Source organism: Adiantum capillus-veneris, chromosome 15 (assembly GCF_014529385.1).
Source record: "Adiantum capillus-veneris isolate H3 chromosome 15, ASM1452938v2, whole genome shotgun sequence".
In the NCBI taxonomy this organism is placed as follows: domain Eukaryota; kingdom Viridiplantae; phylum Streptophyta; class Polypodiopsida; order Polypodiales; family Pteridaceae; genus Adiantum; species Adiantum capillus-veneris.
The window spans coordinates 57,432,006-57,504,094 of NC_140945.1; positions in this window are offsets into that span (position 1 = coordinate 57,432,006).

Below are 72,089 nucleotides of genomic sequence, written 5' to 3' on the forward strand. Positions count from 1 at the left end.
TGGGGTCTACATGTATTCCCTTACCCGATACAATGTTTCCCAAATATTCAATTTCAAATTGGAAAAATGAACTCTTTTCAAGATTCAAATACAAGTGAGTTTGTGCAAGCAAATCAAATACACGTGTTAAGTGCTCCTTATGCTCTTCTTCTGATTTACTGAATACCAGAATTTCATCAAAAAATAAAATCACAAAATCTTGATGAATAATGAAAATTCTATTCATCATGCGTGTGAATGTGGCTGGTGCATTTGTCAAACCAAATGGCATGACAAGAAATTCATAATGTCCAGTTTGTGTTTTGAAAGCAGTTTTGTAGACATCATGTTCAAACATTTTGACTTGGTGATACCCTGATTTAAGGTCAATTTTTCTAAAGATGTTTGCCACCTCTTCAATGCTATGAGTGTGGAGGTCCACATCTTGTAGCCGAGTGTCCTATTAGGCTACAAAAGAACGCCACACTAATGCAAACCAATCAAGCGAGCACATCTACAATGCCGATACTCATGTGTAATCGATGTGGCATAGATCATTTGATTTCCCAATGTCCAAATAATCCAAATGCACCGAAGATCACACCATTAAACTTGATTGAAGTTACCGAGGAGCCATCACAAAGTACACATGTGGTACCAGTAAACGTACGCACACGATCGATGCTCCAAAAACAAAATTATATTCTTGAGGAAAGAGACACGGCATCAATTGCCCAATCTCAGAAAAAGAAGAAAACACGAAGAAAGAGATCGCAAAAAGCAGCGAAGTCAGACCCCAGTTCAAAGACTAACATAGGAACTAGTGAAGACCCCGTATATATGAATGACGCTGAAGAGGATTCTGATTCAAGTGAAACCATGGAGACCAAAACGACCACTAAGATAAAAACCAGCAAGGAAGATCTTCATGAGCCACAATGGCCAGGATCCAAGAAGAACATAGGAACTTATCCAAACCCTACAGAGCAGATCGAACGAATCAATCAATTAAGGAGTTTGGTAGAACGTACCCAAAGGGATCTAGAACCAACACCTAGGCAGATCCAAATTACAGATATCGTGCTCCCTACGCAACAACAACCTCACCAAGTCCATAGACCCTTAGCAATACCTAGTGTCATCCAAGAAGAAAGTGACTTAAAGTCATGGGAAAGTGGGCGTACTCACTTCTTTGATGGAAAGAATGTTTACAGAGGGACTGATTGATCCTATCAAAGAAATGGAGATCCCATCTTCCCCACGTCAAGGGACTGAAGCCCAAAAGGTGTCGTTAAACATTTCCAAATTGATGGATTTCATGTCTTCAGAAGTTAAAACCACCATCATGTCCAAGCTATATAAAGACCATGAGCTAGTCTCAGCTCTTCGAGCCTTCCTCAATGGAGAACTGAAGTTTGGGCTACCACAATTTGCACAGATGGATGGAGTTGGGGAGATGCCAATAGAGGAGGAACACTTAGATCCACAACCCAACCTAAATGAGAACATTGTTATAGAAATACCTGTTAACAAGTTGGGACAATACTTTGAGGGTGATGAATCCAATGTGACCATACCAATTACTACTAAGGGATTAACTGTGAAGGGAATCCTTGATGGTGGCACTGGGGTTAGCATTGTGACTAAAAATTGCTAGGAAACTATGGGAAGACCTCACCTTGCGACCACAACCATTGTAGTGAAGATGGCCAATGGATCTATCGTTAAACCTATTGGGATGCTAGAAGATCTCAAGATCAAGGTCTTTGGACATAAGATAAGGATTACCTTCATTGTTATGGATTTCTCCAAACACACTATGGCGTCAGAGATGATCTTAGGATGTCCTTTCATGAGGGAAGCAAAAATGGTGCATGACTGGTCTAAAAACCATGTCTACTTGCAGTTCCAAGATTTTGTCATTCGAGTGGATCTTGTAATTGGTTGAGCACATCCTCTAGGAAACAAGATTATAATTGATCATAGATCTGACACCAGAGTTCACTCGGCCCCATTGCAGTATTGTTACACGTGTAAAGCGGACACTGATGTTGGGGAAGATTCTCCTTATATGGATGTACTACCTAGGATGACTGAGTCAGACAATGTGGATTGGGTCCACCTAGAAGTAACCATAGACACATGGGGAAACAAGGGTACGACCTGGGTAACACCTGAGGGGGATAAAATGCCATCACTTGTACCCTTAAATATGCTAGAAGCAATGCATATAGCTTCTGACAAGACTCATCCTAATATAACAAAGAAAACATACAAGTGGGTCCCTAAAGCTTCTTTAGCGACCATAGCTAGTGCTAAAAAACAAAAGCCTTGTAAAACACGTCCCACTTGCTCCAAGGAATGTAAGGAAACGCGGCGGTGGATTTCAAAACGACTATTGGAAGCCTAAGGCTACTATCAAGGAAATGATCAAATCTGGGTCCCAAAACGTAGAGTGTGTTCTTACTTGTCACCTGACCCATGTGCGCCCAATCTTGTAGCTCCAGAACAAATTGACGATTGTGGAAAGAAAAAATTCACTGAATGCTACACCCGCTCTAGAGATAGTTTGGGTACCGAAGAAAGAACGATTTGTTCCACCTAGCTCAAGAAGAGGGGAGTCCCATGCAACTTCTAACTCCTCATGTAATGCATCCATAGAGGTAAAAGATTCTCCACATCCTCCACCTACAATAGTGGACCTCCATGAAGCTACAAAGGAATCCACACCTCCCAGTATTCAAGAATCACCTAATGAACCACTTCAAGTTCGATCCTGGGAGAGTACCTTACCACCCTTGCAACTCGATAAGGCACTTAAGGTAATAGAAAACTACTGGCAAAAATCCTCACCTATTACCAACTGGAACAATTGGTTTCAAAGGGTGACGAGCACATTTCACACGGTATGATCTACCTAAGGAAGGGGGGAGTGTTTGTTTGCTGACATCCATCATTCACTTGCTTCCCTCTCAACCTTCCTCCCTAACCTCTCAATCTCCCAATCTTAGGGAATGTATATATAAAGCCTTATACTCACTGAAAACAAAAATAACAAAGAGCAAGAGCAATTAGCAAACGAGTATGCACAATAAAAGTCAAAACATTAACCCAAACCTACACATTCACATCCGGTACACTGAAACAAAGACCTATGTCATTAAACACCTTTGATCCTCATCACTCGAGTGATGGAGGGTAGGTAGGATTAGTACAATAGGAGTGTTTTTGTTTTAGAGTTTAGTGATCAACAAAGTTATTTCTTCCCATTGATGTGCCTCCTAGAGGTATTCTTTGTGTTTCCTCGCGTGTACAGGAACGTGTTGCTGTAGTTAGGATTTGGACCTTCATGGAATCTTTCTCTGATCCACTTTTCAAATAAAGCATGATCATCAACCCAAACAGGTGTTTCTTATCCATTAGCATTGCCCCTTATCTTTTTTGCATCCATGTTTGTCTGCTTTAATTGTGATTGGTAGCATAATATTCAGCGCATTTGCTTAGTATCAAACATTAAATTCAATGTAATTTTTGTCATAATCACTTGTCTAAGTTTAAAAATGAAGCCGTCCGACTAAGCTAGTTTGACCAAGCTAGGTGTTACAAATCTTCTCTTAATAATATGGGGAATGCCTTCCTAATAATCAATGGTTACTTAGGTTCTTAATCCGATTTAGGCAGCATTGTGTGAAATGTACTAGGGATTTCTAGTGGGCTTAGTCCCTATTGACCTTTAGCTTAAGTATTATAAAGGGAGTTTACTAGTGTGATGAGCCTGGGGAGGGTAACAGTGTTATATGACCCCCCAAAGTTACAAAATTAAAATGTTGAAAACGAAACAAACAACAAATCAAAGTGCCACAATGTAAAATCTTAAGCTGGAAGAGAAACCTCAGCTTGATTTGGTACTCCACTCACATGTATCGCCTATGGTACTAGAGCCCTAGAGGTTCCCAGTGTGGGCGCTTTTCCTTGAAAAACAAAAAACCCAAGGCATACAAAATAAGCACACACACCAAAATTGAATCATTGTGAAAAGATTTTGGGGGGTCAAAGAAAAGGAAATAAGTCAGGCGATGATTTCATGAGCAATTCCTTTTATCGTAGCTTAACTACAAGGTCTTCTAGGTATAGCCTCTAGTCAGCCCTCGAACATGAAATACTTGGCTCTCGCAATTAAACAGCTTAATTGACCAGAGAAAATTGAGAAGCTTGCTCATGGTATTAATAGTCGATCTTTAGTGCCTTTTGACCGTTAAATTAGCCACCCCATACTTGTTCATCAATTTTTTATCTTTACAACTGTTTATGAGTTTGATTATATTGCAATTTAATGTTTATTGTAGCTGACAAATGGTTTAGAATTATGCTACCATTCAAATTGTCTGCCTAAGACTGCATATGCTTTTTAATTGTATATGAGAATGCAATTACTGTGCCAATGTTGTTTGATTTTGCAGTGACTGAAGAAGGCTAAGGACATTCATCGAACGAGCTTTAACTCAATAGCTTCCGAGGACGGAATCTACATCAGGAAGGGGGGCATGCTAATCCTCACGCACATTCCTATCACCTACGACGGACGCTATATTATTTATTTGGTAGAGTCAAGTACCGGGCTTGTCGGTCGAAAAGGGTAAGAGTGATCACCAATGAGAGGTGCACTCTAACTGGAACATTCAAGGTAGTTGGCTAAGCATGGGTGCCCAAGTGTGAATGGGGCGAGCTCATATAAAAGTCAACTAAGCCTAAAATTCACGCATTTTCTCATTTGTGCAATTAAAGAGTGCTCTTGCTCCATCTCCATCTTCTTCTTCTTCATCTCCTTGTGTGTGTGTGTGTGTGTGTGTGTGTGTGTGTGTGTGTATGCATGAGAGAGAGAGTGTGTGTGTGTGTGTGTGCGATCGAGCATTGCGGCGAAGTGATTCAGCGCGGCCCAACAGCGGCTCCTTCTTCTTTGCGGCGAGGAATCCTCTACGACAACAAGCATAGAGCGGTGAGTGACACACCATCGCCATCTTTGAGCTTACTAGTTTAGGTTTGTTGTGTGCTTGGAGCCATTTGTGGCTCGCACACAGTGTATCGGCAAGTTCCTTGCATTGACACGTGCGACAAACGTGCACACAGATCATCCACTCTAGGAATAGGAAACCTATTCTTAATGGTGATCTTGTTTAAAGCCTTGTAGTTGATACACATACGAAAGGTTCCATTTTTCTTCTTGACAAGAAGTAATGGAGATCCGTATGGTGAACTTATGGGTCTGATTAGGCCTCGGTCAAATAAATCAGTGATTTGAGTTTGAATCTCCCTGTGTGCGGTTGGATTTACATGATAAGGTGCTCTACAAGGAGGTTCACTACCCGGTATAATGTCTATTTTGCGATCTTCTGGGCGTGATGGTGGAATTCACGGTGGCAGTTCATGCATGAAACATACAATCTTTGAATTGTGAGAGGAATTCATCGTGTGTAAAGTTATGTGAAGTTTCGGTTTCAGCAGAAATTTGATTTACCAACACTACATATGTTTTCCCTTGTTTTCAAATTGCTCTTTTGGCTTGAGTGTGAGTGAGGAGTGGAAATTTTTGATGTGCTAGTGTTGCTTGGATGGAGAAATTTTGACTATTATAAGTGAGAGACATTGTACATGTTATATAATTAATCAACGGGTCAAACTCATGACAAAATGGCATTCCCAAAATCATATCAAGACCATGCAATGGTGCTACCAGAAATGTACGTGCTTATGTAAATTCACCAATGCAAACTTCAACAATGAATTGGGTTTTACAATTAACTTTGATTATTAAAAACAGTTTTGACTTTGTGAGGTGATGAGATTTCAGAGAGAGATAGTTGTTGTGTCAAGCGTGTAGAAATGAAATCATGGCTGCTACCATCATCTAACAAAATGGTGACACTTTCACCCTTAACAGTGCCTTGCACTTTAAACAATGTGTGAGGAGATATAAGAGTACCTAAAGATGGGTTGTCATCGTTATCATAATCAGGATCATATCCCTCACCGTAATTAGCTTCCACTTCATTGTTGTCAAGAGTAGCATCTTCGATGAGGTTAAGAGTAGCTCCGTTGGGGCAGTTGTTGTTGAAGGGTTTTTTACTTGAGTTTTTGTTGACTCTATTGGAGTGGCCATTGGATTGACCATTGCCCTTAGCAGGACCATTTGAGCACTTATCTGCATAGTGACCACCATACTGAAAACATTTAAAACACTTCACCTTTTTGTTACCATTAGAATTTTAAGTAGGACGTTGATTGAAAGAATTTTGGTTGCCTCATTGCTGCGTGTTGTTGTTGTTGTTGCTTGTATGAGGTTAAGTAAGTGTAGGAGAATTGTCAAACATACATCTCTTGAAAAAGGTACAGCTAATTTGATTTGTGTGAGAGGGTTGTCCACCTTTCTTCTTTTCTGCAGTGAGAGCCAAATTGATAGCCTTTGATAAAGAATTTGGTTCAAACATACCTACCTTAAAACCAATTTGTAGTGCCAAGCCTAACATGTATTTATGCTTCAATTTTTTACGACTAACATGCTCAATCGCTTGCAATTGAATTAAATAGTTCCAAAAACGATCAGTGTAACCCTGTACTTCTTCATTTTGACCCTATCAAATTAAATCCCATTGACGTCATGCTTTAGCTTTGTACTGTGTGGGCAAAAGTTGGGGTAAAAACACTTTTTTAAACGCATGCCAGGTACGTGGTCTTTTCCCATGTTGTTTGGTGACATTCCACCACAATGCAGCGCTACTATCGAGATGATTTGATGCACAATATTTTACCATTTCATGCTCGGGGAAGTCTTCATCATGAAAATAGTCATCTACTTGACTAACCCATGCTAGGACCGTGCTAGCATCTTTAGTGCCATCAGAATCCTTGAAAGTGAAGGCTTTTCTGCTAATTTTGTTTTTCTTGGGTGCCGATGCAGATTCGGTGCGTGCAGAATGCAATAATTTATCTTCAAGTTCTTGCCTTCGCATGCGTTCATATGTGAGAGATTGTTGCAGATTTAGAAGTTGTTCAACAATCGTGGGTGCCTGAGGAAGGTGTGCCATGATTGCGTGGTTTTTTTTCTTTTTTTTTTAAATTAATTTTTAAAATGGTAATGCTTAAAAGGGCTATGTGGTGATATTTACAGATGCAATATGTGGAATAAAAGAGTAAAATAAATAACAGAAATGCAATGTACTTAGCTAAGAAATTGCGACGGCGTCCAGTCCAAAATGGCGATGCGCTAGGAAATTATCGGAAAAGTGAGCGGTCCGACGGTGCATCTGCAAGTCGGTCGAATTTCGTGGCGTCCAATCTCTCGTACCCCAAAATGATAATACACTTGAAAATTTTACGTTATGGTCACCGCCCTATCAGCTCTCTTCTACTGTAGTGGATAGTCGCTAATGATGTGCGGCCTTTGATCACCGCCTACTTCAATCTCTGGATGTGATTCTTGGAAGACTGTGAAATAAAAGCGATAAAAAATAATCGATTGTAATTAAGGGCGACTGGGCAATATCAAGTGTTGTGGAAGGCCAAACGAAGAATAAGAATGTATTTATCTTCATCTTCAGTCGGTTGCTTTGAACTTTCGGCGGCCGATTGGTAGGGAGGTATGATTGCCCACTTGAGGTTATAAAGAAGTTAAATTTAAAAGTGGAATTGAAACTGCAATGGGCGGCCGGCCAAATTCTTCTTTTAATTAAGGCCCTTATTTTTGTAAACAAAAGTGTGAAATGCAATGCATGGCAACGTGCAGACTAAGAGAACGATAGCGTCGAGTAGGACCGGGGAGGTGGTGGTCGATGGGTGCCTTTACGGCTCGTGTGTGCAAGGAGGCAAAAGTACTCCCATAGCCAGGGCATCAGTTTGATGGCAATTCCGAGCGTTTTTTAGGAGGTCGACAGAGAAGCTTTTCGACGGCAAGTGGTTCTTCCCACGCAGACTCGGCTAAAGGAAGTTTTCAGAGTTCGGAGTAGTGTTAAGAGCGAGTTTTTGGGCTAAAATTTTTGGTCTATTCCCTTGCATGCTTGTTGGCTGGCTTCTTCTTTTGCTTTTCCTTCTTTTCTTCAACCTTCAATTCTTCGTGGCAAGCTTTGAGAGCTTGCCGATTTTGAAGTGTTGTCGATATAGATTTCCTTGATCCTTGCTTGAATTCTACAATTCTTAAATGAGAATTTGCATCAAAAATTCTAAATGTACCTCGGCTTTTGTAACCATAGCTTCTTGGTTGTTGAGATTGAGTCTTCTTGTTTACATAATTACTCCACGTGAACGGAACCTTCGCTCTGATACCACTATTGGGAGAAGAGGGGGAGATCGATTGCTTAAGCTATTCAACCATGCTCACAAACATCACCATCAACCTATCCACTTCTTTTCCCAATTTCCAAGCACACACACACACACACACACACACAAAACATAGAATTGACATAGACAAGCTTGTAAGAGTATGCAAGAGAATTGTAAGGGATGGAGACTTGATTAGAGAGTACACAGCAAATAGAACATAGCATAAGAGAATAGAGAAGAGAATCTGCAAGAGAAAGGCCTAAATCTAGCCCCAAACTCCACGGCACCTCTCTTGTGGAGTTGGTATTTAATATATTATTTGTGAGTTTAAGGTGCCAAAAATTGAGGGCCCTCTTTTACAACCACTTCACTTTTGTAAATGAGTGAAGCTCATTAGTTCTTTCATGACCCATAAGGGGAGTTCCCACTACAATTATTTACAGAGCCATAGTGGCTTATTGAAATGAAATTCTAAAATACTGTGTAAATATAAAATGGCCAAGAGTAATTATCGGCGCCTCTTCATCAACTCTCCGCATACCACTCTACAAAATTATCATCATCAGCTCAATTAGAGAATTAAATAGACAACACATAATTAACCATTACGCCAGCTATCCCAATTGATGCTAACCACTACAATAGGAGGGTGCCCAATCTCGTAACAATGAGGGTAAGAACATAACCCTAGCATAGAATCCATGGAGCACCTCTTCTGATGGTTGTATTGACAGATCGTAGCAGAGAGCCTGGTTGCTTTCAAGGAATGACATATGTAGGCGGTGTAATGGAAATGGATTATAAATATTGAGATTAGAAAAATTAAGAAAACTATAGTGAGCATTTTTATGAGGATACTTTGAGAAAATAGAGGGTGAACTTGATTAGAGGTAGCAACATACCATTATACTTAAGCATTAACTTGTCCTTGTTGGCCTCAGTCCCAAGACGTCAAACACCTTCAAAGGTGGAGAGAGCTAGCAGGGAATGAGGGTAGGGAAGAGGAAGAAGAAGTAACTTACAAGAAAGAAACAGTGTCCTCTCATACCATTATCATAGAACTTAGCATAGCATAGTAGCATAGTAATGGAGATGAAGAAGATCGCTAGCATAGCATTGAAGCATGGCTCTTGGTTGGATTTGCATTCCATAGCTAAGAGTTGCTGGTGTAGGCTCTCAACTTCTCAAGCTTGGAGAAGGAGATGGAGTTCTTGCACTTTCACAAAGTGAGAATGAGAGTGTGTGTGAGTGAATGAGAGAGGGTATATGGTCAAGAACACCCCCTCCTTGCTTGGGTCGCGACCCCCTCTTCTAGCTCTAGCTTGGAGATGATTGGACCTCCTCAAGCCTAGCCAATCACAAGCTTTGTGTATAACAAGCAAGAAGGGTAACATTAGGACATGTGTCCTCCTTACCCCTTCGGGAGAGAGACTTGAATAAAGCTTAAACAAGCAAGAAGGTAGCATTAGGACAAGTGTCCTCCTTACCCCTTTGGGAGAGAGGACTTGAATAAAACTTAAACAATTAATAAATTTAACTAAATTCTCATTGGACCTCTCTCAAAGGCATCCAATAGGCTTTAGGCACACTATGGTGGCAACCTAGCTAGGGCCTTGACATGTGTCCTATTTGCCTCTTTGCGCAAGGGGTGTCTCTTGGGTGAGGGAAAGACCATTCAACCCCATCCCCTACTCTTGGGGCTTACCCTGTCCTTTGTAGGCCTTGCTTTGACTTCAACTACCTCAAGCATCTTGGCCCCCAAGTACCTTAAGAATTTCAAGCACCTTAATCAAGAAGCATGACAAGCACCTCAAGTTTGGGCTCTTGAGTCCATTTCATTGTCCCAAAGTAGAGTGACCAACTCTACTTGGTGTTTGAGAAACGTCATCATCACAAACATGATTCTAAGCATGCATACTACTTAAAATTGTGCACAATAAGAAGAGAACTAGTCTTATAAGACAAAAACATTGATCATTTAAAAGAAACATTTATGTTTTCTTGCTCTAATGCAGCATTGTAAGCATTGACAAGGTTCATATTATCCTTAAGTTGTGTTCCTTGTATCCATCTAGCATCTTCAAAAGGATAATTTTTTACCTTAATAAGATGCCGTCAGATAATCTTACCATGTCTTAGTACCTTGTCTTCATGTTGAAGAATTGATTCGGGCTAAAGCACCACTTCTTGATCTTCGATCTTGGGCGGGTCCTCAACGATTGGTTCTTGCGGTGGCTCTCCTTTGTAAGGCTTAAGTAGGCTCACATGGAAAGCATTGTTAATGAGCCAATGGTTGGGAAACTTGAGTTGATAGGCCATCTCATTGATTTATTTTAGAATTTGAAAAGGACCATGGTATCTTTTTGCTAATTTAGCATAATACTTTTGGTTGCCAGTAGGATTTTTGTCCGTAGTCTGGCTCAATTGAGCCTTGGGAAATTTGAGTAGGACCCAATCATTTTCCTTCAAATCTAAGGCCCTTCTGTGCTTGTTAGCAGCATCCTTTTGCCTTTGTTGTGAGATGGATATAGCCTCCTTAATTGTTTGGAAATATTCTTGTAGGTCTTGGCTATACTCATCGGTAGCAAAGATCTTCCCATGTACCTTAAGTAGCAAGGACTTTTAGGTCTTCCTTCAATGATTTTGAAAGGTGCCTTTCCTGTCATGCCAAGGGTAGGACTGAGTAGGCCAAGGGCCAGGATGGACATGCATTCAAGGGGGTCCCTATGTTTAGCAGGCCAAGGGCATATATAGGGCATGGCTGGGTGGTGATGAGCATGCTCCAGTCCCTCTGTCTCACATTGGTATCAGAGCTTAGGGGAGGGGAAGCTATGGAGGGGGGAAGGAGAAGGGTGTGATTCTTTGCATGGATGCATGCTCTCTCTCTCTCTCTCTCTCTCTCTCTCTCTCTCTCTCTCTCTATTGCTCCTCAAATCCCAACATGGTTGCATGGCACCTGCCTCCCATGGTGATATCTTGTTCTCTCTCTTGCTCTTGTGAAGCATGGAAGAACCTCAATCTTGTCAAGGACTTCAAGGTAGCACAAGCAGGAAACACCTCTAAGACGGGCTGAATCTGCTTGTCGATCCAAAGGACATGGGAAGCACCTCTCTTTTGGGCTGATTTGTCTTGTATTCCTGAACCAAATCAATGGAGGATAGCACCAAAATGGATTGCCTCGCCATTGGGAGCAGAGTTCATCTCTACATGCTAGGACGAAATAGCTTCTATGAAGCAGCGCGAGCCACTGTCGGTTGTCTGCGTCGTTGATTGAGAAAGCTATGGTAGCTTCCCAAAAAGAAAAAGGTTATTTTGGGCATTTTAACCTACAAGGGTATTATCCCACGGTTGTGTAAAAGCCTTGGCACGGGTTGCCTTCTCGTGCATTTGTATGAGGCATCCATACCCTGGTACAACATCCACATGCAAGGCATACTATTGCATGATATGCAACAAATTACAATGGCACAGACTGACAATCGGTAATTGTAGACAATTTCAAAGCTACGCAGAGTAGTTTTGAATTTGGCATAGCTGCGGGTATTCCATCTTCCTTCGGCTATGAAGCCCAAAGTTGGAGAACTATGAGGACCGCAACAGTCGTGTCGACTCCAGCTGTAGGGAAATGATGCAAGGAATGCTGAATTTTTCTATACACACCATAGCGAACGTCGGCAAGTGCACTGTAGCAAGGCTACCTCACCGAGGGATATGTGTTGGATTCATTCCCTCTTGGTCTTGGTAATGGAGTCCCACCAAAATTACAAGGTGTTTCACCGACGGTCAAAGTAAAAGCTTCAATGCCTTCAAGGTAAAAGTACAGCAACAATTAGAGTCGGCAAATCTGGGCGCTTTGATAGAGAACAAGGGAGGTAACCTTCTATGCTTCCAGAAGTGGAACTCTCTATGAGGTACTTCGTTTTTGTTCAAAAATAGTACATCTTGCTATAGATTCGGATCAGGCAAGGCCTTTGACATCAAGAAGTAGGATATCTCTTAACAAACTATAGATGTATTATTACGACGGTGAGGCTAGTTGGCAGGAGTACGTAAAAAGGTATCTATGTTGCCGTGATTTTTATTTTATTTTCCATTCTTGTGCAATTTCAGCACTCAAGGCACAAGCAAGGCTTGTGAGCATTACCAAAAGCATGATTTATTTATTTTTTAACACACGGTGCACGACAACCACTCACAATCAAGCAAAGCTTGAGTGAGAAATAATCTCATTTAAAAGCGTGGCTTCTTCCCATACCTGACAAAGGTCAGGCATGGTAGTGCTTTAGAATCTCATGGAGATTGGCACGGCCTGTTTCTAGCCTTGTTGAAGGAGGCACAAGTAACTACAATTCCAGGAAGAGCAAGGCCCCTTCTACAAATCCTCAAAATAACAATCATTAAGCCAAGCAAATGTAGGGTACATCTCTTGCAAGTATTTTTTTATTTTTATTTTCAAATATATTTCACAATTCGACAAGGTCAATTATTTGGGAATGCTCAACAAGGTCGACTTTCTTTTGTTATGCCATTGTAAATTGGCAAGAGTATGTATTAGCTATGAGCACAAGAATTGCATGAGTACTTATGCGAAGCAAGGCTTCCCTTTCAGCATTTGGCATAGCAGTTTCAAAGTTTGGAATATTCTATGAGCATACAAATTTGGGAACACTTGTGAAGATGTCTGCACATTTTTACATCCCACGAGGGTGTATATGATACATACGCTAACTCACTTGAGCAGTACATATGGCTATGAGCCAGATTCGAGCAAATTTTCAAAAACCTGGTTCGCATTGAAAAGATTTCTCTGCTCTGCAAAGCAAAGTGCTTGGGCAGACTCCATACAGAGCCGTTGTACAAAGCAAAGTGCTTTGCCAAATTTCATGTGAAGCAAGGCTTCTCTTATGTGCTCAGGTATTATCGATTGATTTTAGATCAAGGATAATGGCACACATCTTTAGCACTACATGGATATAATCTCACAGTGTAGGCAACATTGCACTGTGATGTATCCATGCCAATGTAATCATGCAAGGCACGTATACCAGGGGATCACATGGTGGAGCCCATCATTGTCGCCATGGGAAACACCTCTGCATGCATGGCATGCCAGTGAGGTAGATAAACTTTCACCTCTGTATTATTAACACTTCCACTATAACGCCAACTACCCTATCAAGGACATGGTAAGTTATTGATGTATACAAACACTTTTTATTTATGTTCATTCACAGTCAAAATTCCATACTTATGTCACTCTCGTACAATCACAACCACATACAAGGTAGGTGGGTCACGACGTGAATTATGGTACATCTCTCTATGAAAGTGTGGTACATGTACACTATTGTATGCTTATAGGATAACATACAAGCAACCATTGTTTTCACAAAGGCCTGCGTAGGGGGCATTCAATCCAGTAGAATATGAGATTTTCCTCAGCTCACCATTCTCTCTCTCTCCTTCCTAATTCTCTACGAGAAAGGTTCAATTAGGCATGATTTTACTAGAATCTTTCTATTTTGATATGGTAACACAAAGGGCTAAACCATTTTCGATGGGCTAAGAGCCACCCATTCTTGAAGGGCTAACAGTCCCCTATTTTGGAATGGCTAAGAGCCATCTGTTTGTAATCCATTGATGATTGCTTTCAAGATCAAACAATTCTATTCGGTTGAGTACCCGTCGATTCTAATGGGGACAAGCAAGATTCTTGTCATTAGCAGTTTTTGGGCATTATTTAGTACTAGACACTTTAAGTGTGAAGATCAAGTTGAGTTTTTGAACATCTTAAACTCGTAAGAGATTATCTCTACCAAGGTGTATAGATGAAGCCAATATTTCAGACAATATGGTTGTTCACAAAAACCCAAGATTATGGATTTTTGGGGTCTAGAAAAGATCCACTTGTGAATTTGATTCCAACTTCAGTGGGTCTCTTATTTTATCTATAGTACTAAGAGTGTCTATATGAGTACAGTTTTGGGGTAAGACCCATCTCGTGACTAAATCACTTATTAAGGGTTGATGTTCTATTCTTGGAACCTTCACACTTGCACTTTCAAGGAAAGAAGTCCACAAACTGCGAAGGGGTAGTGGACAATTTCAACTTCAAAAGTAATGTCATGCCAAGGGCAAACCCAAGGGGGATCTCACGGATACATGCCAAGGGCCGGCTACTAGTTGAGTATTTTCCCTATAAAAGTCTAACCAAGGGGTTTGACAATGTCGATTTTAACCAAGGGATTTGGATTGCAAAGGCAACACCGAAGGTTACATGTGCAATACTATTTGCATTTCACTAATTTTCAATTAGTGTTTCTAAGCCTTTGCAGGCAGGAAATTTGGGTAGACGCCTTTCACTACGGATAAGTGAACAATATGTTCAACCTCCAGGTACGCATATGATTTGGTTTATTTCCATTTTCACATATGTTGTGCTTGACTTTTTCAAGTTGGATGAATATGCTTGAATGCTTTTATCCATTTTTTTCTCTTCAACAAGATGACAAGGTCATGTAAGAGCCAAGAATTTTGGGCCATATTGTCCAAGATACATTTCTGCATTATGCAATCGTGGACCCACTTGTAGGGTTTTGTTGCATGGGATACAACATGGTCTAGGAACTCAAGGAGTTTGGTTTAGCCAGTGTGGAGTAAGGATAAAGAGGGTCCCTCTCACTCACATCGTGGAGTGTTTACAGTTACCTCCACACACAAGTACATCTCATACTTGATGGATGTTCCTTTTCCAGACATCTTACATGAGACATACTCCACATGTGGAGAATATGAGTCGGTGGGGACTGACATCATTTCCTCTCATATCAATTATGTGTCACGTTGATATCCTTAGGTGCTGGTCGAATCTGTTTTATAGACCGTTTTGAGCACGACGTTCAGTGGCCAAAAATTGTCGGATACTCAGAATGACTTATTAAGGTACAAGTGCTGCTAAAGAACATTAACGGATGTTTGTTTATGCATATAGCAAGGCTATGAGTTGTTAATGAAAAGGTTTCATTGTTTGTACCTAGAAGTGATTAATGTTTCACCTTGTATTATGGTTCAAATGTTTCAGCAAGGCTTACAAATGATTACAGCAGAAAGTATGTAGTTTCTTTTCATAACTATTTACATTCCTCTTTAATGTGTGCTAGGAGGATCACATTTGCCATCAGTATTTGCAAGGATCATCATGGATATACAAGTTCGGATTTGTTTTTAGCTAAATGCATGCACACTAGGTGGTATGGGCCCTATTGTTTAGCAATTAGTGTTTAGCAAAGGCTGATTTGGAGCGGCAAGCATATGCATCACATTAGTGTTATGAAGCATTTTACACTATATATGCAGTAACTCTATGAGATTACTTTTGGATCTACCAATCACCAATAGAGTTCATTGCTCGGTTTCAGTGCTTGTGGATCTTTCAAGTTAACCAAGATGGTTATGCGTATTATTGTTGATTCCTTGGTAATATTTGATCCCCGTTTACCAGTCATTTTGGAAGACTGTCTAAACCGTGGGAAAACACATCTCAGTAATGTCAGTTATCCAAAGAGGATAGACAGATTACAAGTGTAATCTTATGCTAAAGGATATGCAAAGTGCGTACGTTAGCACCAATCAATCCAATTAGCAAGAATGTATCGCTTACAATAAGGTAAAGCATGTTTGTGACTCGGTATAGTCCCTTCATGTTTAAGTCAGCTTCTCAACCTTGGACACTAGTTATGGTGGGGTTGCTTTACTGACAAAAATTGAGAACGAGTCAAGGACTTATATTTTGCTGATAAGTTACGTCAGCCAATTAGTTTTATGAAAAGTGAAAAGAGGTACTCTTTTGGGTACATCTTTGTCGTGATAATTCATTTAGCATGCTCATATGGAGTTTACACACTACATTGGATAGGAGCTAGTAACACATGACGGTTGCAAATGGACAACAATGTGGCAAATCAAAATGTTAATCTTGGTTTCATTGAACCTCCTACTAAACTGTGTTTCGGTCAAGCAAGCAGCTAGATCCATGAAGGATGCCACTGTGGAAAACATTAGTGTATCACCACTCTTGTTTTCAAGGAGGAAAACGCTTCTCCAAGGGGAGAGTAATGCCATGCCAAGGGTAATACCAGGCAGGGCCAAGGTCAAGGACGGACATGCATTCAAGGGGGTCCCTATGTTTCGTAGGCCAAGGGCCTATATAGGGCATGGCTACCAAACCTTGCTTTCAACCTCAAATCAGAGCATTAGACAGCTCCTCACTAAGGGCATCAGAAGATGGAGAGGGGGAAAGAGGACCACACCCAGCAAACTACACAATGCCTCACTATAGCCCAAGGTTGACACAGCACCCCAATCCACTAAAGTTCACCTTCAAAACTCGACACTATCCACAAGCAAATCACCGCATGTACACAACCATATGCACACACGCTTTACAATGCACCAAACAGATCCAATCATTTCATTCTGCTCAAATCACAACCTTCCACACAACACAGTCTCTCTCTAGCTCTCTTTGCACGACAAACCTCGGGAGGGCACACATGCTGATGCACACCCGCAAAAACATGCACACAAGCAGAGAAGAGAAGGGGGGAATGGGAAGTTGACACCAAGAAGCAACAATGAGGGATTGTTCTATCACCAACACAACCATACAAAAATCCCGAGCCGGCACAATCCTCGGCCAAAAAAATCCTATCGCAAAAGCCCCAATGGCCCCCCAAAAATCCCATAAAAATTCACGTTTACCTCCTTTTATAGGGGTTGGCTAAGTCTAGAAAAAGAAAAGAAGGGAGCTTCCCTAGCTCGTGTAGTTCAACTTGGAGGTCATTATGGTATTTTGTTACATTTGCATACACTTGGTCTACTCTTTGTAGAAGCTCTTGCATGGTGGACACTTCACTTTGTTCTTGTCTGCTTGGGACTGTCCGCTTCAAATGACCCTCTAGGTTGCCCGGCTTGGCTTGCTATTGCTAGGCCTCCTTCTCTCTCTCCCTCCCTTTCCACCATGGGACTTCCCCTTACCCTACCACTAGCGATATCTCTAGTGTGTGTGTGTGTGTGTGTGTGGGGGGGGGGGGGGGGGGGGGGGGGGGCCAACGGGCACGGGACTAAACCCTTGCGGGCATGCCACATCATCACTATGGAGGGACCACACAGGTGCCACCAATCACCATACACAACCACCAACCATGGGCCAGTGCCAGCGGGCTTTGCCGCGTGCTACCTTCCCCAACCAAAACTGCCGCCAAGGGCGCCCAACGTAGTGCTCACAGCACCGACCCCATGGCTCACAAGAGGGGAGCTCCCTTTCTACACACATACTCCCAATGGGCTCATGCCCCAGCCCATATACACTTTCATCTCACCTCCCCGTCTCGTCTATGGGATTTATCCCCGCCACATGGCGCCCTCTGGTGAGACCACCTCCCTTTGACTTGAAACTCCCCAAGAAAAACTTGAAGTTTCACCTTTTTGTCTGCCCAACTTCCCGGTGTTGCCATCTGATGCACAAGGTTCCGATCGTTGAACCATCAAGGCCAGCCGAAACTCCTTGCTTGTGACTTCAAACCGCATAACCCCCACTGCATCTAGAATCTGGGAAGACCTTGAACCAAGGCCGCAAAAACATGAGAAAACCAGCTGTAGCCAAACTTGAGCAACCACACTCAATCTTCCAACTGCTATAACTTTCCTCTCCGTGCTTCGTTTGACAACAAGCAGTCAATTTCTATTTTCCATACACTGCATAGCATCTTCTTGAACTCTGTCGAGGCCCAAAAACAGTTAGATGGCACGACTCCCCATGCGATTAGGTGGGCACCAACCCAGCTCCCGATAAAACTTTCAATGGCCATAACCTGCAATCCATATCTTTGATATGCAATCCAAAAAGAAGTGCATGCTCCGCAACTTGAGCACTACATGTCTGTACACTAACCTCCACTTGGGTCACCTGTCCCCAACTGCCCTGCCCGGCGAGGATCTGCAACACACTGCACCTTCAAAGTCAAATATCTTAGGCTTTGAAGCTCTATTTGATGAGCCGTCTGGACCTGCTCCTTTAGGACCACAAGCTCTACATTTCTACACCCAAGATTACACCTCAAACCTTCCTCATCTGCTACCCAAATAAGCCTCTTTGGTGGCATTTCTTGGTCTATAAACCACATCAGCCATACATATCCGTTGCTACCTATCTACCCAGGATCTTTACAGTTGCTCTAGCCCTTTTCCATGCATCTACTAGCTTGTACATACCTGTCCATGCCATCTTCTACAGTCGACCACCTTTGGCTCCACCATCATTGCCCACCCCCCAATTGAACATTCATGCTCAACCAAAAAAGAGATTTATTCCACTTTTAATTGCAAAACCCGGCAAACACTATGAGAAAACCAAAACCATATATACATAGTCTTATTGCAGCCTACTGCCAAACCTTCAAGTGGGTTGCCCCACCCCCTGCATCACATAGCTTTCACCTGGATCAAAAACTTGTCATTGGTGTCTTCCACCCATCTGTAATCGCTCACCATAGTGCTGCACGCCAGCACATAGCCCATCAAGTATATAAGTTGCTGTTGAGCCAGCAGAGGATCACACCCACATTTTTGCTCACACCCATCATTTTGTAACCATTGATTGTAATAAATGTCTTTCCGACATTAATTTTGATTTGAGCCATTCATTAAGTAACGGGACTCAATTGAGTTTCCAGCTTGTAATCCCGAAGTAATTTCACCTGTTAATGTAAATAATTAGAGATGTTCTCACCTCCAAGGCTGAGGTATATAAGCCAAAGTTTTGTAACCTAAGGAGGATTCAATTATTAATCAAAGTGAGTTTTTGAGCGCCGTGACTGTGTCTGAGAGAGAGAGAGAGAGAGAGAGAGAGAGAGAGTCTTATCTCCTTGCTACGCGAGCTACGGGACCGCCATTGGAGAAGCGACACCGCCATTGTGTTAGCAACTGTGAGAGCTACGCACAGATACCAAGAGTGCGCGCTATCGGCTTCTATGTGTGGTAAGTTCCTACGAGCTTCGGTGTGAGTTTTCTTCCAACTCGTGTGTCGGAATAGAGCGTGCAGTATATCTATAGAACCACAACGAGTAGAGCTACACATTAGTACCATCGGGGTCAAGTTTAGGTCACCTGTATTTTTCGGCCTGTCTTCATACGCGTTTACCGCACGGAGTGATTATAGGTTGATTTTGCAGTTCAAGTCATTATGGTGTTGTTCTTACCTAGTGCATAGACTTCCCCTTGAGTTTGAGATCGATTCAATGATTCTAGATCCTGTTTCGTATAGCATTCGTTCGTAGTACGGATTTCAGTCACTTGCGTATTTTAGAACTTAGATTTGATTTCCTTAGTAGTGATTGTCATTAGAAGGTCGAGTAGGTGATTTGACACCCACCTAGTTGTTTCCATGCGCCTGCGGGTCAAGCTTCGCCCTCGTCTGACAAATTCTGTTGTTGGTTGAGTTCTCGCTATTTAGCTTCCGCTAGCGGCGTAACCGCCTTAACATTTGGCGCCGCTGCCGGGGACGAGAGCCCTAAGTAGGTGACCTTAGACTAATCCTACGAGGTGAGTCGTATAAACTACTTTGTATACTTTAGTTAGAAAAGATCTAGGAGTGGTGGACTCCGAAGTTCTCGAGAGATACTAGGAAGTGGGGTATTCCTGGGTCTTCCGCGTTGACAGTATTTTTAGTCTAGCTTAGATTAGATTGTTTTTTATGGTGTTTAAGTGCTTGTGGACATAAAAAGCATTTGCTACTCCTTGTGTGGTAGTAAATCTCTTTATATTTTCAATTGCAAAAAATCCATTTTATGATTAGAAGTAGCTTAGGTTGATCCTGATCTAGAGCTATCAATTGGTGTTCTATTCGCTTGATGTGTTTGATTGCATGTTAGATCACTGAAAAAGTCTCTTTGGTAGTGAAATATGCAATAAACAAAGTTCAGAAAAATTTTCTGTGTAACTGATTGTTGCTGAGCACTTAAAAGAGCTATTGGAAGAGTTCTGTGCTGAAAAACTGGAAATCTGCAACTTTAGACATCATACGCGTATGATGTCTTAGGACCTAAACAGAGACTAAAATTGAAAATTTGACATTGCCAGAGTGTTTAGAAGGGGGGTTTTACCCTAAGATCAACTTAAAACAAGAACATTAACACTCAAAGAAACCCAAAAAAGACAAGTCGGAGTCCAAGAAACGCAAAGAATAGGAAATTTTGGATTCAAATCTTATTTTTACATTCAAACCTGACAAAAACACTTGAAACTCAATTATAAACATTGGAGAAGGCTTAAAACCAAAAATAGTCAAAATCTGGGACAAAAGACATCATACGCGTATAATGTCTTTTGGCACATCCACTGCTTATTTTTGAAATCTGACCTGACAATATTGTCACAAACACTGTTGAAAGCATAAATATCAAGTTTGGACCCAAATTGATGAAAAAGACATCATACGCGTATGATGTCTTTGACCTAATTTTGGACATATTTTGATACTTTGCTAACACAGATCCATTGTAATAGCTGTCTAGAGGTTATATTTCAAGTTTCATACCATTTGGATCACAATTGACCCAAAAAACAAGTCAAAAGCGGAAAATTGCCAAGAAAAGCCTAAATTAGCCATAACTTGCTCAAACAGAGTTCAAACTGAATTTTGTGAGTGAACAGAGCATAAAGGGGCCACTGAGAGTGAGCATAACCAAAATAGTCAAAATCTGTGAAAAAAGACATCATACGCGTATAATGTCTTTTTCAGCATAACTGCAACAAAATTCTCACCTGATGAAACAGAAGTTGTCCCACTGACAAGATTAAACAATTGACAAAGAATCAATCAGTTTGGATCAATTCTGACCACAAAAACTTGGGGAAAACAAATTGCCGAGACGGAAAAGTTAAAGTCCTTCAGGGGAATTGATGAATTTGAGATCGGGCAGGAATCTCCGGAATAATCAACCAAAACAAGGGGAACCAGCAAGTGTCATATCAACCGAGGGAAGTGTAAACCAAAGTTGGGTGCAACCATTAGAGCCGATCTTTGAAGGAAGTGTCTCTGATACTCCTTCGGAGAGATCTTACGAGATTTTCACCGAAAACTTGGAACACTTGAACCTGAACAACAGAGAAAATATGGCAGCAGGATCATCAAACCCTTCCGCCACCATGAAGCTATTGTTCATAAAATACCAGTACGACAATGAGCAAGGTGCCAAGATCTACAAAGATGGAATGGACCGCTATTGTGTAAAGATAGAAGATAGACCTAGTGAGTTCAAGGACTTAGTGCATGTGAGCTATAGCGGAGATAGATATCTAGATGACGAGGGTACCATGTACTTGGTAGTCCTAAACCCTAACATTGTGGACAAGTGGGGATTGATGGGCACCAAAGCCAGAATAGATGAAGAACTCTAGGAGAAAGCACCAATAATGAACTTCCCTAATGCGAGGTTAAGAAGAGAGAATGAAACTACAAGGATCAACACTGATAACATCTATGTGGGGCTGTACAAATATAATAATGGGGAGCAAGATCTCTATTATAGATGTGAAGAACCCTACACCGGAGAGTTGACAGACCAAAAAAGACTTTATGTCTTTACCTACACAGAGGGATCGGAAGTGAAAATTGCCGCTTACGATAAGTATGGCAGGCAATACTCAACAATGGGCAAGAAAGAATTAGAAGGATATACATACTTTGGGGGACCACTACATCAGTATTATGTTACTTCTAGCTCACATAGACCAGCACCAACAACTGGAGTGCAAAACTCAATGACAACAGGAGGACAAAGAACTCAGGTTGCTGACTCTTTCAGTCAACCTTGCGACTCGAAGCTCGGACCAATGGGATCATTACATTCCAGAGAGTCAATGGAGACGAATCGAGGTAGTGCAGTTCCAATCCCCACCTATACCACGCCAGGTCCAAGGTTTGAAGCGGAACCATCGCATTTACCTCCCAGTAGTAGATTCAGGGCAGAGGAACCGACAAGGGTAACCCATGAAGTCCATGATGCTAGAGAAAGCTTTAGCCGGGACACAGGAGCAATGAGATTGGTAGCAGATCATAGACGTATGAGACCATCTCAAGTAGCCAAGTGTATGCCAAAGAAGTATGGTGGTTCAGGAGATCCGTATGCACATGTGTCACTCTTTAAGCAAGTTTTAAGAGCTGAGCAGATAACAGATTTCCATACACAATACCAGGGATTTGGTCTTACTCTAGAAGGTACTGCATTGACATGGTTTCAACCAATGAACATAGGGGGATTCCATGACATTGACCATTTGCTAAGAGAGTTTGCTGAGGAATTCTCAAAACGAGGGATTAAGCACAATACGGTCTCACAAATATATGCTTTTAAACAGAGAGAACACGAAAAAGTGAAGGAAGCTTCACTTCGCTTCAAACAATACATTGAGAGATGTCCAGTACGTGAACGACCACAAGATGACAGACTATCTGTTCTCTTTATTGAGGGACTGAGGAACGACACTCTCAAGAAGGACTTGCACTTGAAAGCTTGTACAAGTTTCGAGCAAGTAACGAGAGAGGCATTGTACTTAGTGGATAACTGTACGGTTTATGGAGAGGTGTCAGCGGATACAGATTTTCATCCAGTAGCTCCTCCTCCGTAGCGAGCGAGACTACCACTAAAAAGAATGTTCAAACAACAACCATGCCAAATGTAGAGCAAATGATAGAAGATGCTCTAAAAAGGATGGCACCATACCAAAAACCATTGCCAAAACCACTGAAATGGTGTGCTATTGAACAAAAATGGACAAATCATCCAACAGAGGAGTGTTATTACAACAAAGGGTATGTAAGGGAGCGCCAGTATGCACCTCCTGCTCAATTAGCACCACCTCAGATACATCCAGTACCTCGATACCCAACGGGAAATGTACCGGGACCTATGGGGATAGAAAGACCGCAACCGGTATTGGGACAACAACCACCTTTACCAGGAGCAAGACCAGTGGGCATTAGATATGCACCAACCTTAGAGAATCAGGAAGAACAAGCCTTAGTGCCTGTTCAAGCCTATTATGAAGAATCGGGTGCACACATGTCTCCAACAGTGTATTACCCACCAGAAGAACCCAAACAACCAGAACCATGGGGCATGATGGGGAATGTTGGAATACCAACAATTACAAGTGCTTCTGATGAAGAGAGATACAATATGGATGCAAGAACCTTGATGTTCATAGCTCATGGAGGGTTAGCAGGACAGAGACCATCCTATCCACAAAGGACGAATCAAATGGGACCAAGACCAGCACTAGGACCCTGTTACAAGTGTGGAGGTGACCATCTGATGAATGTTTGCCCACACACGGAAATCATTAGAATTAACGCTTATTGCACTGAGTGTGGGGTTACTCACTTCATTGAGGATTGTTCAAAGAATCCAAACAAAGTGCAAAAGACGACATTGAATATGCTAGAAACTATTCCTACCAGCAGTGGGTCTGAAAATGAAACTCTGATACCAACGCAAGTTGTTACTAGAGCTCAAGCTAAGAAAACCACTAGAGAACCTGAGAATGGAAAGTTAGCAACTGAAATGGTTAGTCAAGGACCGCGGAGTCAGAAAAACACATGGAAAGCTAGAAAAGCACGCATGAAGTTGAGAAAAGAACGTGAAGACACTATTCTAGCTGAGGAACTAAAGCAAACTAAAGCTAGATTAGAAAAACTTGAGAGTCAAAACGGGAAACGAGAGATGAGCCCGGAAAGAACGAAACAAAAGAGTATCAAAGAAACAACGAGCTTAAGCTCAGGGGGATCAGTGCTAGTCGACAAGGTACACGAACCATTGGACGCACTGATGAGAGCTTACGAAGCTAGGTTAAAGAACAACCAAACACAAGAACAGAGGTGGATGACATACCCAAACGCGGAATTGGAAAAGCAGAGACTTGAAATGTGCCAAAGAATGATCGAGACTGCACAAGCCTTATTAGAACCACCAAAAGAAACAATGAATTGTGGAAAGGAAAACCCAATTCAGCAAGAGACTATCGTTTCACGGGTAGCTGAAAAGACTCCTAGTGCACAAAAGCCTGAAGATACACAAAAGGATGACCGCATAGTATTGAACACAACCGATCAGGAGATAGAGAGTTTTCATCCAGTCATACAGAGGATTTACGAAAAAGATGAGGATTACAATGAATTGTGGAAACAAGTGAGAGAGGCAAACTTTGCAAACGAGCTAAGTTGCCAAGCTAATCAGACAAATTGGGAAAAGGACATCAGGAATCCTCCCATAGTGGAATTTGAGGCAGGATCTCAAGTGGACTTGGATCTGCAATCTTACTGGGGAGATGGGGGCTCTGTTAGAACAATGGAGAGCAAACCCCATTCACTGAAAACCTTACCTTCATACTTAGGAGAGTATGAAGCAAAATCCGAGATTAGAGCACTTCCCTCACGAAAAATCTCATCAGAAAAAGTCATGGACTCGCAAGGATTGATAGAGATTTTGTCAACACCAGTGACATGCACTATCACTCTAGCTGAGCTTTTGAGGCTAAGACCACATATGTGGACCACTGTAGGAAAATGCTTGGAGAAATTCGGGATAAAAGATCCAACATCGAGATTGCAAGAGAGCATTGAGGAGCTGAGCAAGCCACAAAAGAACGCTAAGCCTGTACCCTTAAACAAGGTCGGAGAGTATTGCGAAGGTGAAGAGGGGAATACAACCTTACCAGTTGAATTCCAAGGAGTGAACACAATGGCAATACTAGACAGCGGAGCTGGGGTAGCCATTGCTACAAAAGAAATCTGGAAAAAATGGGGGAAACCAGCAATAAGGAAGACTAGGTTGAAACTCCAATTAGCAGATGGACACATGGAGAAACCTATGGGGTTATTAGAGAAAGTTGTAGTGACTTCTTGCGGCATTGAATACGAACATACTTTTGCTATTGTCGATTTTGGCAAGGAGAATAACTATGATATCATACTGGGAAGACCATTCATGAGACAGTTGAAAATGGTCCAAGATTGGGGCTACGATCACATATACTTGAGAAATATGGAAACCACTACACGTGTGAACCTGAAAGACCATAGCTACAAAGATGTGAACCGAACACCGGTAGAGGAGTTTGATTCAGCTACTTTGGCGGGATCCGAATTTCCAGCTTGGTTAGGTAAACCCAAGGAGTTATGGATGTGTGGAGCTTCGAAATGTGGAAGTCTGAAACGAGAAGAATGTGTTTTAGAAAGGGCTATCGAAGACGAAACTTATGTAGGAGAACCCTTTCCGAGGACACGTTTGAACCATTAGAATGGACACACATTCTAGCAACCCTAGATGTTTGTGCAATTCCGGATGGTCCCACAACGAAATTTTGCGACAAGGACGGGTACGACGTGGTTCCGTATTTCATGTTGAGAACTGTACTCGAAAAAGAAACTGAAAAGAACGATACACTGGAAAAGAAGATGAAGAAGAGGTGTTTCACGACATTCCCAATCATCCAGAGTGGGGAAATGAAGCAGACAACGAGTCAACGGACAATTCAAGCGGAAACGAAGAAACTATAACGGATGTCCGATTTTATGATTTTCCGAACCAAACTAAACAACGCCAGAAACACTATAGAGCAAAGAAAAAAACAAAAGGGGTTAGAACCAATCCGATGCCTAGAATAAGAGGAAAAAATCAATTCCTAATGCTAGTAAAGGCCGAAGATTGTGTTAAGGATAAGATTTCTGGAAGAATGAGAGGCAGTGATCAAAAGAGCTTACGAAAAGACAAAAGAGGCTCAAGAAATCAAGTTCAAAATAATGGAACGAAAACTGAAACAGAAAAATCAAAAAGAACAAGCGCAACAGAGAATACACGGAGTCCAAGTTAGAACGTAGAAACAAGTACAGAGAGCTCAAGAAAACTCTGAAGGAAGTTTGGACGACAGAAATTGAGAGTGGAGAGGACGAAAACGTCAAAATCAAGGAAAACATGGATGTTCCCTCTCACTATAGGAAATTCACAATAGAGGATAGGAAGGTGATATTAACCCCACCTATTCGAGAGAGGAAGGAGAACGAATCTTATGACGGACCGGAGGATGCAAAAAAAGTTGATTTAGCAGCTCCAGGTGAGACACCTAGACCGGTGTACATAGCCACAGATTTGTCTCCAAGCGAGGAAGAGAGACTTTTGAGTCTTCTCAGAGAGTATAGGGATGTGTTTGCATGGTCTTATAAGGACTTAAAGGGAGTTGACCCATCAATATGCCAACACTCAATCCCACTGAAACAAGACGCAAAGCCTAGCAGACAGAGACCATACACATATAATGATACTTTTGCTAAGCGAATCAAGGAAGAGATAGATAAGCTAATGGAAGCTGAATTCATATACGAGATTGAACACACTGATTGGGTATCTCCGATTGTGGTAGTACCTAAGAAGAACGGAAAACTCCGAGTGTGTGTCAACTTAAAGAAAGTGACTGCTGCAACAATCAGGGACAATTATCCCCTGCCGATAACTGATCATGTTCTAGAGCGTGTATCAGGGAAAACAGCATACTCCTTTCTTGATGGTTTTTCAGGATATAACCAGCTAGCCATAGCACAGGAAGATCAACATAAAACAGCTTTTGCAACGGAGTGGGGAATTTATGCTTATCGGGTTATGCCTTTTGGTCTAACCAATGCTCCCGCAACCTTCCAGAGGCTGATGACGCATACTTTCAAAGAATACTTAAGGCTGTTTCTCGAAATATACATGGATGACTTATGTGTACATTCTCTACTGAGAGATGAGCATCTAGAACACCTAAGAAAAGTATTTGAGAAATGTAGGACATATCGCATTTGTCTCAATCCTGAGAAATGTGTGTTTATGGTCCGACAGGGCAGAATTCTGGGACATATTGTTCCACAAAACGGAATATCCACGGATTTAGAGAAGATAAAAGTTATAGTGGATATGCCTAGACCAACCAATGCGAAACAAGTACAGAGCTTTATGGGACATTGCGGATATTATAGACGATTCATTTACATGTACGTTATAATAGGCCAACCACTTTACAGGCTAATAGTGAACTTTGAATGGACAGAGGAGTGTGAGGAATCATTCAAGAAATTGAAAGAGGCACTCATTACTGCTCCAATCTTGAAATCACCAGATTGGGAGAAGATATTCCATGTGCACATAGATGCTTCTGCATATGCAATAGGATGCATTCTGGCTCAGCCAGAAGAAGTAAACATGGATTTTCCTATCTGTTACGCCAGTCGACAGCTCAACCATGCAGAGAAGAATTACACCACAACAGAGCGAGAGGGATTAGGAATGATATATGCTGTGAAGAAATTTCGGCATTATCTTCTAGCCAACAAGTTTGTGTTTTTTACGGATCACCAAGCCTTGCTCTACCTAGTGAATAAACCATGCAATACCGGGAGAATAGTGAGATGGTTCATTATCTTACTGGAATTCGACTTCACGGTAGTAGTAAAGAAAGGAAAAACACATCTTAGAGCTGATCATCTTTCGCGATTGACGAATGGAGAAGACCCTATAGGAGTAGATGACGACATGCCAGACGCGTACTTGTTCAACATAGAAATGATACCTAAGTGGTCTCAAAATGTCGTTGACCTATTAACCTATGGAGGAGAGTTTGATAGAAGAGAATACAACCTGAAACATATTGCTATTCAGCAATCCAAGAATCTTCAATTGATTGCAGGAAGGTTGTATCAATTGGGAAATGATCATGTTTTACGACTATGCATCAATCCTGAGGAATATAATATATATCTGTGCGAAGCACATGTTCAGGAATGTGCATTTCATTGTTCAAGAAGGAACACATATAGGAATTTGTTACAATTGGGAGTCTATTGGCCAGGAATGAAAGAAAGCGTACATGAATATGTCACTGTATGTATTGTATGTTCATCAAAACCGCCAGCCGAGTATTCAACATTATATCAGATAATGATCGCTCCAGAATGGAGTCAGTATATTGTTGAATATCTCACAAATAGAACTTTCCCAGAAGGAACGTCAAAAGCTCGTCAGAAATCTGTAGAGACAGAAGCTAGAGATTACGCTTTAATAGGAGATCAACTCTATAAGAGAGGTAAAGACAACCAGCTTAGGATTTGCGCATCAGAGTCTGAGTATGTGATAATCCTGGAGCAAGCTCATGGAGGAGTAGGTGGAGGCCATTTCTCAGGTGATAAGACAGCAAAACTTGTCTTAGCCGCAGGAATATGGTGGCCAACATTACATATGGACGCTGAGGAATACGTTAAACGGTGTGATGACTGTCAGCGGACCAAAGTACCACTTAAAAGAGATGATATGCCGCTTAGACCAATGATGGGGGCAAGAGCTTTTGCAAAATGGGGGATTGATTATGTCGGACCCATTTCACCTCCTGCATATAAGACTCATGCACAATACATCATTGTGGCTACAGACTATCTAACAAAGTGGGTCGAAGCAAAGGCAACTCAAAAAGCAGATGCCAGGACCACGGCACAATTTCTATATGAATACGTCTTTGTACGATATGGATTGCCAATAGAAATTGTGAGTGATCGAGGCACACATTTCATAAATGAAGTGATAGAGATCCTTCTAGATGAATTCATGGTAATCCATAGGAAATCAGCCCCGTATCATCCACAAGCAAACGGACAAGCTGAAGCAACAAACAAAACCATATGCACGGTCCTTACGAAGATTGTATCTGAGTCGAGAACTGACTGGGACCAGAAGTTGCATTCAACATTATGGGCATATAGGGTAGCATATAAAACATCAATAGGAACGACCCCATATAACATGGTTTTTGGGCTAAATGCTATCTTGCCAATAGAATTCTTGATTTCAACCTTAAGGGTGGCTAAGGATCTAGAGTGGACAGGGCACGAGCTCTTTGATAGAATAGATGACCTGGAAAAGCTAGATGAGCTTCGCCTAAAAGCAGTAGCTTCCATCTACGCTCAAAAAAGGCGACAAAAGGAATTTTTTGATAAGCATGTGCGGACTAAAGAGTTTAAGGTTGGGGACTATGTCCTAGTTTACACTCTGAAACAGCATGCTAAAAGCTTAAAAAGCGAGGGATGGGACCTCTGGTGATTAAAGATCTATCACCAAGTGGAGCCGTCAAGCTTGCTACATTAGACGGAGAAGAAATGCCCAATTGGATTAGTGGATGCAGAGTGAAAAAGTATCTTTTGCCGCTAACCCAAGACATGCTTCTCAAAATACATCAAGAAAAGCTGCGTGTCCAGAAAAAGAAAAAGATTGAGGAGGAAGCGCAAGCCGAGGCGAAGGAAAGAATGGAGAAAAGAAGACTACTGCGTCAGAAACAGCGCAATGAAGGAGCAATACGAATAAACGCAGTTAGTATAACAGAAATGGGGAATGACAAAGAAGAACCCATCATTGAATGCAAAGTAGGAACCAACCAAATCAAAGCCAGAGCACTATTGGATTCAGGAGCTCAAGCTAACCTACTTTCACTCAGTTTGTATAGACAATTGACAAATGACACTAAACTACAAACTGCCAAGCAAGAGTTAAAAAGTTACTCTGAGAATTCAATCAAAACTGTCGGATGCACAGTTTTACATATACAGATTAACCAATATGTGTATCCTCATATGTTTTACGTGGTTGAAGACCAAGCTACACAACATCCATTATTGCTAGGACAACCATGGCAGAAGCAATACAATGCAATGATTGACTGGAGTTCTAAATCAGTGCTTATCAAATACGAAGGTGAAAGTCAATCAGTTAAGTTCACCAAAGGAGCAGAGCCAACTCCAAAGGAAGAATCCACGGACAAGGTCAAACAACAAACAGAGAAAAAGAAGAAGCAATGGCAACCAAAAGTTTCTATACAACTGGATTGCTCTTCGACGAGGAACTCTCAACATTGGATAAGGAAGACAAGCAATAATATAACAGCTCAACCTTGGGAAAAAACGGAGTCAAATTGGTATGGAGACCAAAAAAGGTGTGCCAGAAAAAACAAACAGAGTCTTCAATACCAGACAACAGAGTGATCCCCGACAATCAAGGACAGTGAAACAGATCTGGATTCCAAAGAAGTTCATGACGGCACAAAGCTATAGCAAGCAAATTTGGATCCCAAAGATTTGTAAACAGGAACTCCCTTCAATACAATCAACGGAAACTCCTAGGTATTTCAAGGCGAGGAAATCAACACACAGAACAAAGCAGGTTTGGGTCGCAAAGAGTTTGTGGCAAGCACAAGCAAAGCGGAAGCAGATTTGGATTGTGAAAAAAGACAACAAGGTAACGAAGAATCCATCTACTGATTCTACTACCAAAGTGCCAAAACCAACCCAAAACCCGACCACCAATCCTTCAATCAAACAAAGAGCAGCTTTATTGGAAAGACTGTTGTATCATCGCTCTACAATTGCATTGGGAACTTATGACCAAAACAACTACAATGCTTCACCCACAGACACTTCATAGTCGTCCGGGAGGACTCAGACTAGGAGGGGGGGAGGTATACAGGAGCTACAAAGCAGCTACAAGCGGAAAAAACAAAGAAAAACAAAAATTATATTACAAGGGCAGTGTCTTACATGATTTTGCAATTTTTTATGTTTGATTGCGGATATTGATAATATTTATGCCCTTATATACCTTGTTTTGCAACAAGAAGAGATCAAATGATGAATTTGGGTCTCTAGATGTGTAAATATCACTAAATAAGAGTGTTTTTGGAGCTAAAAAGTGAAAAAAAGTGGTAATCCAAGTCCAAAAATCACAAAGAAGTGTATATTCATATACACAGGGTTACCAGCTATTTATCGTGTATGTTTGGAATTTTTTGGCTTCAATTTGCTATTTTCCTTTATTTTTTATGATTTTCTTAATAAAAGTAAAAGAAAAATAAAAAAGCAGGTGAAATGAGATCGGAAAAAAGAAAAGAATAGACGGTGATGATCCTAATGACAAGGGCAACCCATGGTAAAAATGGGGTACAATTCTGAAAAAGTTGCGGAAAGCCCGAAATGACAGAATTTTGGCAAAGTGGACAATTTCTCAGAAACAGGTCAAACGGAGTCCAAATTGAGAAATTTCAAATCCTAAAGTGCATTTCACGACGAGATAGGAGCACATGTCAAATTTGGTAACAAGTGATCCGGGAAGCCCGAAGTTAAGTATTTTTCACTTCACTATCAAGCTCATTTCCACTATTACCTTCTTGGAGAGAGCAAAGAGCACACAGGAGCATCCGACCTTCTACCGCCTTCTACGACTGCTACGAGAGCTCAGAGGACACCAGACATGAGAGGTAGACTCGTTGCCATAAGCTTTTGATGCTTATCGTTAACTTTTGTCGCGAAAACTCACCAAAACCAAGAAACAAGAGCAGACGGGGAATGGGGAAGAACGCTAGGTAGGGGCACAACCGCCTAACCAAACCTTGCAAGAACTTAGAGGTGGGTTACCCTACATAGAAGATGAGTTTCTAGCACTCAAAGCTCGAGAAAGAACGACTGGAAAAACCCTAGGTCAACAGAGCCTGCAAGAGGCAAACAGAAAAAAGTTGTCGGAACGACACAAAACTTCTCAGGAAGCTTAACAACATCGAGGGCAATGCAACCATGGAGTATCTCCGGGTTTGGATCACCAAAAGTAGGTCGGAACAACCGATTCGGCTGCGGACACACAAAGCGTCATTTTGGCATAACGGCTAAAATTGACGACCAAATGACATGAAACTTCACAAGCAGTTTCAACTATACATGGATGACTTATGTTTGCAAGCAAAACCCAAAAGAAAGCTGATTCACTTACCGATGGTGAAAAAGACGCTTTCGGGCAACCAAATGGAGAAAGATGGAGAACGGGGAGCCAAAGTCAAGTCCAACCAACTGGATGGCTTCACAACATATCCAATGAGCTGGAAATGCAACTCTCAAGAAGAAAAGTTGAAGAAATTCAACTCCAAGGCAAAAAGACGACTTCGGAGACTGAAATGCCTATAAGGGGGCTTTTTAGCTAAACTGATGACTTTTTAAGTTGAAAACTAGTTAGCAGGGCTTAGGGCACTAGCACAAAGCATTCTTTGCACAAAAAGACCAACATTTCAAGAAAAGACATCATACGCGTATGATGTCTCACAGCATGATTTTCACATCCATTTCAACATTTGAGTGCATAGCCTCATTCCACATGTTAATCACATCCTATGAACCAAGTATCATGAGAATTGGAGTTAGAAAACCCAAGGAAAACCAAAAAGACGCAAAGTAGGCCATAAAATTGATTTTTGGTCCTAATTTTGTCAAAATAACTCCAAACTCATTGAAACTTTGTAGGATTGTTGATTAACACATCTACAAGCTATCTGGAACCAAAAAGCACCATTTTGACACAAAAGACATCATACGCGTATGATGTCTATTTGCACTTACAGAGCCAAAAATGCTCATTTGTCATCATACATCCATTATATATATCTAATACATGCTACATATGAAGTTTGGAACCATTTGGTCAAGTGGATCACCCCATTAGCCCAATTAAGAGAAAATCCTTCATACAAAGCCTATTTTTGTCCCAAATCCAACATATTCAAGTCCAAACCAAGATTTGAGTATAAACAGTCCTTCACTAGCACATGGAGAGTCCACAGAACCAATCCCATGAAAAATTGATGAAAAAGACATCATACGCGTATGATGTCTCCAGAGCCATTTTTAGTCCAAATTCTATCCAAACTTGATAAATCCACTGAATAAGCCTATCTAAAGCCAAAACCAAGCTTATAGAGAAAATTGGTCCAAAAATGCACTAAAAGACATCATACGCGTATGATGTCTCACTATGTGATTTTGGCACCTCAGGGCTTCAACCACCAAACAGAAGTGTTCTACATGCCATTTGAAAGTAATCCACCAAGTTTTATCCAATTTGGATCATAAAATCCATTTCCCTTTCAAAATTTTGCCAAGAGCCTGAATTGGACTAAACTGGCCAAAACTTGACCAAATGGGATCCAAACTCAAATCCAAGCATATGACACTCATGTATACACTATCAGCTACAAGCACAACCAATATGAAGTCATTCTGACACAAAAGACATCATACGCGTATGATGTCTCAAGCATGTTTTTGAGCCCAGTTTGCATATTTTTTCACCTACATTGCATCCTTAGGCCCTGAATAGCTCATGTTTCAATTTTCAAGTCATTTGAATAGTTAAAAGCTTCATTTCGGCTTTCAGTACTAAAAAGACGCTAACTTCTGTAATTGGAGTTACAGGATCCATGGATTCCGCTAAGTCATCGGCAACTAAGAGAAAAAGACCAACCATCAAGGATGCTCTTGCAGAGGCAGAACCTTTTGATATTCCAACAGAAACCCTCAAGCCAACCAAGACTTGGGTGGAGGAAGCAGTACTAGAAAAAGAGGGAATAAAGATCTACCAGGGGACTTTCAGAGATCCTCAGGGGCAATCGGTCGATGTACCTATGATCCCACGAGAATTAGTGGATTATAGCAGATCAGAGAACATAAGCAGATACCTGGAAAAGACTGACTTACACAGGTTCTTCACCTCGAGACCATCAGGTGTAGACACAAGAAGAGTGTATGAGTTGGCAACATCCATTCAGAAGGATGGGAAAGCCACGTTGACAGCCATGGATGGAGAAACAGTTGAAGTACAGATCACTCCACAACTCATTGCAGATGCATTGAAGCTGCACAACAAAGGGAGTTCTGTTAGAGAAAGAAGGGAGGCCATAGAGGTCTATGGATCAAAGAAACAAAATACAACCTACGGAGATATGGCAGATCAACGAGCGGCAACCCTTTGCTGATTATACAACCAGTTTTTCCATGTGTGCAGTAAAAGACCGCAAAAGTATACTACACCACCCCATGCCATTGCGACAACCATCACATGGGCACTGAAGAGCAACGTGCCAAAAGAGGTGAATTATGCTCAATACATCCACGAGCAAGTAATCGCCATACACAACCAGAAGCCAAAGTACATAGGAGGAGGAGAAATCCTAACAAGAATAGCTTATGAAGCTATTGGAGCCAGAGATCAAGGGCCACAGGTTCCCTCACAGAATGAGTGGCTTAGAGAAGCCGATGAGGAGGAAGAACAGCAAGAAGTATCCAAGAGGGCGTCCACAAGAGCACGCCGAAAACTAGAAATAGCTTCAGAACCTGAAGAGGCTGTGGACGAGCCGCTCAAGAAGAAAGTGAAGAAGAAGGCTGATCCCAAGCAAACCAAAAGTCAAAAAGCCGCAAGAATGGAAAGGCTGGTAGAGCAGTTTAGAGCGGAAAGAGCTCTAAAGGGGGACTTTGAAGAAATGTGGGTGCCAGACCCCACTAAAGTCGGAACCAGCTCAGCCAGGCCACATGTTGATCAATATGATCAATATATTAGAGCTTATGAGGAGTCGGAGGCCATACTGGAGCAGCAACCTGTCGAGCCTTATACTGAAGAGGAAGTACAGCTTTTAAAAGCTGAGCTGCAAAAGGACGACAAGGGGAAGAAGAAAGTAGATGAGTCTACTGAACCTCAAGAGAAAGACAGGCAAGCAAACAAAGGGAAAGCCAAGATGACTGAGGACAATCAGCCCTCTTCTACTGTTGTACCAAGCCCGAAGAAGATGGAAATTATTGTGGAGGAAACCACAATAGAAATAGAAACAGAAATTATGGAAAAGCCGGAGGCCGGGACCAAGGAAAAGGAGATAGATCCAGTTCAGCAAAAGAAAGATGATTATGAGGATCTGGTAGCGATCGGATACAGTGAAGAAGAGGCCCTGGAGGCAGTTTATGGGATATCCCTACGAAAACAAGATGATCGGAAAGGGACGAAGGAAAAGACAAAGGGTACAATGGAGAGTAAAGAGAAAATGGACGAGCCGAAGCCATTGGAGGTGGTGGCAGAAAGAGCTGTCAAGTTGACAGATGAAGATGAAAAAGACATGCACATGGTGCATGAACTGCTCAGCAAGATTAAAGAAAGATCCAGAGCAAAGGAAGTAGCACTTGAGACAGCAAAACAAAAGGAAGCAGAGTTGCAGAAGAAGTTAGAGAATGCTATGACTGAATCTGAAAGTCATAAAGCATCACTCTACGACGCAGAAAACGAGAGAGACGGCTTGATACTCCAACTAGCCGAAGCTTCAAGAGAGGTAACAAGTTCACAGGAAGCAAAGGAGAGAATAGAAGATGAGCTGGAGGCAGCCAAGGATGAGCTCATTGAGCTAAGGGAAAGAGTCGAACTTCAAGAAAGGACAATCACGAGACTCAAGACCACCCCTAGAGCTAGCAGAGCAGGAACAGAACAAGAGGGAGCCCTCGTACCAGCTCTGGAAGATCAGGTCAGAAGTTTGCAAAGAGAGCTAAGGTTAGAGCAAGTGCAAAGATTGCACATGGCGGAGGGATCATTGGCTGCAGAGGAGAGGCTCACATCAGAAAACCAAACACTAAGGACAGAAAATGAGGCCCTCCGCAAACAGCTCCAAGACCTCCAAGAGCAACAAAGAAGAGAAACAGAGCCACCACAAGAAGAAGCAGGGGGAGCAGCCATAGAGCTACCTGAAACTGGAGAGGCAACCACAATTGAAGATCCAGCCCCAGTTCAAGAAGTGGCCTCGACTTCAGGAATCTCTGAAGAAGAAGAACAAAGGCTCCAGGACCAAATAGAAAAGTCAACAGAGGAAAGTGCCAAGGCGGAAATGGAATGGGAAAGGAGACTCCTCATCTCCATTAGACTTCAAGGTTTAGACACAAAAGTGCTCCATGAAGAGTGGATGCAACCCAGCCTGCCTTTCCCTCTGATGAAATTTGAAGTGATAAAGACGAAAAAGAGAATAGAGGAGGAGCAGTATGTCGCTCTTTACGAAGGCGACATCACAAAGGATGAACAATCAAAGAAGATTGTAGATTCTCAACCTAGATGGAGGAAAGGTTGGCTGAACAAATACCCAGCCTACCTCATCTACTTGGTAGAGGCTCCAAAGGAGATTCGGGAGGATGCAACCTTCTGCCCGGTGCCAAGAGTCAGAAGCTGGAAAGAGCATGGCAGGATTGCAGAAAAGAAGCCAAATTGGCTTAATTACCCAAGGATGCCAGGACCAAAGGAAGGAGAGAGAATAGGTAAAGCCTACATGGTGAAAACCCTAACGGGCACCATCAAACTCTTTACTGGCTCTCCTGACCTTTCGTGTCAGATGCTAAAGAAAATCTGCAAGACTCTCTTAGCATGCATTGAAGTGTTCGCGCCAGATAAAGCCACGACCTCGAGTCTACTATCGACGGCCGACACAGTGACGGATATGATGTATGATCTTTCATTGCAGCCATCACCAAAGGTGTTACATCTCTTATACCAAAGAATTATGTTTTTGCCTAGCTTCCACATGCAAACATTCGAAGAAGCTTTCTACACCGGCTTTTTCACTCACGAAAGCAAAATATTCGGCCCAACCTTGACCATCGGCAACCTACGCTACGAATCACATTTGCAGATGCTCAAGATGACAGGACTCTATTGACCAAGCCTAAAAGTCATGTCAGGGACGACATGAACGCGGAGGGGGGGAGTGTTGAGCCAGCAGAGGATCACACCCACATTTTTGCTCACACCCATCATTTTGTAACCATTGATTGTAATAAATGTCTTTCCGACATTAATTTTGATTTGAGCCATTCATTAAGTAACGGGACTCAATTGAGTTTCCAGCTTGTAATCCCGAAGTAATTTCACCTGTTAATGTAAATAATTAGAGATGTTCTCACCTCCAAGGCTGAGGTATATAAGCCAAAGTTTTGTAACCTAAGGAGGATTCAATTATTAATCAAAGTGAGTTTTTGAGCGCCGTGACTGTGTCTGAGAGAGAGAGAGAGAGAGAGTCTTATCTCCTTGCTATGCGAGCTACGGGACCGCCATTGGAGAAGCGACACCGCCATTGTGTTAGCAACGGTGAGAGCTACGTACAGATACCAAGAGTGCGCGCTATCGGCTTCTACGTGTGGTAAGTTCCTACGAGCTTCGGTGTGAGTTTTCTTCCAACTCGTGTGTCGGAATAGAGCGTGCAGTATATCTATAGAACCACAACGAGTAGAGCTACACATTAGTACCATCGGGGTCAAGTTTAGGGCACCTGTATTTTCGGCCTGTCTTCATACGCGTTTACCGCACGGAGTGATTATAGGTTGATTTTGCAGTTCAAGTCTTTAGGGTGTTGTTCTTACCTAGTGCATAGACTTCCCCTTGAGTTTGAGATCGATTCAATGATTCTAGATCCTGTTTCGTATAGCATTCGTTCGTAGTACGGATTTCAGTCACTTGCGTATTTTAGAACTTAGATTTGATTTCCTTAGTAGTGATTGTCATTAGAAGGTCGAGTAGGTGATTTGACACCCACCTAGTTGTTTCCATGCGCCTGCGGGTCAAGCTTCGTCCTCGTCTGACAAATTCTGTTGTTGGTTGAGTTCTCGCTATTTAGCTTCCGCTAGCGGCGTAACCGCCTTAACAGTTGCCCATAGCCTGCCTTCAATTCTCCATGTAGTCCTCCACAAACTACCTACTCCAAACCATAGCCTGCCTTCAATTCTCCATGTAGTCCTCCATATAAGTTGCCCATAGCCTGCCTTCAATTCTCCATGTAGTCCTCCACAAACTACCTACTCCATACCAAGCAACACCAAGCATACCAACAGCCAAAAAACATGTATCTAACAATGAGCTCGAACACATGTCTGGCCTCCCTCTCCCAACCAAGTAAATTGGAGGCCTCAAGCATAGACCCATGCACCTGTTGAACCATCCACCGTACAGTTGTATCTATCATCATATTCATCAAACACATCTCACATACCTTCAACGCAACAAACCATTGCCTGGGATTCTCCTTTATCCACCACTAGACATGTCTGTTGCATCGAAATCTCCACCGTCTCTGGAAATACAACCTTCTCTTTGGCAATGCACTCAATTCCAGCATCATTGAGCCCTCTTGCTGCAACCAGCTACTCTTCAATATTAATCAGCTCCACTTGCTTGTCAGCTTCAGCTGCTTGTGCTTCAATCACCTCTTTTACCGCTACATCATGCTCTGCCAAGGTAGAGAGAAATTCTCTCCACACTTCATCCTCTTGGTCATCATCCACGGGTAGGGCCACTTCATCCCTTGCTACAAGAATCTGCACCGTCTCTATCTGCATAACTCCATTTGTATAGACTCCTCCACTTGGTCTCCATTAAGCACAATCGTTTGCTCTACTCCTTGCTTTTCTTGAACATTGGCTATTACCATATCATCAAACACAAAATAAGGTATCTTTACCTTTACCAGCTCAGGTTCGTCAAACTCCACCTCCTCGCCATAGGATGTGGACTCATCCGCTCTACCCACCTTGCTTGTCCCCCAGCAACTCGAGCTTGTATCTTCTTCATCATCGGCATCATATACCAACTCCGCATCTGCATCTTCATCCGCCTGCTGCTCCACAAAAGCTTGACCATCTTCAAGGCTTTGCTCACTTTCTCCACCTACTTCTGAATCCTCGGTATCCACAACCTGATTGCACTCTATTACCTTTTCATGCAAACTTTCCACAAGAATAGGCTTTACCTCTTTAATTCGCATTGGAACCTCAACATCTACTACCGCTTCTGCACCTTGGTTCACCTCGACATGGAGCTTCTCCTCGTTGACAAGCTTGTCCACCCTCGGCACATGCACATCACAAACTGGAAATCTCCAAGGAACATAACCAACCATAGGCCTTACCTGAATAGGCTCTGCACTTCAAACAACTAGAACCACCTTTGGTCAGACCAAAGAACACTCCACTATCGCCGCAACCGGCACATAATCTACCAGCTTCAACATGCCCAAATCCAGCTTTTGCTTTATGTTGCAGCTCTTTATCTTGGCCAAATAGATCATGTCCTCATAGGTATCAGCACCGTCTTCCACCTTTTCTCTAATCCTTGGATGCAAGCACTCTAATAGCTTTGACAGTTTCAAATATTGATTGCCCTTTACCCCAGTAGCAACCTCTAAATACTTCCAACAAGATTCAAACCACTCAATGAAAATAGGAAAATCCTTACTCACATCCTAGCCTACCGCCTTCAGCTTTGCACCAGCTTCCTCTGGCGTAATCACTTTCCAGGAGCTGCCTTTGCAGCTCCTGCAATGATCCTCGATCACTGCTCTTTAAACCACCAAACCAAATCTTGGCTCGTCCTCGCATCAACAATGGCACCATCTGTAGTTTTTCTGCATCCGTCAACATATGCATCGACAGCAGCCATAACTCCAACTCTGCTAACCAATCCTTGGGATCTTCGACGCTTGTAAATATGGGGCCAAAACCTGGCTCCACCATCTCTGTCAGCTTCAAACTCGACCACCGAACACCTCGACCATCAGCCAACCATTTTGTCAGTTACCAAACCTTGCTTTCAACCTCAAATCAGAGCATCAAATAGCTCCTCATTGGGGGCACCAAAAGATGGAGAGGGGGAAAGGGGACCACACCCAGCACACTACACAATGCCTCACTATAGCCCAGGGTATACACAACACCCCAATCCACTAGAGTTCACCTTCAAAACTCGACACTATCCGCAAGCAAACCAACGGCTGCACACAACCATATGCACACATTCTTTGCAATGCACCAAACATATCCAATCATTCCACTTTGCTCAAATCACAGCCTTCCACACACACAGCCTCTCTATCCCTCTTTGCACGACAAACCTCGAGGGGGGCACACACATTGACACACACCCAAAAACACACGCACACAAGCAGAGAAGAGAAGGGGGGAATGGGAAGTTGATGCCAAGGAGTAGCAATGAGGGATTCTTCTATCACCAACACAACCATACAAAAAGCCCTGAGCCAGCACAATCCTCGGCCAAAAAAAATCCTATGGCAAAAGCCCCAATGGCCCCCCAAAAATCCCATAAAAATGTCCCAGCTCGTGCAGTTCAACTTGGAGATCATTATGGTATTTTTTTACATTTGCATACAGTTGGTCTACTCTTTTTAGAAGCTCTTGCAAGGTGGACACTTCACTTTGTTCTTGTCCGCTTGGAACTATCCGTTTCAAATGACCCTCTAGGCTGCCCGGCTTGGCTTGCTATTGCCTGGCCTCCTTCTCTCTCTCTTCCTCTCTTCCACCGTGGGACTACCCCTTACCCTACCACTAGCGATATCGCTGGGGGGGGGGGGGGGGGGGGGGGGGGGGGGGGGGGGGGGGCAACGGGCGCAAGACTGAACCCCTGCAGGCATGCCACATCATCACTACAAAGGGACCACACAGGCGTCATATGGAGTAATAGACTGCAAAGCTTTCGTAGGACACCTAATAAGTACATAAGTGGCACACATGATGGCCTCAAGCCAAAGAGAATGCGGCAAAGCTTGACTTTTGACCATACATCGTGCCATTTTCGTAAGTGATCTGTTTTTCCTCTCAACTACACCATTTTGTTGAGGCGTATAAGGCACTGTACGTTGGTGTTTTATCCCATGACTAGCCAGAAATGCATTAAATTCATGAGACATATACTCCCCCCCCCGATCGGAACAGAGGGTGTCCATAGTACATTTCGAGACATTTTCAGCCATAGCCAGAAAATGTTTGAAGCACATAAAAACTTCGGACTTCTCTTTAAGCAAAAATACCCATGCATGCCAAGAGTAATCATCAATGAAAGTCACGAAGAAGTACATGTAATTGCCCAAGGACGGAGTTTGCATGGGCTACATGCAGGTTGCACAAGCTGCAACCTGCATGTGGCCCTAACTGAACCAGAAATTTTTTGAAGCACATAAAAAATTTGGACTTCGCTTTAAGTGGAAATACCCATGCATGCCTGGAGTAATCATCAATGAAAGTCATGAAGTACATGTAATTGCCCAAGGATGGAGTTTGCATGGGCCCACAAACATCACTATGCACAAGCTGCAACCTGCATGTGACCCTAACGGAACCATCCTTTAAAAACTTAGAACGCTACATTTTACCCAAAATACAGCCTTCACAAACATGTTTGACAGGTGCTTCAAAAAGCGACAAAGAAGCAACCATGTCAGATTTCTGCAAACGCAGCAAACTAGAAAAATTTAGATGCCCAAAACGTGCATGCCACTGTTTTGCATCTGAAACAGCCCTTGAATCTACAACTTCATTTGAAAAATTTTGTCCACACTTGTCATACAAAGTGAGCTTATAGAGCCCACGGCACAAAAGGCCAGATGCAATCAAAACTGAGATCATGAACTGTACATCTGTCATCCACAAATTTGACTACAAGTCCAAGTCTAGCCAGTGCAGATACAGACAAAAGATGCTTCTTGATCCTAGGTACATAAAGTGCATCAACAAGTGTGAAAGAAATGTCATTTGCAGCAGTAAGCACAATCTTTCGAACCCCCTGAACCGGATAAGAGGCACTGTTGGCACAAGTGACTGAATTCTCATGAGGGACAAACTCGAGAGAGGTGAACAATTCATGATGTGAGGTAATGTGCTTTGTACCACCACTGTCGAAATACCACACATGTGAATCTACAACAACTGACGTGCATGCATCATGGACAACAGGATTGTAAGTGCTCTCTGCACTAAAGGCCCATTCTGCATCAACATCAGCATCACAGTCTCCTTTTATAGAAGACTCAACAATGGCTGCATTAGTAGTGGTACCAGCATTTTCAGTGGAACCACCCTCTTTCTTCTTAGCCTCTTTGGCCTTCAACTTAGGACACTGCTTGATCAATTGATCATTAGCTTTACAATAATGGCAACGCGTCTTCTTTTTGCCCTTATTATCAAAATTTCAAGACGAATTGTTGTCAATAGAATCATTTGGAACAGAATTTTTGCCACTCGCAACAGAACCATAAGAAGTGGCTGCATTGCTGTTACCACCCTTTCTTTGAGAGGCAATAAAAGCTTGTTCAATTGCACGCTGCCTAGTCCCGTTTTCTCTGGAAAGTGACTCTTGCAACAACAATGTGCATAATGCATCAAACTTGACAACTTCGGGATTTCCTTGGGTCATAAGTCTCGAAGTACTAGCAAAAGTCTGGTAAGAATCTGGTAAGGCATCAAGAACAGTCTGCACAAGGAAACTGTCTGAAATGACTTCACCTGTAGAAATAAGTTTCTCATTGATATCCTTGACACTAGCAAGGAAAGTGTCCATATCATCTTCCTCATGCATAATCTTCGATTCCAGCTCTTTACACAGCAAAGCAATTTTAGCCTCATTGCGGCTTGAGTAAAGATCTGCTAGAATATCCCAAGTCTGTTTTGCAGATTTTACTGAACAAATGTGAGGGGTAATGGTTCATTTCACAGACAATGCAATCAACGCATGAGCCTGCACATCCTTTACATCCCAACGAGCTTGTTCTGTCGTAGGCAAAACAACTCTAATAGCAGCAATCCTTGCAGCAAGACCTGCAACATCCTCAAAATCGCCTACATCCTCAGAACCAGGACGTACATCAATGCCCTACACAATATTCTAAACAGCCTTTTTGACACAAGAACATGTTGCATCATGTAAGCCCACATAGGGTAATTGTCCCCATCCAACCCATCCTCAGCAGCAAACATCCCGAACACATCTGTGTTGTCAGCCATGGAAAATGTTTGCACCTGATGTGAAAACTTTCCGAAATGAGGAGAAACTAAGTGAGACTAGCACGTGCTATATAGAACAACCCGTAGTAGACTGTATGGGACCTGTTATGCAGTCTTTGGCACTAATAGAAATTCTGCACAAAATGACAAAATTGCCTGCACAGACCTTTCTATAGTGGAAACGGAGGCCGAAATGAGCCTGAATAAAAAATCTGAGCAGACTAAGCTCTATGAGCTGGCCCAAAATTTTTGTCGACTTGTGAACACTCACCAAAGCTTACTAAAATCGGAGAAAGTGAGCAGGCGCATGCTGGAGCTGCTGGTGACTAAGCCCGCGAGGACGGCACCTGCTCTGATACCAATTGTTGAAATTAGGGTTGCAGAGAAACACACACAACTTGGAGAAGACGAAGGAAGCTCAAGGCACACAACTGAGAGTATATTACTTAGTGTGCTGTGGAAAGATAGATAGCCCTAGAGTGATGGGCATACATATAATGCACGGGGGGAAAAACCTCCTAAAGAGGAAAAATTTGCCCTGGAAGTCCTAGTGTGTTCATACACATCACTACCACATGTATATGGTAATAGCAAAGGCCCCAAGTTTCAAAAAGGCAACCACAAATCAAGGATTCCTCCAACATTCAAAAGGCTCACAAGTTCAAAAGAAACCCCATCAAACTTGAAAGCTTCAACAAAGCTACTTAAAGGTAACTTCAAGATGAGGTCTCAAAAGCTTCAAAGAAAAAAATAAAGGCTTTCATAGCATTAAACTTCAAGGATTTCACAAGCATAAAAGAGGAGCTTTAAGATTTTAAAGGTCTTTCCGCCTACAAAACAGAGGGCACTACCTCTTTGTGAAGAGGAGCTTTACAAAAATTGAAAGGAATTTTCTCTCTCTCTCTATCTCTATCTCTCTCTCTCTCTCTCTCTCTCTCTCTCTCTCTCTCTCTCTCTCTCTCTCTCTCGCAATTAACCCTAAAATTTTGCAACCAAGCATAACTTTTGCAATGTATGATTTTATATATATCATCAAGGATATGAGCATGTGCTCATGTACGGAGTTCTAGACACTAGCCTTGGAGAGTCTCCAAGTGCAAAGACCGCTCCAAGGCACCATGGAAAAATTTCAAAATTCACTTCTAGGGGAGGGAAAATTTGGCAACACCATCATTAGCATCCGCATTAACAGTTCTTTTACATCATTATTTTTGCATTGCATTTGTTTTTCAATAAAGCTTGGTTTCACAACAGAAGGGGGAAAGAAGCACTTGTTCAAGGGGATGATACAAAGACAAAGATCATGAAGCAGTTGAAGACAAAGCATTGAATAAGAAGAAGGTGCTCTTGGATTAGAGCAAAGCAGGCATTTTTTCATGATTTTGCTCTTGGATTAGAGTGTTTTTTTTAACTCTTGGATTGGAGTGTGGCTTCTGGATTGGAGTGTTATGCTATTTGTCTCCTGGATTGGGGATGCATGTTGTCTTTGCTCCTGGATTGGAGTGTTTGTCTTTCTTCATCAAGTTGTAGTCCAAAGTTCAAGGGGAGGATTCCTCTTGTATTGACATCCTTCGTGGATACCATGTGTCATCCTTAGTGAATGTCAAATTGGTCTAAAATTTTCAAGGGTAGATAATAAGCGTGCTTATCGTCTCCAAGCCCAAATTACATCCAATTTTGCACTTTTTCATCACAGATCCCTTCCACATGTTGTATTGCATCCCTAAACCCCCTTACATCACATAAACCACTTTCATTTTGTTCCCTTTATCAAAAAACAAACTTGAGCTTCTAGTTTTCAAAATTTAGCCCAAGGAAACACACATAAACCCAAAAAGATAAAAAATCACATTTAGGGTATTGGGACATGATGCACAACCACCCATTGAAGAGAAATTGCAAAAAAGTTGAACTTAGCACCATAGATAATAGGCGTGCTTATTATCGTTCATCCCAGAATGAGCTCTATTTTGTCAAATCTTGTCATCATCAACTTTAGCATGTTATACAAGCTCACACATCAATTTGGGACAAATTGGATATCAAGGCTAAAAATGAATCTAACCTGGCATTCATGCATCCAAATTGCACCCTTCCTTGCCATTGGATGGGACACCAAGGTGTTCAAGCACCAAGGAGATAACAGTAAGTATTGTGAAATTGGGGAGGAATTGATGTTCCAATATAATATTGCAAAGCAAAGCTTGTCAATGGTCTTCCCCTACAGAAGTTGGGAGGAATATGAGAGACATTGAACTCTAATATTTCTACTCAAGAAATCATTGACTTTCAAATATGTCTCCACAATGATACAGTGCACACCATCTGTGTGAATGACAACTGGCACCTCGGCCATCTTTACGAGTATCTCAATCTGAGATATACATTGCCCAAGTTTTACCTCTTTGTTGTCAATGACAAAGTTATTTGGTTTAGAAAACAAAAAGACTTTCTTTATGAGGACACTACATTCCCATGATGTATTACTATAAAATCTTCCAACAGATGTGAATTTCTCTTTTATCAAATAAAGCCAATGGTTTATATCTCAATGATGTGCATATGTCTTCATTTCCAAGTTTGTATGGAGTGTTTTATTTTCTAGCAAGTTTTTGGGCAAAAATATTCAACTTGATTGATTGAGAATGACAACCACTCTAGATGGTGCTTTGTGTTGCTTTGTCATGTGATTTTTCATAATTTTATACTTTTCTTTATTTAAGGATTTTTCTTAATTTATTAAAGTGACTTTGGTATATAAGTTGCTTTCTAATTTTTTAAAGTTCATTTCTCACTTTTACAAACCTCTATCTCTAAGCTCTCTTGGCATCTTCCTCATGAATAAACCTATGGCAACATCGTGTGACACACTCCTTGTGCACAATTGGAGAAGGTTGGCCTTGCAAATTGAGTACATGACATAGTAAGTGTGTTCAAGGGCTCTATTGACATGTAGGCCACTACCATCTTACATGTAGATGCCTTCCAACTCTTTCTTGATTACATGGAATAACACATGAACGAATATGCTATTGCGTTTGAGGGATCTGACAAGGTGTGGTTTACAGTGGATTTACTCAAACAACTCTACGAGGCCAACAAGAACTCTTTGTTTTTCCCTTTAATGTTTTTCAAAGGGCTCATTGAATGAGAATACAGGAGAGAGGATGAGGATGACCTCATAGACTTGGGCATGGGGTGTATAGGCACACAATCATAACTTGGGACATGGTTCTGTCTTTACTTGTGCTCGAGGGCATGGGCAAGGGAAAATCAAAGGAAAAGGCCAGGAAGAAATTCCCTATAACCATTGTGGAGGATTCAAATGAAGATTTCAAAGAGGTTAATGAGTAAATTGAAGCATCCATGGCACTCATCCTCTTACAAGAGGCCAACTCCACAAAGGAGAAAGATCGAATGATAGAGTGAGATGAAGTGTTGAAATCATCAACCTCCAATTACTCACTTTGCATGCAGTGGTGGTGGAGGGTCCTCAATTGTTTCTCTTCAATAACATTGCTAGGACCTTGGACTGAGAGAAGATGAGTTGATCTCAATGCTTGCTATCTATGAGGGCATGAAGGATCCATGTGAAAAGGAAGAGCATACTAAATTTGAAATTGACTTTGAAGACCGAAGTCTCTCCACAAGACTCTCCTATCTACCCAATGAAAATGAGAAAAATTTGGTGCAAATGGGGGAAAGCACCATAGTAGTGGTTAAATCATGTGCTTCCTTTTATGAAAGTGTGCTTGAAAGCGCCTTTCACCCACACAAACCATTGATTCCAATGGGTGGATATAATCATTTCAACATCGAACTTACAAGGAAGTCTCTTCAAGAAATGGATGAGGATACTAGGTAAACATTCTTAGACCTAAACATCTATCCTTGCTTTTCTTGCAATTAATGGTAATGTCCTTTAATATGTTGTGTAGATTTCATACCACATTGATAAGTTTGCAATGCAAACTAGAGGTTTTCACAACATGCCCATTGGTGGGGATAGCCCCTTGTTGCACTACTTGATCCACCTAGGACCATCCATTTTGTGAGTTACTCATTGGAATGCAAACTAGAGGTTCTCACAACATGCCCATTGGTAGGGATAGCTCCTTGTTGCACTACTTGATCCACCTAGGACCATCCATTTTGTGAGTTACTCATTGGAAGGAATTGGTCACTTTTGGCAACTATTCTAGGTTGGATTGTTAGAGTTTATTAGTTCAAATGAGGCAAACAGACTTCAAATACAAGATCAAACAAAGATTAACTAAATGGAAATAGAAGACTGAGACTAGAATTGGAATGTATATTTAGATAAGAGTACGACTTATATTAAGTACAATAGTGAGAGCCAATAGTGCTTAGAGAACTTGCCAAAAGGGTAAGTGAAACATGTCAAGATAAACCGTTCCATCTTTGTAAGTAAAAAAAAAACAACCTAAATAGCATCGTGACCATGGTCAACTACCATAATAGATGGACTAACACCACGCTTTTATCTTCAAACACCCTTTAAAACAAATGAGTAAAGGGTTCAGAAATACAATTGTATTCCTTGATGAACTTTTGAAAGAAGCACGTGAAACCAAGAAAGAAATTCACTTGAATTTTTGTGTGAAGAATAGGCCAGTCCAGCATAGATTGTTTGTTTTCGTGGCAATGCGGATGCCATTGGCCAAGATGACATGACATATATACATTAGCTCCGTGTATAAAAACTTGCACTTAGTTGGCTTCAAGTACAATTTTTTTCATCTTAAAATGCATAAGATGAGACAAAGATGTTGCAAGTTCTCCTCAAGAGTCTTACTAAAAGTCAAGATATTATCAAAGATTACAACCACCCACTTTCTCAGAGATGGATGAAAGAGGGCATTCATCATCTATTGGAAAGGGGCAAAAGTGTTGGTTAGCCCAACGGGTAAAACCAAGAACTGGTAATTTCCATATTGTGTACGGAATGCAATCTTCAAGACATCACGAAGATGTATCCATATCTAATGGTACCCAAACCGTAAATTGATCTTGGTAAAATAGCAAGCACCTTAGAGTCGATCCATAAGGCCATCCATATGAGGCAATGGATACTTATTCTTGATGGTGATCTTATTGAGACCCTTGTTGTAACCTACACAGAAGCGCATCTCCCATCCTACTTTTTAGCAAGAAGAACCAGAGTGCCCCATGGAGACTTACTAGGTTCATTAAATCCCTTTGCAAGATAGGCTTGAAGCTACCTTGCTGTCTTCTCCTCCTCTTTTGGGAGTCTATAAGGTTGAGAGAAGGGATGGCTACATGGAAAATGCTCTATATTCTGGTCAAGATCATTTCCACGAGATGGAGGGAGCCCATCTAGTAAATTCAAAAGAAATACATCTCCAAATTGAGCCAAAATAGAATCCAAATAATTTTTAATGGTTTTATCATGATCAGACAAAGACTCACAAGTTTTTGATACAATAAAATCACTCTCAAAAGGAAAAAGAGAATGACAATGATACAAAATATTCACAATAGAAGTTTTTATTTAACAAATTGCAAGCACTACACCAAGGTTAGTATGAGGGGACAACACATTGAATTCATTAGCTAAAAGTAGATTTACATCATAATTGGTGGCAATGAAGGAAGGAGATACCTCAACCACATGGTATGCACAATCACTCTCTCAGAAAATTGTATGCAACGCATAGTTGATAGAGAGAGAATTTGATGCTCAAGGCCCATAATGCATAAGTCCAAAACTTCGTGGTAATGCTAGATTTGAAGGTCAAGTTGCAGCACGACCTTAGTCCTTCGATCACTTTCTTGACATTCCGCATCATATGGACCACATACAAATGGTCTCACGCAAGTGATGTGTCAAGCTTAAGCGTAATAAAACTATGAGTAGAGACATTGTCAAATAAGTCCATCAAGGATTCACCATTGATCTCTCCTTTAATACTCAAAAGATCATGCACGCCAAACATGGCCTTTTCATTGCAAAAATATAGGTAGCTACTTGCATTAACATTAAAAATCTCTAAATCAAAGCAAGACAAAGTACCTGGATTGTTGGTAGTGTTTACCAAAGTACTAATTGGTGAGGAGGTAGACGACTTTATATTTTTCTTGGGATGTGCCTTATCATTGCAAAATAACAAGTCTAATGACTTTCAAAGCATCGATTTTGATTTTGATCCTCCATACAAGCTGCCTTTGATTTGTCGTCGTCTCTGAATTTCTTTTGCATAGGTGTAGTTGAATAATTTGAAATTATTGATGTAGCAAAGCATTTTAGACTTTGACGTAGAAGTGACGCAATTAGAGGTCTTTCCTTGTGTCACGCCACTCCCTAACACCGCCATGTTAGTCCCTCCTTGTGTCCATCCTGCACACATGACATGACACAAACCATACTCACATAAAGAAAATCATAGAGAGCGGACATCCAACTCACATCTGAGCCATAGAGCAGATACGGACTCACCCTTGAGCCTAGGAGCTTGTAGCTAACGTGGCTAGCCTCTATTGCAAAGGACTCGTGTCTCATACCACTAAGCCCACACCAAGTGGGTGTGTGGGTAGATCTGGTAAGGGCCTAAAGTCCAAGTGTGGTGAACACACAAGATGTCCCACTAATGAGACCTCACTTCTATTTCTAGGATTTCTTAACCTCCCTTCAACTACAACTACGTTCACACACATGGTTGGTTCACAATAGCTAGACATATTGCAAGCGCCCATACTAATGTCTAGGGATGTAACACTTCTCTCCTTATTTTAATTGTTGTCATCAACAATATTTTGTTATAAAATCAAAAGAGAAATTCTTCAACGATATAATGTATCTCCAAATAGCTTGAGACTCAGGATGGCGTTTCCACGTGATTAAATAAATTTGGGATATGAAGTACTGTGAGACCTGAGGACCCTTTGATTCAAAACCGATTGCGGTTTGAATGGAATATAATGGGTGGTGTCTTCCAAGTCCACAACAAAATCTTTCATGTGAGGCCAATAGAAACATATGCCGACCAAGACTAAAGGACAGTGTATTCCAAAATGTGTTGCAGTTGGTGCATCATGAAAAACAAAATTTGCATGCATTCATGTACATACTTTTCTACAAAATCTTTCATTTGAGGCCAATGGAAATATTGGCCACTAAAGGACAATACATTCTAAGATGTCTTGCACTTGGTGCATCATGACAATCAAAATTTGCTTGCAAAATATCCTTATCAATGGGCACACACAAATTTCCTGCTTGAAAATAATCCAATCCAAATGGAATACTTCTCTGCTACCTTTCTCTCCATAGCTATCCCATGGGTACCAAACTACCATAGCTTTCTGCGCTATACACTCTGGGACTCATTGCCACATTTCACCAAAGTGACAATCATTTTGGAAATGCCCTTTGAGACAAAGACAAAAATAAGTCAAAATTTCAGCAAATTAATGAATATTTACCTCAAAGATCCTACTAAGGGTCTTGATTACCATATTGGTAGTGCGACCACGGCTAGAGGAGAATGTATTCCAGCATGTCCTACACTTGGTGCATCAGGACGAAAAAAAATTCATGCATTCTTGAACATACTTTTCAAGAAAAGCTGTCACGTAAGGCCAATAGAAATATTGGCCAACCTAGGCTAAAGTATATTGTATTCCACTATCTCCTGCATTTGGTGCATCATGACAAACAAGATTTGCATGTGTTCTTGCAAATACTTTTCAACAAAAGCTTTCATGTGAGGCCAGTAGAAATATTGTCCAAACAAGGCTACAGGACAGTGTATTCTAGGATCACTTGCACTTGATGCATCATGACAAACAAAATTTTTGTGCGGATATCCTTATCAATGGCCTTGCTTGAAAATTAATCCAATCCAAATGGACTACTTCTCTGCTAGCTTTCTCTCCATAGCCAGCCCATGAGTACCAACTTGCCTTAGCGTTTTGCACTATGCACTCCCTCTTGGACTCATTGCCACATTTCACCAAAGTGGTGATCATTTTGGCAATGCCCTTTGAGGGAAAGATAGAAATAAATCAAATTTCATTAAATTAAAGAATATTTACCTCAAAGATCCTACTAAAGGTCTCCGGTACCATATTGGTAGTGCCTTGAAGGTAGCATATCTCAAAATAAAACACATGCATGAGTTACACCCACCTTGTCTTTCAATCTTGAAGGTGGTTTGATCACAAAGATATTTAAAAGAGTGTTGGTCCATTCATACTACAAAATGGGCACCATAGAGGTAATCGTGCCAAACCTTCAAAGTGTAAATGAACACCAATAATTCCTTCTCCTATGTGGAATAACATGTTTGTACATTTGTGAGCTTGTGAAAATCTCAAATGCTTCAGGCTGGTCATCATGATATAGAACAATGCCTATTGCATAGTCACTGGCATCCATTTCCACCACAAAGGGCTTCTTTGGATCCACAAGTTGCAACATCAATGTAGTAGTAACAAGTTGCTTCAACGTTTGGAAACATTAATCAAGCTTATCATTCCATCCAATAGATGGACTTAAACTATGCTTTTTGCTTTGTACACCCTTTAACAGACGAGTAAACGGTTCAAGAATACAAGTGTAGTCCTTGATAAACTCTTGAAATAAGCCAGTGAAACCAAAAAAGGAAATTCTCGCTGAATTGTGCAAAGAATAGGCTAGCCCAACATAGCACATATCTTTTTGGGGACAATGCCTAGGCCATTAGCCAAGATGACATGATCAAGATACAACAACTACATGTGGAAATACTCGCACTTACTTTTCTTTGGATACAAGATTTTTATCTTGAAATATGTAAGAATAGACAAAGATGTTGCAAGTGCTCCTCAAGAGTCTTGCTATAAATTAAGATATCATCAAGGAATACAACCACCCACTTTCCTAGGCACAAACAAAAGAGGACATTCATCATTCGTTGGAAAGTTTCAGGAGCATTGGTTAACTCAAAGGGTAAATCCAAAGAACTGGTAAAGTCCATACCGTGTAAAAAATGTGATCTTTAGGATATCACACAGATGTATCCATATTGGACCATTGATCAATCTTAGTAAATAACAAGCGTCCAAGAGTTGATCCATAAGGTCGTCTATCTAAGGCAATGGATACTTGTTCTTCACATTGACCTTATTGAAACCTTTGTAATATATGTAGAAGCGCATCTCTCGTCCTTCTTTTTAGTGAGAAGAACTAGAGCACCTCCGAAAGACTTACTAGGCTCAGTAGATCCCTTCACAAGATAGACTTGGAGCTCCCTAACTATCTCATCCTCGTCTTTTTGGATGAACCTATAAGGTTTCCAAGAGAGGGGATGACTACCAGGCAAACACTCTTACTTGTGATTAAGATTAGGTCCATGAGATGGTGAGAGACAATCTAGTAAATTTGACAAAAATACATCCCCAAATTCATCCAAAACAGAATCCAAATAACATTTAACGGTTATATCATGATCAAACAAAGACTCACAAATTTTTGATACAAAAATATCACTTTTCAAAAAAAGAGAATGAAATTCATAAGAAATATTTACAACATAAGATTTTTATCCACCAACAAATTGCAAGTGCTACACTAGGATCATGAGACAACACATTGAGTTCATTATGTGAAAATTTACATCATAATCAAGGCCATAGAGGAAGGATATCCCTTTGAGAGAAAAGCAAAGTAAGTGCACTCTCTGTCTCTTTCCATGGGAGCTTGAGACATGGTCATCATGCTCAAGCACATGGCTATGGATGCAAATCCAAGCAAGTGAAAGCTTCATATTCTTCTTCATCATATTCTACTACTTCATCATATTCTATAAAAGCTTGCTCATTGAGTAAGAATATACAAATACAATTCCTCTTGCTTCAAAAAAACTTTTTTCACACTCATCTACCTCTTACCCCATAGTTCTTTCTCCCCGCTGGAGTGTTTAGGTCTTGGAAAGGAAGGTTGCATCATGGAATCTTAAAGAACACCATCTTTTTGGTTTGAGGAAAGCTCTACAAAAGCACGAGTTCTTTTATTATTGAAGCTTTCTTTGAGAGAGAATTAAAATACAAAGACCTTTTGGATGGGGGACCAACTTCAAGAAAATCCGGTCCTCCTGAAGTTAAAAATCTTAATTTTGGTATTATCTTTGAACTATGTGCATGTTTCAATGTTCTAATGTGTAAATATGCAATGAAATCAGCCGTACTAGAGATTAGCCGTACACAATCTCTAGTCTCCTGTAAAAAATTCTCTTAAGGAAAACTCTCTCCTTTCATAAGTTAAAATTTTGTTAATTCTAAAGTAAGTATTAGATTCTTTGACATTGGTAATAGAGCTAAGGTTTATCTTTTCTAGCCTAAGAAGAGAGGTCCTTGAGTAATCTATGAAAGTCTTGAGTTTTTCATTGCAATATAGGGTAATTGGGATTGGGATTTATTATCTTGATTAGCATACATATTTACACCATGAGGCGGTCAAGGGAAAGGGGCAAGAGAAGCAACCTCTAAACATTCTTCAAGGCTCCCATGCTACTCAATTGGGGTTGGAAAACCTACAAGAACATTTTAAAAAAAACCCATAGCCAAACCCAAACAAGAAAAGGGGCACCACCTAGTGATGAATGCAAACTAGGATGAGTCTAGGCCTAGGGAATTCCCAATTATGACAAAAAAAGCGTTTGGAAAATAATCTCTCTATCATCCCCTATCCTCTATGAATAGCCTGAAAAACAAACATACTCCAGAATGTGAAATCCCTCTTACCATAACATGAATGTAGAGGGTACTTCAATGTTGTATGTTGGAAACTACCAAGGACACCCTCACACAAATGGTAGCCAAGAGATAAGATAAAACTTAAAAAACTCACCCACCAACCATGTGTTTATCAATAGCATCAACCTCCACACATGAGAATCCATGTGAAAATCACAAAAAAAAGACTTACCATAGATTCTCACCATCAACTTGCATTTTCCCTCTTTCTCCCTTCTCTTGTTAGTAGCATCCCATACTAGCCTATGCAACAGGGTAGAGGGCCTGACATGCTAGGGCATCACAACCTCATGAGCTCCAATGGATTTTTTCACATTGCAATGACAAATGTACAAGAAAAAAGAAGCTCTAATACCAATGTTACTCCCTCATAGTATCCATTGTGCACACATGACATGACACAAGCCATACTCACATAAAGATAAGCATAGAGAGCGGACATCAGACTCATCTTCTAGCCATAGAGATGATATGGGCTCACCCCCAAGCCTTGGAGCCTATTGCCAATGGTCTAGACTCTACCACAAGGGTTGGTGTCCCATACCACCACCAAGCGGGTGTGTGGGTAGAGCTCCCAAGCACCTAGAGTCCTAGTGTGGTGATCACTCTCTAACATGGAGGGAGGTCACTAAAATTATGTGATAGGATCTATTTCAATTGGATACCCAAAGGGCATGGATATAGCCTATATTGGAGCTGGGCATAGAGATGGCTACATACAAAGAGCATTTCTCCAACTCATAATGAATGGTTTCTTATCTAGGAATGCCTACATAGACACTCACTTGTCCCGCAATTTATGATGTGCTATTGGATAAAATTAGGCATCATCACACCAGCTTGAAACTGAGACTGATCAATTTTGAGGCATCTTAGCTAAGGCCGGGTCATGTCAGCTCTATCAAAGAGAGATCCACTATATATGCCATTGTACAACATACTATGAGATAAGTAGCCACTTTTCCCACTTTAGACAAGGATTTGGGCCTATATTTAAAGTTATGTCTTGGACTCTAACTACTAGAGATTCGGTGACATTGAACATGTTTAGTGATAGAGAGAGGCTTGCAGACTAGGAGACACACCCAAAGACAGATCACGTTGTTCTTCCATCCAAAGATTGAGAAGAGATGAGAGCAACTAGAGAGGAGGGACACAATGTATATCACTAGCAGAGGTATAGTGAGTAATCGATGAGTAGTAGACTTGGGGAGATCGAGGAGGCCCAAAAGGAGGGAATGCTCCCATAGTCGAAAGAGGTTGCAGTAGAGGATCACATCTATATTGGTGAGACATGGGAGACATTCTATGCACTCTCACCGTAAAGGACATTGACACAATCATGCACCAATCGATGCAAGCCATCTCTAGATTGTGATACACATACATCCACCTTTTTTTATCTATTCTCTGAGATACACAACCACCTTTCTGTTAGAGTTCATATTCCTGTCCGGTGGTAACTCCGATATCTCCGAGGAGCAGATTAGGGAGTGATGGATGTTTTGTGGTTGTGCCCGACCAGTGTGAGGTTGTTCTCTCATGTCGGGTCATGTCTAGCCATATATAGCTCGGGTTTTAACTTGGTTCCATGGTCTCCAGCTATCCTGTAGGCTGGGAATAGCACTCCCAAGCCCTGGAATATTTTCCCCCCTGAGCCTATGTGCATCCAGTGCCCTCTTCACACCTATTGCCTATTTTCCCCCATTTACCAAGGTCGTGAGGGCTGAGGGCTGGGTTGGGCAATTTGTGGATGACCCTATATAGGGAGCAAGGGGGAGTCACTTCTAGGAAGTGTGCACTGCCTTGGGGGCAGGAGGGTGCCTCTAGAGGGAAGCACTATCATGGATGCTGGGTAGGATGGGAAGATCTACCTAGTGTTTTTTGCTTCAACCCTAGCGTTTATTCTAAAGAGCAGCCCAACGTTTTGCTGCAGATTAGCCAACGTTTTTGGGTTGGATCAGCCTAGTGCTTTCTCGCACATCAGTTCAGCCCCAATGTTTTCCTTGGACAGCACATCATGGACAACAGGCATTACTTCTTAGCATTCTCCTCAGAGCATCCCTATGGTAGACGATCTCATGCAGAGGCACTCCATCTATGATGCTGGCCTAGGAGAGCAGAGGATTCCTTATCCCTCTAGAGGGCAGCCATATGACGGTAGCCTTGAGCCTTGATTACTCTCTCTCTCTAGATCCATCATGTTGCCGGGAGGAGATGCAGCTCGGTGCAGCCCATGTGGAGACCGTGTCAGTGGTCTCCTGTGCAGGAGCAGTTGGTAGTGTTAGTAGCAGTCGTAGTTGTGTGTGTCCTCGGGTCTATCCATTGGCATGTCAGTTCTATGCCGGACCACCCTTGGTCACTTGTATGAGCAGATTTTTATCCAGCATGGAGAGCCTTTCCCGGATCTCTCTCTCTCTCTCTCTCTCTCTCTCTCTCTCTCTCTCTCTCTCTCTCTCTCTCTCTCTCTCTCTCTCTCTCTCTCTCTCTCTCTCTCTCTCTCATTCTCAAATGTCCTGTCTCATTCTACCTATGTGATCTTTCTTCTCCATAGGTGTGCCTTGTTCATGTGTTTGGCATTGCAGGTGTTCTAGATCGGAGTCGAGGTACCCACCGGATCACGAGCCAGGTCTTTTCCTCATTGCAGCTTCCACTGCCACCTTTGACATGTTATCAAAGCTCTATGGTGTTACAACCACCTGAGTGTTTGGATATGGTTGATCCGATGCGGTCTTGGACATGATTGAGAGAGAAGAAGCTTGTTGTTTTTTCCTGGTTTTCTCCAAGTTTGGGGTAGCTTTGGGTATGTGGAGGCCTTGGATCTTCGTCTACAACTTCCCCACCTTTACCCTTGATTACCTCAACCTCTCTTCATTGAGGGGAACCCAATGGAGACTCCAAGATGTGTAGCATTGCTGGATTGCTTTAGTTATCCCAAATGGAGTCATGCTACCGTGCTTTCCACAAGGAGAGCAAGCATGTGGTTGTTGGATCTAGAGGGGGAGCTACTCATTTCAGGCTTCTTCTTCATAGTACCTTATGCAAATGCTGGTTGTGCAACTTGTGAGTCGATTGCCTTGAGGATATTCTTCATTGAGCTGAATTTACTTTCAGCAGCAGACAACATTATACTTCCCGGACGTCTTTTGGGGGTAGCGGTTGGATGGTATACTAGCCAGGTACTATTCAACCTCGGAGTTTTGTAGCAGATATCCTCACTCACAAAACCCTCTCTTTACAGTTGTAGATTGCTCACTCCAGCTCCTTGGATATGTTTCTTGTCCAGGATCTGAGAGGGGGTGTTAGAGTTCATATTCCCGTCCGTGGTAGCTCCGGTATCTCCTAGGAGAAGATTAGGAAGTGAGGGTTGTTTTGTGGCTGTGACCGGCCAATGTGAGGTTGTTCTCTCATGTTGGGTCATGTCTAGCCATGTTTAGCTCAAGTTTTGGCTGGGTTCCATGGTCTCCAGTTATCCTGCAACTTAGAATAGCATTCCCCAGCCCTGGCATATTTTCCCCCCTGCGCGTATGTGCATCCAGTGTCCTCTTCACACGTATTCCCTATTTTCTCCCATTTACCAAGGTCGTGAGGGCTGAGGGATGAGGGCTGGGGGCTAAGGGCTGGGTCTGGCAGTTTTTGGATGACCCTATATAGGGAGCAGGGGGGAGTCACTTCTAGGCAGTGTGTAGTGCCCTGGGGGTAGGAGGGTACATCTAGAGGGCAGCCCTATCATGGTTGATGGGCAGATTTGTGCCCAGTGTTTTCTACTTGTAGCCTTGGCATTTCTTCTATAGAGCAGTCCAACGTTTTACTGTAGATCAGCCAATATTTTTGGCTTGGACCAGCCTAACGCTTTCCCGCACATTAGTTCAGCCCCAACATTTTCCTTGGGTTGCACATCATGGACAACATGCATTACTTCCTAGCATTTTCTCTTCAGGGCATCCCTATGGTGGACGATCTCATGCAGAGGCAGTGCATCTTTGATGCTAGCCTAGGAGAGCAGAGGATTCCTTCTCCCTCTAGAGGGTAGCCATACGACGACATCCTTGAGCCTTGATTCCTCTCTCTCCAAATCCATCCTGTTTTTGAGAGGAGATGCAGCTCGGTGTAGCCCATGTGGAGACCGTGTCAGTGGTCTCGTGTGCAGGAGCAGTTGGCAGTGTCAATAGCAGTCGCAGTTGTGTGTGTCTTGGGGTCTATCCATTGGCATGTCAATTCTATGCTGGACCACCCTTGGTCACTTGTATGAGCAGATTGTTATTAGCATGGAGAGCCTTTCCCATCTCTCTCTCTCTCTCTCTCTCTCTCTCTCTCTCTCTCTCTCTCTCTCTCTCTCTCTCTCTCTCTCTCTCTCTCTCTCTCTCTCTCTCTCTCTCTCTCTCTCTCTCATTCTCAGATGTTGTGTCTCATTCTACCTATGTGATCTCTCTTCTCCACAGGTGTGCCTTGTTCATGTGTTTGGCATTGCAGGTGTTCTAGATCATAGTTGAGGCACCCACCGGATCACGAGCCAGGTCTTGTCCTCATTGCATTTTCCGCTGCCATCTTTGACACTTTTTTATATGCACCCCTCACGGCGCTTTGAAACCCACCTTCTAGAGCTCTAGTAGTGTTTCTATTTAGTCAATTTCTTTCTTTTTATCAAGACCTTGCATCAGATTCACCATGTCAATGCAAATCTTTGGTCTCATGGGTCATTTTGGCCTTTTTATGATGTTTATTTAAGATTTCATTTCATTCACTCTAGCACATGCACATATCCACACAGCCATGCCTTATATAGTCCCCCTATACCGCATGTGTGTCTTGGCCCTTGGCTTGGCCCATCTTACCCTAGGCCTCACATTAATGCTCCCTTGGAGAAGAGTTTTTGTCCTAGAAAAAGAAGTGGTGATATCTTCGTAAGAACAGTAATGTTTTCCACAATGGTAGCCCTTACAAAGCGAGCTGTCCATTTGATTGGAACATGCTTCAGTAGGAGGTTCAATGAAATAAATAAGAACATCTTGTAATCGGCCTACATTATGTGTAGACTCTCTTTATAGCTCACTAAAGTATTTATATGAGTTCCCAAAACAACCTCACCATAACTGGTGATTGAGGTTGAAAACCTAAACATGAACAAACTAACCGTAGTTGCAACATGCTTTGCCTCATGGTAGGAAAATCCAACTAGAGAGATAACTTGTCCAATTGGATTGCTTTGTGCTAACATACACACTTAACATATCCTTTATCACAAAATTAACACTGGTAAACTGCCTATCAACCTCTGGATGGTTCGCAGTATTGAGTTGTGTTTCCCAACCATATACAGACAACATTTCTGAATAATCATTAATGTTAAGAGAAACCAACTTGGTTGACTTTGAGATATTAATATTGCATGGAATAAATTTTACAAAGTTTAGTCACCTTATCTACTAGCACCCAAACCAAGCCATGATCTCTAATGGTGACTGGTAGACCCACAATTAATGTCATAGATATGTTGTACCTTTTGTGTGAAATGCTTCATAATATGTTTATTTCATGAAGTTGCATGGCTCTCCAAATTTGTTTTTCCTAAACACTAGAGCCCATAACTCCTAGTGTGCATGCATTTAGCAAAAACTAATCCAAACCTACCTTTCATGACTATAGTTGCCAATGGGTGCTCTCACTAAACGAGCGATGAAAAGCGAGTGAGGGCATAAAGCGAGCAAAGAAAAGGAAGGGATACTATACAATGACCACATTATGATTGTTTGCTAAAAGAAAATTCTTCCTTAAAGGGATAGAAGTTCATAACCAAGATGAGATGGCTGGTTTGATGTTGAGCTATCTTATTCAAATCATTGGATGGCCAGAGACCCACTCCTAGGAAGTGGAAGAGGCTAGAGGGACCTTACTTCAGAGTGTCAAGAAGAAGATTCCCCACTCAGAAGCTAATTGCTTGGAAGGGGCATTTCCAAAGACAAATGTTCACTAACATTGCAAGCCCTTGGCAAGGAAAAGTCCCCTGGTTGCGATGGGATGATGGTGGAATTCTTTAGAGAATTTTGGGATGATCTCAAGGTCCCAGTCACAAGGTTGGCCAATAAAGCCATTGTCGAAGGGTCGTTAGAGTTAAGTGTTAAGAGAGGGCTTATCAAACCCATCCCAAAACAGATTTGTTGTTCTCAACTAAAACATTGGCGCCCTATAACGATGATGTCGGTGGCCTACAAAATTATTGCTAAAGCAGTAGCCCTCAAACTAGCCCCCCTACTAACCAAGATCATCTCTCCCCATCAACATGGATTCATCAAAGGAAGGTCCATTTACGATAACATCTGGGCATCGAATATGCAACTTTCACAAAGCAAGAGTGCATTCTGCTGCAGTTGGACCTTGATAAGGGCTTATGACAGAATAACATGGACATATATAGAATCCGTCATGAAAGCTCTGGGCTTTGGGCCTCGTCTATGTCAAATGGTACGTGTACTGGGTGTTGGAAGCCAGTCAGAGCTCCTATTTAATGATAGAATTGTGGGCTCTTTTGAGGTCAAAAGGTCCATTAAGCAAGGATGCCCTTTGGCCCCGTTGCTTTTTGCAATAGGATCACATCCTTTAATCACGACGCTCGAAGCTAGTGTGGAACGAGGGGAGTTGCAAGGCTTGGCTTTACTAGGAAATAGCCAACTACTAGCAAAACTTTTTGCAGATGATTCTCTCCTCTTTTTGAAGGCGTGCCCCCAGGTCATCAGAAAAGCTCTGGAGATTGTGAAAATATTCTTAGTAACTTTGGGGTCCCAGTGTAATATAGAGAAGTCAAGGCTGATCTCTCTGTCGGAAAATGACGCATTTGAACCTTCCGACTGGTCGCGAGAGATTGTCGCAAAAGGAAATATCTTCAGATATTTGGGATCCCCCTTGGGGGTGGACATAACTCACAAGCAAAGATTTGAGTGGATGCTTCAGAAAATCAAATAAAAAATGAGTCGGTGGGAGTTTGCTCTTTTCCCATTCCCAAGTCGGATAAAAGTGATTAATGCCTTTATGATCCCTTATATTGCCTTCACTAGCCTGCTTCTCAAGATGGCTAACTGTCACTGGAAAGAGTTCTTAAAACCAGTAAAAAGGTTTCTGTGGAAAAACAACAAGAAATCCTCCAAGCCATGGCAATGGGCCTGTTGGGAATCAGTTGCTCGGCCAAACCAAGGAGGCCTCGGATTTCTCAACCCTGTGGCCCATGCAGAGGCTTGTTGTGCCAACTTTGTTGTTTCCTTGGCCAAATAGGATCAAGTTTGGGCTGTCATGATCAGAGATATAATAGAAGCAGCTAAACTTGGCTCGAAAGGTGGAAAGTGGAGAGGGGTAGAGGTTCATGACAAACTATTAGCCCCAACGTGGTCTACCCTAAGACTGGGGGGCAGCTCCGGAGAATTGGTAAGAAAATGCAATAGAGTAGCAAGAGTCTTAAAGTGGGGGGAAGAAACACATACTTCAAGAACTCCATTTTAAAGTGGTCCCCTTGGCTCTCCAAAGTAGTAGATCTACCACAAAATCCCTATTGGATAGAAACAGCCAAGAAGCTGAATAATAAGGGTCTGAATCGACTTGGAACTTTTGGGACAGTGACTGCAAGAGCTGGAAAACCATTGACCTTTTGGATACCCAACTCAACACAAAGGATTCTTTTAGAAAGCCAAAAATTTTATGTGATGGTGACCATTGGGGATGGTGAGAGAATTGCACGTTATCTCTACCATCTCCCTGTGACCTTCTTGGCCAATAAATAAATGGAAGAGTGAGGTGCAAAGTCATTAGGCTATCAGATGACGTGAAGAGCAAAAGTCTTATTTGGGGGGGGGGGGGGGGGGGGGGGGGGGGGGGGGGTGGGGGTCTCAGAAGGAATTGGTGAGTTTTCTTCCACGCGCTGGCACATGGTGTAGCAGGTTGCCATTGCGCACTATGAACAGGATATCCGATGTACAAGATTTTGACTGGTTGCCAGCACGCATAGAACTCCTGCTGCCGCACACTATGAACCCCCCCTTAGAGATGCTTCCCCTTTTTGCTAATGAAAAATGACAATTCTGTTTTTAAAATTCATAAATTTTTTATTAGTGGATAAGTTAATGGACACTCATTGATGGGATACATACTAAGCAATAAGTGCCAACTAACTTTATACCTATGAAGGCATCTACTTCTAGTCTTCTCGACCAAATGTATTAATTTTTAAACTTCGATTCCAAAAAAACAAAATCAATGCAAGAAAAGAATTGCAGCAGCATGCTCTCAAACGGGTGTCCAACAACGATCTTCGCTTCCATGCCTTCTTTTCGTCCCTCTCCCATCCTGCTCACTTTGCAGCCATCTCTCTCTGTGCCATCACGAGGAAGATAAGCATCAACCCCCCTCCTTCCTCCCCCAACATCTGCCTCGTTGTGTCATCTCATGCACCCTACATCTCTTGAACGCATTGTAGCTCCATTGGCTTCCTTACCTAGCACTAATCTTTAGCTCGTGTTTGTTGTCCTCCATAGCTTGTCCAATGGATGATGCCTTTTTTTTTGCTCTACTTTGCAATAGACGGGTCACAACATTTCTCTCTCTCTCTCTCTCTCTCTCTCTCTCTCTCTCTCTCTCTCTCTCTCTCTCTCTCTCTCTCCATGTGGCGCCACCCTCTTTTCCGTTCTCAAACCCACCGCAACATCTCTCTAGAGCTCTACTTCCACACCTTCCCCTATGTATAACCCTACTCCCACCATCCCTTGCTACCTTTTGTTGCTCTGTAGCTCCCTCATGAAGCGCTCTTGGCCAATGTCTTGCTTGCGTCCACACATTTTGCCACCCATCTCGTCCCCTTGTGACAATAATTAACAGCAGGCTGTAGTGTTAAGTGTTGCATACGAGAGAGAGAGAGAGAGAGAGAGAGAGAGAGAGAGAGAGAGAGAGAGAGAGAGGTCCTCCAGGTACACTTTACTAGTAGGCTGCATTGTGAAAGTGATGCAGACAAGAGACAAAGAGAGAGGGGGGGGGGGGGGGGGGGGGGGGGGGGGGGGGGGGTGTCATAAAATCTAGTATCTTATAATGGAAATGGCCTATGAACTTTGAGAATAACGGAATTAGGAGAATTAAAGAGAGCATTTTTGTGAGACTACTTTGAGAGCATAGAGGGTGAACTTAATTGACGGTAGCAACATAATCATAGTAAGTTAATTTGGCATGAGCAATACTTTTGAAAGAGAGAGAGTTTATTTTTACCTTTGTAGACTCCCTTCTCCTTGGACAGATTGTTGTTGTTGTTGTTGTTATTGTTGGAATTGCCTTGGAAGAATTTTGGGCATTGGTTTTTCCCTTTGCATCACTCTTGTCTTTGCTTCCATGGACTTGACATTTTGTCTAGCCCCTTGTTGTAATTTGATGCACGAAGCAACCATAGCGTGGTGGATTACTTTGGTGATAGAACCAGGCCGTTGAGAGTTGACGTATTCAGCCATCTCTTCAGGCAATCAAGCACATAATGATTGTTTTTGCTCGGCGAAGTCTATCTTTTGAAAGACAATAGCCTTGAGATGTAAATCCCAAAACTTGTCTACATATTTGTGGATAGAATCATGGGAGAGAAGCTTCAAAGTGCACCATTAGGTAAGCACTTTGTCCTTGCATCACGTGTAAGGAATTGCTTCATGATGGAAACTCGTAGAGTTTTTCCATGTCTTTGGGGCTTCGCGATTGCCACGAAGACTAGCCCACCATTGACAAGCCGATTTTTGGAAGTGCATAGCTACATGGCGTAGCTTGGAGGACTCCGTGAAGCCCTCGTCTCCAAAGGCCGCATCAAATTCTTGGATATAGGCCAATACTTTGTCGGTGGCACCAAAGGTTCCATCATAGGTGAGAAAAGAGACACTCTTTCCTCCCCCTTTGAAATTCTTGAGCTTTTGTGACCTTGCTATGCAGGGTAGGATTTACAATGTCCTCCCCTCTTCTATTATGTAAGAGAATAGCCATAGCTTTCATCGGAAGAGGAGGAAGGTGAAGAAGAAGGAGAAGAGGGTGACCTCTTTCTTGCCCTTTTCCTCCTTTTTTTCCTCTCTTCCCTTTCAAAATGACAAGGAGAAGGACTGCAGGTTGACCGTTTTCTCTTGGGAGGAGTTGACGATCGTCTAAACCGTTGTCTTTGTGGAGCCACATCTTTAGAGGAACTTAGGGATTCATTACTTTCTCCTTCTTTGGATTCCTCCTCTTGTATGGGAGAGAGTGTAACATTTAATGGCCTAGTAACTTGTGTGTAGCGGAAAATAACATGAAGATAGTGAGCATTTCATTAGAATAGATTCCTAATGAGCATAGCAAGAGTTCTTGGATGTAGAGAGCAACAAAAAGCATAACACCTAGCTAGATAGGCATGAACAATACTTCAAAAGAGAGAGAAATTAAGCTATTAACACAGTTGAGGACCGGATTTACATGGAGCCGGCGGTCCCCTCTCTAAAAGGCTTTGTATTATAGGTTTCCCCCATCAAGGGAGACATTTTACAATACAATTCTTTGTGTTCCTTCAATAACTAGCTAGTGCTGATGAAGATGGAAACTTCAAGCACTAAGAAAACACTTATAAAACACAACATCAATTCCCTCACGGTCTCAGACCCAAGACCTCACACACCTTCAAAGATGGTGAGAGCTAGCGGGGTATGAGAGTAGATTGAGAGGAAGGAGTAGTATTACGAGAAAGAATTATATCTTCTCACATAATCACTAATAAAAGCTTAGCATAGCTTAGTAATTAGCATGGTGGTAGAGGAGATGAGCATGCATTAAAGCTTGGCTCCTGGTTGGATTTGCATCACAAAGCCAAGAGTTGTTGGTATAGGCTTCCCTTCTCACAAGCTTGGAGTAGATGACGAGCTTTCCATTAAAGCTTGAGAAGGAGAGAGAGAGAGAGTCTTCTTGCTTACTCACACATGAGATTGTGTGAGTATGTGTGTGATAATGCCTTTGAAAAATCAGCCCCCTCTCTCTCTTGGTCGACCCCTCTTGCTAAATCCTCTTGTTGGCTTCCCATTGGACCTCTCCAAGCTTAGCCATAGGGTTTAAGAAGCATAAGTGATAGTCTTGTGACATGTGTCCCCCTTTTCCCTTTTGTGAGAGCTTTAGGTAATTAAATAATGCAACTAAACTCTCGTTGGACCCCTTTGTCTTCTGGCCAATAGGAATCGGGCAAGCCATTGGGCTGTTGAATGCTCATTGGACCCCTTGGGAGACTGTCCAATAGTCTTCTAGAGAGCTTAATTCTTATTGGTTCTTTTATTAAGTGTTTTTAAATGAATTAAACTAGATTTACTCTAGCCTAATTATCATTGGTCCACCTCTATGGTCATCCAATAATAGGATTTGAGTGCACCTTGTGGGCAATTGGCCTAGGGAGTTGACATGTGTCCACTATGCCCTTTGTGTAAAGGGGCTTGCATGAGAGAGAGTGTGTGTGTGTGTGTGTGTGTGTGTGTGTGTGTGTGTGTGTGTGTGTGTGTTTCTCTCTCATCCCCTACTAAAAGGGCTCGTCCCCTCCTATGTAGGAGCTTGCAAAGACTTTTTATGCGAGCCAAATATGTGCAACATGGCTATTGAAAAAAAAACTCAAGGATCTGTGATATATATATATATATATATATCTTTCTTTATGTATATGTATATAAATATATGTGTGTGTGTGTGTGTGTGAAAGTTGGATCCCAATTTAGCTTTGAGGTTCTTTGTGGCTCTATCTTCTCATGTTTTCAAGTGCTCCTCTCAAGGATAAATTAATATTTGTGATGTTTAATATATTGATGCATCTTCCTCTATGTAGCAATAGTCGAATTTGGTCAAGGGAAAGGTTGGCATCATCTCCAGATTCAACACTACTATTGTTGTTGTAAGGATCTAGTGCAAAATTGGTGCACATGATTTGATCAACTTTGCACCTACAATAAGCTACACTAGAAGGATAACAAATTTTTATGGATTTCGATGGGTATACTTGACACACGTAATTTTTCGTATTATACAATTAAAATGAACATGTGGATTTTGAATCGTGTCTAGATATATTCCATGAAGGCATGGGCAACCCTCATGATTTTATCACTTTTTTTGTGATCGCTTAGCAAGATCTAGGCCATTGCCCTACGACCAATGATCTAGCAAGAGCCTCACGCTTTTCGGCGATGATAGGTTGAAACTTGAAAGCTTTAGAGGGTGGCCTAGGATTTAGCAGGAGCCTCATATTTTTTCGTGAACCATCTCAACTGCATACATCCTTGTCCTCCTCTTTGTGTGATAGGAGGAACACCATATAGCAAAGTTGATTGGCATAGCTCAATATGAAGCTTCACGTATGTTCACCCTTGCATGACTTTAATCGCATGACTTCTGCCCTGGATAGTTTTGAACGGTCTTCTTAGGGACTACAAGGCAAGCAGTCAAATAAGTACGTTGAAGGGGAGAGAATCTCTTACATCATGGATTGCACCAAATTGCTTTCAGACGTAGCATTAGAAACCCACATCATCAAATTCAAGCCGTAAGCAGTTATACATGGGCAATGACAAGCTATGTAATCTTCGGCTACTACAAGAGCCTGTGCATTTATAGCCATAGCCCTTCACTCACATGGGGTCTACACACTAGAGCTGCAAGACAACATAAACTATTCTTACGAAGTGTTAGCAAAGTTCATCAATGACCTCGCCCAAAAGAGTGAGAAGCATAAAACCTTTTCCAAAAGCCTTAAAGAGAACAACGTTGAGCTTTTGAGTACTTTTGATTCCTTCTTCTTCCGCCTTAAAGCAAGACAATAGCCAAGGATGAAGACAAAATTGAGGATTGAGATTCAGCCTTCCCTTGGCTTTTGGAACTTGATGACGAAGGGAGAATCAAAGATCTAGAAAAGGAGCTTGAGCATGACGCTAAGGTGAAGGTAGAGGAACAACTCAAACACAATGGTGATAGTAGACATGATAAGCAAAGTGAACGTGACACAATGGTAGAAATCACAGCATAGATGTTGATGGAGATCATAGCAAACATAATTGACACAATGATGGGGATCGCGGTAAACATGATGGACATGAGAGAAGGTATGAAGGATAAAGAGACCATGATAGACATGATGAATATAAAAGGGGCCATAGCCATAGGGTTGAAAGCTTTAGAGCACAGCGTACAAACACCTGCTTAGCTTTAGAGTACTTGTCCCTCATTCGAAGGTCTATCGATTTTCTTAGGCACTATTGGTAGCTGAGTTCACCATCAAACTCTCCCAAAAGCATAAGAAGCACAACATGTTTGCCAAAAGCCTCAAAGAGAACAATGTTGAGGATTCTTAGTACTTCAGCTCACTAGAATTCATCTTGTTCCTTCCCCTTAAAGCAAGATTTTAGGAAAGGAGAAACACAAAAGTAAGCGCCCAAATTCAACCTTCCCTTGGCTTTTTGTCTGTGACAACAAAAGGAAAATTAAAGATCTACGAAAGGATCTTGAGCATGAAGCTAAGTTGACGGTACAGAAACAATACATAAGCAATGGTGGTGGTAGACATGATAAAAGAATTGAACTTAATAGTTGACATGATGTAAAAAGTCACAACATGGATGTTGATGGAGATCGTTATGGACATGATCGACACAATGAGGGAGATTGTAGTTACCATGATCGACATGAAAGAAGGTATGAAAGACAAAGAGGCCATGATAGAGAGGATGAATAAGGGATCATTAGCCACGGGGATGGTTATTGAAGGACTTACAGAGAGCATGATGATTGCAAGGATAAATACAATGGATATGCTAGCAGTGATGCTATGTTAAACGTAGAGACTAGATTAAGAGGGATCAATATGATAGAAACCTAAGTAGCTCTTCAAAAGGGCATAAAGCATAAGAACTTGAGATGTTCAATGTTTACTAAGGAGGGCCTAAGATGGTAATTATATATGAAAAATGGAATACTTTCGAGAGAAATGCTTGTGGATAGCCAACTCTCAACGTATTTTGTCATCATACTTGATGAAGTACATGGAAGAACACTACACATTGATGTCCTCTTTGGGCTACCAAAGAACCTAGTAAGGTGGCAAAAAGATTTGTGTTTGATAGTCACATCAGCTACATATGATGCTGATAATATTTTTGGATATAACATTTTCACTATTCCAAGAGAATGTTTTCTTTCCTATCAAGATTCTAGATGCAAAGCAACCCAAGAATGACTATCTAGATGTTGCACTTATTACTAGTATGCGGATATATTTAACTAAGCCAAAAGGTGATATCCTTCTCTTTTTAACAAGACATGAAGACATTGATACTATGTACCAAATCTCCTAAGAGAGAATGACGGGTCCAATTTCTCTAAACATTGATGGAATCTATTTCACATCAACATTTTGCTATCCAAACGTATATAATCCCAAGCTTGGGCTACATCTACTTGTCATCATGCCCATTTCTCAAGCTTCTGTGAAGTGAAGAGGGGGTGAAGAGGCAAGGCGAGCAGGCAAAATGGGACCATCAAAGTTGACAACGCATGCAAAAGGGCTTTTGACAAAGTTGGGAATGAAGATGGCCGAGTTGGAACCTCCTTCTAAAAAATGCTTGTCATGCACGTCTTTGTGTAACAAGAAGAAATAGCTCCAAGGCCTTAAAGAGGACATCGACATCAAGTCATCAGTTTTTGTGGATGACCTTTCTTCCAATGGAATGCCATGTCAAGGTACATGGCCCATCACCTAGACACAAATGATGTTGGTTTAGTCCACTCCTCTACCCATAATCACCATTGGTTTTTATAGGTCCAATTTGTGGGATTCATTACCTTGCACCTTGGAAGTTATTGAAGTGGACTTGAGCTTGAGTTTCACACTTGAAAGGCCTTGGTAAAGTGGGAAATATCAAAAAAAGCTTCAAGGGATCCTTCACAAGGCAAAGATCACAATTCTCAAGGCACTTTGTTTCGGATTCTTCCGTTAATGTTGGCAAGGAGAAGGGGATAACGGTTGCTTCCAATTGAAAGCTTGCTTGCACGCTTATTTGTCAACCTCTCACCATCTCTCCCAATTCCCAAGCACGCATGCACGCACGCACACACACACACACACATTTAAACATGATAGTTTGTTTTTACCCTTAGTAGATGAGGGCTTTCTGTCTCACTCCAAATGCTTGTTTGGAATCCCTATCCGGTATTTTCATTATGAGTATCTTTGACAACGATTGGATTCCCACCATGTAGATCCTACCCTTGGGATGGGGGAGGGCAACACACACACACACACACACACACACAACTTGATTAATAATTGTGTCATTTGGATTCACCTTTATTTTACCCTTGGGAGCATGCCAAAAAATGGCATATGATCTAACACCGCTACCCTCTTGGAAATTTACTATACATAGTTTCATAATGAGATCTCGGGTTTATATCAACAATGAAATCCGCTAAAGTCTATACCTATCGCACTAGATAGGGTGATATCTATATATGCGCCATACTCACTCTATATTGTCTTCAATTTGGCTCACCTGCTGCAGGTGGGTATGAGCCGCAATCTATATGGTATAAAGAAACACCAGTAATGGAAAGGTGCCCTTGAATTTCTAAGCAACTTTTTTTGCCAACTTAGTCTCTATTTATTGAGCCCAATACCTACCTTTGCCTTGAAGTGGCGAGTATCCAAACGCACAACCACACACACACTCACGTGGGACCTTATCCTCCTTGGCAGAGGTATGGTTTCTTCTAATCTCTCTCTATCTCTCTGCATGGCATGACGGTGGCCATCATGCCATCGTGCATGCCTTAGTATCATGCACACCCACACCGACACATACAAACACCAGGCATGGAGGAGCCTTGTACACACACACACACGTGTTGAACTGGTGTTTTTCTCCTATCACATGAAATCTTTGTCTCTGACATGCACTTGCACAGGTGGTTTCACCTTGCTCGAGTACCCACAACCCCTCACCTTGCTCAAGCCCTGTATGGCTCTCTCTCTCTCTCTCTCTCTCTCTCTCTCTCTCTCTCTCTCTCTCTCTCTCTCTCTCTCTCTCTCTCTCTCTCACACACACACACACACACACACACACACACACATTCACACACATGATCTCTTGTGCTAGAGATGACATAGGTGAGAATGAGTTCACACACACACACACACACACACACACACACACACACACACACATACCCTCTCAGGATTATGCAACTGTGAGGCATGCACTTAGCCGTCTTTGTATGGGACAAAAGGCAACCATTCGTGATGGTGCACTATAATCAAATCCGCAATCTGCTAGGCTATGAACAACATCATGACAGGTAGGTGCCCTTGCACCTACTCGGTACACACACACACACACATGCTTTTAGACCTATCTCAACACAAGACCAAAGGGAGAGAAGGCTACGTCTCATAAAGGGTCCAAAAGGGAGATGGTCTACCAAAGAGCAATGAGCAGGTAATGGAGCTTAAAATACCTTAGGGTTAGCTTCATCAAAGACCTCCAAAGGTTAGTGTTAAAAGTCCTTAGACCTAGGACCTTCAGGTACTTTAGACCTTGGGCAAGCTAGGCATGTGCTTGAGGTGCTCTTAGTGCTTGAGGTGCTTGATGACTAAGATTCTTGAGGTGCTTGATGGCCAAGGAGCTTGAGGTGCTTGAAGTCAACATGTTTCCTAAAAAGGAGGAGGCGAGCCTTAAGAGTAGGGGACTTGGTACAGGATGAGAGAGAACACACCACCACTCACCCAAGGGGCACCCTTCCCACAAGAGGCATATAGGAAACATGTCAAGCCCATAGCAAGGTTGCCCTCATAGTGTGCCTAAAGCCTATTGGATGGCCTTTAAGGAGGTCCAATGAGAATTTAAATTAATTAATTGATTATTCAAGCATTATTCAAGCCCTCTCTCTCAAAGGGAAAAGGAGGACACTTGTCCAAATGCTACCACTATTACTAGTTATGACTAAAGCATGCGATTGGAGAAGCTTGGCAAGGTCCAATGAAGGAAAAGGATGAGCTAGAAGGAGGGGTAGACCAAGGCAAGTAGGGGCGTTGCTTTCGGGATACACTCTACCACACACACTCACACACATTCTCTCATTGCATTGAGCAAGAACTCTATCTCCTTCTTCAAGCTTGAGGATTAGAGAGCCTACACCAACACCTCTTGGCTATGGAATGCAAATCCAACCAAGAGTCATGCTTGAAAGTGATGCTTACCATCTTCTTCATCTTCATTATTACTATACTATGCTATGCCCTATGAGTAATGATATGTGAGGAAACTACTTATTTCTCGTATGCTACATCTTATTCCTCTTCCCTTCCCTCACTCCCTACTAGCTCTCTCCACCTTTGAAGGTGTTTGAGATATTGGGATTGAGGTCGGGGACAAGTTAAAATTTTGTGCAAGGTAGCTACGGGCATAACTTTGGTGCATGACGTTTACCATCTTCATTGCATCAACAAGGTCTCCAGGAACACAAAGCATGTATTGTACCAAGTCTCTCTTCATGGGAGAATCTCTAATACAAAAGCCTTTTGGAGTGGGGACCGACTCCAAGTAAATCCGATCCTCAATTGTTGTCAATTTCTCTAATTCTCTCTCTCTCTCTTATACAAGTATTTTTCATGCCAAGCTAACTAGGTATAATTTTCATTTTTCTACCTTTAATCAAGTGGTCTCCTTATGCTCTTTAAGAAATCTCTTAAGGAAATGCTCACTATTGTTACTTTAATTCTACTACAATCAATGTTATAGCCATATTCCATTACATACCATGATAGATCAATTGAAAGGCCAAGGTAAGTCTTTCCATTGGGGTGATGAGCAACAATGCAGTTTTGAAAAACTTAAAATAGCTCTTGCTATCGTTCCTATTTTGGCAATTTCAACCCTACAAAACCCTTTGTAGTTGAAACGGATGCCAACGATAGGGCCATTAGAGCTGTTTTGATTCAACATGGATAGCCTATTGCTTTTGAAAGCAAGAATCTTGATAAAAGCACAACATAATTATTGTGCCTATGAACGAGATCTATTGCTATAATGTGTGTCCTTAAGCAATGGTGACATTATTTATATGGATCTCAGTTCAAATTTTCTTTGACCATGAAAGTATTAAGTGGTTTACTCGACTAATAGATTTGAAGTGTCAAAAGGCCAAGTAGGCTGAGATTCTTTAAGAGTATGATGCTCACTTTTACGGTATAGCAAGGGTCAATATAATATTGTAGCAG